This window comes from Adiantum capillus-veneris, chromosome 18 (assembly GCF_014529385.1).
Source record: "Adiantum capillus-veneris isolate H3 chromosome 18, ASM1452938v2, whole genome shotgun sequence".
Taxonomy (NCBI): Eukaryota; Viridiplantae; Streptophyta; class Polypodiopsida; order Polypodiales; family Pteridaceae; genus Adiantum; species Adiantum capillus-veneris.
In genome coordinates this window covers 43,657,118-43,729,206 of record NC_140948.1, presented here as the reverse complement: position 1 = coordinate 43,729,206, position 72,089 = coordinate 43,657,118, and the positions used below count along the sequence as shown (strand labels likewise).

The following is a 72,089-nucleotide window of genomic DNA, read 5'->3' as shown; positions in this document are numbered from 1 at the left end:
TATTCTCAGAGTTCATAGGCCATTTCCATTACACATGGTTTACGCTTTCGCTATAACATCAGCTACTCTATCAGAAAGAGTTGAGGCTCATATATTTGTTTGTGATCATTGTAGATGACTATAGCGGCAAGCAATTTCTATTCACAAGGTGCTAACAATACATTATGCTTTCGGTGGATAGCACATAGGCATGGTTTTTCTATCAAGAAAATAATTTATGGGATGACATGAATAGATTGAGAGAGCCTTAAAGTAGGTAATCTCTTGTTACAAACCTAATAAAATCTCGTATGACTACTTTCTTGGGTGTTAGGAATTGTTCTCTCGTGTTCGTGGTGGTGAGATATGATTTCTTCAAGACCTAATTGTGAATAACATTCCAATGTTGAGATGATCTATGCTTAGTTGCAACACTGATTGTGTCTCTAAGAGTGGTAATTTTAGTGCTATGATCTTATGATCTCATCACAATTGTACTTTCAAGGAAAGAAGTTCGCAATCTATCAAGGGGTAGTTAATAGAGTATAAATCAAGGGGTTTAACAGTCCATCTTTTAACCAAGGGGTTTGGATTGCAAGAGAAACACCCAAGGCTATCAAGCATAGTACTACTTGATTTTCATTAATTTTCAACTAGTGTTACTAAGCTTTTTTCAGGTGGGGGATTTGGTCATGTGCATTTGACTAAGGTTTAACCTCCAGGTATGCATCTGATTTGGTTTATTTTCATTTTTGAATATGCTTTGATTAATTTTTCCAAATAGGATGTATAAGCTTCAATGCTTTCATCCACTTTGCTCTTCAGAGACATGACAAGGTAATGTAGGAGCAAATAATTTTGCGGTATAGTGTCCTAGATACATTTTTTGCATTATGCACTTAAGGACCTACATGGTAACATTTTGTTTAGCACATTTTGTTACAAGAGGAGAAACATGGTGTAGGAACTCCTGGAGTTTGGTTTAGCCAGTGTGGAGCATGGATAACAAAAGTCCCTCTCACTCATTGTGCGCTCCTTGCCGCACTGTCGAAGCAAGGGACTTGCCGTTACACCGTGTGCGAGCCATAGACGGCTCCAAGAACACAACTAGCTTAACTAGTAAGCTCAAAAGAGGGCAATGGTGTGTCACTCACCGCTCTATGCTCCTGCCGTGGAGGATTCCTCGCCGCGATGAAGAAGAAGCTGCAGTTGTGCCGCGCTCAACCGCTTCGCCGCCGTCGTGCCTTCGTAATACTCGATCGCACACACACTCTCCCTCTCTCACATGCACACACACACGAGGAGGTGAAGAAGAAGAAGATGGAGATGGAGATGGAGCAAGAGCACTCTTCTATTGCACAAATGAGAGAATGAGTGAATTTTAGGTTTAGTTGGCTTTTATATGAGCTTACCCCATTCACACTTGGGCGCCCATGCTTAGCCAACTAATCCCTTGAATGTCCCAGTTAGAGTGCGCCTCTCATCGGCGATCACTCTTACCCTTTTCCTATTGGTCCGACAAGCCCGGTACCTGACTCTACCAAATACATAATACACGTCCGTCGTAGGTGATGGGGTGTCTGTGAGCCGTGAGGGTTGCGCTCCTTGCCGCACTGTCGAAGCAAGGGACTTGCCGTTACACCGTGTGCGAGCCATAGACGGCTCCAAGGACACAACTAGCTTAACTAGTAAGCTCAAAAGAGGGCAATGGTGTGTCACTCACTGCTCTATGCTCCTGCCGTGGAGGATTCCTCGCCGCGATGAAGAAGAAGCTGCAGTCGTGCCGCGCTCAACCCCTTCGCCGCCGTCGTGCCTTCGTAATGCTCGATCGCACACACACTCTCCCTCTCTCACATGCACACACACACGAGGAGGTGAAGAAGAAGAAGATGGAGATGGAGATGGAGATGGAGATGGAGCAAGAGCACTCTTCTATTGCACAAATGAGAGAATGAGTGAACTTTAGGTTTAGTTGGCTTTTATATGAGCTTACCCCATTCACACTTGGGCGCCCATGCTTAGCCAACTAATCCCTTGAATGTCCCAGTTAGAGTGCGCCTCTCATCGGCGATCACTCTTACCCTTTTCCTATTGGTCAGACAAGCCCGGTACCTGACTCTACCAAATACATAATACACGTCCGTCGTAGGTGATGGGGTGCCCGTGAGCCGTGAGGGTTAACATGCCCCCCTTCCTGATGTAGATTCCGTCCTCGGAAGCTATTGAGTTGAAGCTTGTTGTCGAGGTGGAAGAGCATTTGAGATGAATGTCCTTAGCCTTCTTTAGTCACTGCAAAATCAAACAACATTGGCACAGTAATTGCATTCTCATAAGTGATTAAAAAGCATATGCAGTTTTAGGTAGACAAATTGATTGGTAAAAGAATTTCAAACAATTTGTCAGCAATGAACATTAAATTGCAATGTAATCAAATGCATAAACAGATGTAAAGGTAAAAAATTAAACAAGTCTGGGGTCGCTAATTTGACGGTCGAAACGCACTAGAGATCGAATATTAATACCATGGGTAAGCTTCTTAATTTTTTGTGGTCAATTAAGTTGTTTAATCGCGAGAGCCAAGTATTCATGTTCGAGGGCTGACTAGAGGCTATATCTAGAAGACCTTGTAGTTAAGCTACCATAAAAGGAATTTCTCATGAAATCATCGCCTGACTGATTACTTTTTCTTTGACCCCCCAAAGTCTTTTCACAGTGATTCAATTTTGATGTGTGTGCTTATTTTGTATGCCTTGGGTTTTTTGCTTTTCAAGTAAAAGCGCCCATACTGGGAACCTATAGGGCTCTAGTACCATAGGCAATACATGTGAGTGAAGTACCAAATCAAGCTGAGATTTCTCTTCCAGCTTAAGATTTTACAGTGTGGCACTTTGATTTTTTGTTTGTTCATTTTCAGCATTTTAATTTTGTAACTTTGGGGGGGTCATATAACACTGATACACCTCCCCAGCTCATCACACTAGTAAACTCCCTTTATAATACTTAAGCTAAAGGTCAATAGGGTCAAGCCCACTAGAAAGCCCTAGTACATTTCACACAATGCTGCCTAAATCGGATTAAGAACCTAAGTAACCATTAATTATTAGGAAGGCATTCCCCATGGTATTAAGAGGAGATCTCTAACACCTAAATTGGTCAATTTAGCTTAGTCGGACTGCTTGAGTTTTAAACCTAGACAACTGATTATGACAAAAGATTACATTGAATTAAATGTTTGATACTAAGCAAATGCATTGAATATTAGGCTACCAATCACAATTAAAGCAGACAATCATAGATGCAAAAAAGATAAGGGGCAATGCTAATGGACAAGAAACACCTGTTTGTGTCGATGGTCGCGCTTGATTTGAAGAGTGAGTCGAGATAAAGATTCCATGAAGGTCCAAATCCTATCAATAGCAACACGCTCCTGTACACACTAGGAAACAAAAGAAATACCTCCAGGAGGCACATTAGTGGGAAAAGAGAACTTTGCTAGTCACTCAACTCTAAAACAGAAACACTCCTATCGTACTAATCTTACCTACCCTCCATCACTCAAGTGATGAGGATCAAAGGTGTTTCATGACATAGGTTTCTATTTCAGTGTACCGGATGTAAATGTGTAGGTCTGGGTCAATGTTTTGACTTTTATTGTGCATACTCGTTTGCTAATTGCTCTTGCTCTTTATTTTTTTGTTTTTTGTGAGTATAAAGCTTTATATGTACATTCCCTAAGATTGGTGATTGAGAGGTCAGGGAAAAAGGTAGAGAGGGAAACAAATGAATGATGACTGTCAGCAAACACTCCCCCCTTCCTTGGGTAGATCATACCGTTTGAAATGAGCTTGTCACCCTTTGAAACCAATTGTTCCAGTTGGTAATAGGTGGAGATTTTTGCCAGTAGTTTTCTATTACCTTAGGCGCCTCGTCGAGTTGCAAGGGTGGTAAGGTACTCTCCCAAGATCGAACTTGAAGTAGTTCATCAGGTGATTCTTGAACACTGGGAGGTGTGGATTCCTTTGTAGCTTCATGGAGGTCCACTATTGTAGATGGAGGCTGTGGAGAAGTTTTTACCTCTACGGATGCATTACATGAGGAGCTAGAAGCTTCATGGGACTCCCCCCTTCCTGAGCTAGGTGGAACAAATCGTTCTTTCTTTGGTACCCAAACTAGCTCGGGAGCGGGTGTGTAGCATTCTGTGATTTTTTTCTTTCCACGATCATTGATTCGTTTTGGAGCTACGGGATTGGGCTCACATGGGTCAGGTGATAGGTAAGAGCACAATCTACGTTTTGGCACACAGATTTGATCATTTCCTTGATAGTAGCCTTGGGCTTCCAATAGTCGTTTAGGGATCCATCGCAACATTTTCTTACTTTTCTTGGATCAAGTGGTACGTTTCTTACAAGGCTTCTATTTTTTAGCACTAGCTATGGTCACTAAAGAAGCTTTAGGGACCCACTTGTATGTTTTCTTCGTTACATTAGGATGAGTCTTGTCAGAAGCGATATGCATTGCTTGTAGCATATTTAAGGGTACATGCATTTCATCCCCCTCAGGTGTTACCCAGGTCGTCCCCTTATTTCCCCAAGTGTCTATGGTTGCTGCTAGGTGGACCCAATCCACATTGTCCGACTCAGTCATCCCAGGTAGGATATCCATATAAGGAGAGTTCTCCCCAATATCCGTGTCTTCGTTACATGTGTAACAATACTGTAATGGAGCTGAGTGAATTGTTGTGTCTGATCGATTATCAATGATGAATTTATTTCCTAGAGGATGCGTTCGACCACTTAAAAGATCAACTCGAATGACAGAGTCTTGGAACTGTAAGTAGACGTGGTTTTTGGACCAGTCATGCACCATTTTTGCTTCCCTCATGAATGGACGCCCTAAGATCATCTCAAATGACATAGGATGCTTGGAAAAATCCATAACAATGAAAGTCTGCCTTACCTTGTGTCCCAAGACCTTGATTCTGAGATCCTTTAGCATTCCAATAGACGTAACAATAGATCCATTAGCCATTTTTACCACTACGCTTGTGGCTTCAAGGTGAGGTCGCCCCATAGACTCCCAACAACTCTTTGTCACCATGATGACTCCCGCACCACCGTCAAGGACTCCCTTTATAGTTAATCCTTTAGTAGTGATTGGCAGAGTAGCATTAGATTCATTACCTTCAAAGTATTGCCCCAACTTGTTAACGAGTACTTCAATTACAAATTCATGTCCCGCTAGGTCAGATGGTGGTGCTAAATGTTCCTCATCATTCATTACCGAGTCAGGTTTGTTCATATGTGCAAACTGTGGTAATCCGGCCTGTAATTCTCCATTGAGGAAGGCTCGAAGAGCTGAGACTAGCTCGGGGTCTTTATATAGTTTGGACATGATGGTGGTTCTAACTTCTGAAGACATGAAATCCAGCAATTTGGCAACATTTAATGGCATCTTGTGGGACGTAGGACCCTGACAAGAGAATGGTGAAGATGGAATCTCCACTTCCTCAAGGGGGTCGGGCATTCCCTCACCAAACATTCTCTCTAGTAGGAAAGGTGTGTGTCCACTTTCAGATGTCCTACCCTCACTCTCTTCCCGAATGATACTGGATATAGCTAACGGCCTGTAGTTCTTGTGAGGTTGAACTTGTGTGGGAAACACTGTGTCCGACATCTGGATATGTTTGGGTTCAGGTTCTAATGTTCGTTGAGTTTCTTCCACCAAACCCCTCAGTTGTTGGACTCGTTCAATTTCCACTGTTGGGTTTGGATAGGTTCCAATCTTTCTCTTGCAATCCTCATTTTTCGTCTCTCGTGGCTTATCTTGGGGGTTCGCAAATGGGTAGTTTAACTTTGAATACTCTTTTGGTGTTCGTCGTGATTCCCTCTTGTGATCCTCCTCACTGGCTTTTTCCTTTGTAGTAACAGTTTTGGTCTCCGTGGTCTCTATCGAATCTGAGTCATCCTCAGGGTCATTCATATACACGGGATCCTATCATGTCCCTATGTTAGTCTTTGAACTAGGTTTTGAGCTAGAAGCATTAAGGGATTTCTTTCTTCGTGTTTTCTTCTTTCTCGCTCGGCCAATGGATGCAGCATCTCTCTCTTCGAGGATGTAATTTTTCTTTTGGAGCATCGACCGTGTGAGTGCATTCACTGGTGCTATGTTTATAGTTGGTGGTGTCCCATCAACAATCTCTATTATGTTCAATGGTGTGATTTTCAGTGTGTTTGGATTGTTAGGACACTGTGCGATCAAATGATCTATGCCACAACGATTACAAGTGAGTATTCGCATTGCCAATGCACTCCCTTGACTTGTTTGCATTAGTGCGGCATTCTTTTGCATTCTAATGGGGCACTCAGCTACTCGATGTGGTCCACCACATTCGTAGCACTGAAGAGGTGGTCTCTTGGTAAAACTATTAATGTTTTGGCCTCTTGCTGCTAGCGCAGTAGCTTGATATACCGGTTTGATTTGTCCCCAATGGTCTTCCATATAGTACATGGGACACTCCTCAAGCATGTCGACTCCATAGGTGATACTAGAGTCTATGTCCTCTTCGCAATCTACATAAGTACTAGATGACTCGCAACCTATTTGGTTCATAGGTGTAACTCTTGGATGAGGGGGTTGCGGTCCTAGCACTGAAGGTGGCAATGGTGTGGTTTGGACCACATTTTGGGTTCTAGGGACCATGTGCTGTACTGGCAACTGTTGCTCCATGTGTGGGGTAGGCATCAATGCAGGAACTCGAGGTGAGTCTGCCCAAGCTATAGGCGGTCTATTTTCCATGATGCGTTTAAGCATTAGGCAATCCTTCGCTTGATGGCCATACCTACCACACGCGTTACAAGTCCCGTTAAACTTTACTCTGAAAGTAGGGCATTCACTCGTAGTATGTGGGCCCAAGCAAATTGATCACCATTGTTGCTCCCTTCTTGGATACATATGAGTGTTTTGGGGAGCACAATTACCCCTAAGGCTTTCTTGGATGGCCTTTGTGAGATCTGCCAAAGTCATCTCAGATATCGTTTGCTCTTTCACGATTGGATTTATCTTCATTGGCTCATGCCCTGATGCTTGCGAGCTACTAGACTTCGGCTCGGCAGACACTCTTTCTCCTGCAATCATTAAATTATCCTCCAATTGGATTGCATTCATGGTGACTGCTTCCCAAGTAGTGATACCTCTAATGACTAGGCCATTATAGATACTTTCATGTCGTAGTCCCCTAATGAATCTATCGAGCAATTGGTTGTTGTTGAATCTCTCGTTTGGATTGCATCGAGATTTCAAATTCTTTAGGCGACTAATGAAGTCTCTCACGGATTCACCTTCTTCTCGTTGGGCTTTCTGGAGCTGAGAGGCTACACCCCAAAGTACTCCCTCTCGTATGTATTCTTTTAAGAACAGTCTCCTAAGAGTAGAGTAGATCATTTTCTCTTCTACTCTTAAGGTTCTATACCAATCTCCAGCCTTTCCGCTTAGGGTCAAACTCAAAGCCTTACACTTATGTAGCTCATTGTGCTCTTCCAAGGAATCGCACACATGTTCAAAGACTTCCATATGCTTTCTAGCATCTCCGTCTCCACTGAATTTCTGTGTGAGCTTAGCTACTTGAACTGCCTTGCTCCTAGGCTCTCTATCAGGTGCACTACGCATGTTTTCCGCAATAGAGCGACCGATAGTTTGAGCAAATTCTGCCAAATCTCCTATTTGAGCAGGTATAATGGGTGTATGTGCTCCTGGAACCACATGTGAGATGGGAGTTGGCCTTGGCCTTGGCATACGCGCGGCTCTTGGGTCCCAAATTTCGTATGGTGGTGTACCAGACGGTGGTCCAAAGTTTACAGGCGTGGCCCTAGGCATAGGGGGTGCCTGATATGGCATGTTATTATTAAATGGCATGGCTCCACTTGTATAAGAGCTTGGATAATTCCATTGTGGATTGTAAGCTCTTGGAATAATCGGAGGTGTAGGAGCTACATGAGGCTGAGGTACGACAGGTGCACATGATTGATACATATATGTAGGTATAGTTGGGGGCACTGTGCTACTAGGCATCGGCGCAGTGTTAACAAATGAACTCCATGGTGTACTTCTTGTCATGCTCACCACTGGGATATGCATGGTAGCCGTAGTGTCATTAAGAGAAAGATGAGCTAGATCTGGGAAGGTAAAGCTGCCACTTGTGGGCTCAGATTGTACTGAGGCTCATAGGGGAAACAACATATGGAGGATCAATGGGGCTCACTGAGGGAGTCTCCATTTGTGACAGGGTTGGTTGGTTGGCCTTTCCCGTATCCAAGAATCTCATTAGGCCTGTTGAAGGCATGTTGATCCCTGTGTTCTGTCTTTCTAACTCGACAATCCTATGGAGGACATCACAGACTTTCTGTTGTTGCTCATCTATGCTAGTAGCACCCGATGTGGATTGTATAACATCTAACCAACCCACATGATAGGTGTGTCCTGTGTACCGATCAGTTAAAGCTTCTTCTTGTAGGTCATACTCCCAATTTTCGTTTAGGAATATCCCATCTAGGCCTGGCGTACTGGAGGTTTCCCTTGAAGTGGAAGCATTATTGCTCCCCATAGCTTGCCCCTCCGTGACTGCCACCTTGGGAGCACTCGGTTGCTCGACTGGCATGATTGTTGTCATAAGAGCCTTTGCTTTCAGGGCTCGACTTTGTTCTAGCTTTCGTAGGTTCTCAATTTCCCTCTCCCTTGTTGCTTGCATATAGCGTTCGATCTCTTGCACTTCGGCAAGACTCCTACCCTCGGGTAGTAAAACCTCAGAGGGAGATAGTCCTAAAGGATCAGGAGGTGCAGTGGATGGAACATTCACATGCACACTCTCAAGAAGCATAGGGTCCATTTTAGGCATGAATGACGAATTTACTTCCCCACTCCCTTCATTTATTTCATTAACCGCATGTTCGGAGCGAGTAGCTCTACTAAGGGTCTCTTTTAAGCGGCTAAACACGCTGGACCCGGGCCGTGGGCCCATGGCATGCATGTCTTGACTTGAACTATCAGGGTTTGGTGTAGGATACCCCTCCATGACTTCGTAGTCAGAGGAAGAATCACTAAATGCGATATGAGGATCTTGGGCCGCGCTACCTTGAGTCCCGGCCGAAGGTCCAGAACCTAGGGTGGAGGAATAATGGGTGCCTGCGTAAATGGAGGCACTACCAATATGCTCCTATTCTAACACTCGTCCAGAGCGTAGGTTCATATGACTTGGATCCCCTAAAAGTGTCAGTGAGGGCCCGTGAAGGCTGCTCACCTAGTAATTTTGGGTGTTTTGCAACCCAAGTCTTTTCTTATTTTTTGATTTTTTGGTCCTTTTTTTCTAACCCAGCTATAGAATAGAACGTATGATAGCTCAAAACGAGCTTCTCGGTCAGAGGGGCGTGCTGTGCTTTACAGCCCTCCATTTGGTCACTTTATGCCCTCGGAATCCCTAAAACCGTCAATTTCTGGTAGGGAACTAGGCCCAAATTAGAAAGTCTAAGGGTGCAAGTGGGAAGAGAAGGGAGGAGAGTGGAGGACTTGCCCCACATGCTCTCATTCCCTCTTGAGGGGAGGGTATATATATAAGAGTGAGTCTAGTATATATCATAAGACTGAGGACTGAGGCTTGGGCTTGGGCTTGGGGAAATGATTCCGATCCCGATCAAAATTTTAGTGTAGCCCCCCAGTCACTCACGCTTAAATATTTTCGGTTGGGGAAATGATCCCGATCCCGATCAAAATTTTAGTGTAGCCCCCCAGTCACTCACGCTTAAATATTTTCGTTTTTTTTTTTTTTTTTTTTTTGGGCGACGACCGCGCGTGGTTTTGGTGACCCTTTCTTGGCCACACACACTGTCACCTACCTAACCTCCCTATTGATACTTACTAACAGTGCTGCTAACCACTAACTAATCTACTAACTAATCTGTTAACTGCTTACTGACAGTGAGCTAACTGTCCACCTACTTCCTCTCTCACTACCTTACTGTGCAAAGACTGTGTGCAGGGAAACCTTGACAGAAACTGTGTGCAGACTGTGTGCAAGCAGAAATTGCTAACTGCCTTCCTACTTATTCATTCACTGCAAACAAGCTAACGACTACTAATTGTGCAAAGACTGTGTGCAAACAGAAAACACAACATTATGCAGAAATCATAGAACTTGCAGACAACACAGAAATTAACAACTTACAAAAAAACAACTCATTCCTCTTCCTCTTCCTCTTCTTTCCTACTACAAACAACTCATAGGAGAAGCACAAAGTGCCTCTTGGGCTTAGTGCAGGGCAATTCCCCGGCAGCGGCGCCAAAAATGTGCGCTCCTTGCCGCACTGTCGAAGCAAGGGACTTGCTGTTACACCGTGTGCGAGCCATAGACGGCTCCAAGCACACAACTAGCTTAACTAGTAAGCTCAAAAGAGGGCAATGGTGTGTCACTCACCGCTCTATGCTCCTGCCGTGGAGGATTCCTCGCCGCGATGAAGAAGAAGCTGCAGTCGTGCCGTGCTCAACCCCTTCGCCGCCGTCGTGCCTTCGTAATGCTCGATCGCACACACACTCTCCCTCTCTCACATGCACACACACACGAGGAGGTGAAGAAGAAGAAGATGGAGATGGAGATGGAGATGGAGATGGAGCAAGAGCACTCTTCTATTGCACAAATGAGAGAATGAGTGAATTTTAGGTTTAGTTGGCTTTTATATGAGCTTACCCCATTCACACTTGGGCGCCCATGCTTAGCCAACTAATCCCTTGAATGTCCCAGTTAGAGTGCGCCTCTCATCGGCGATCACTCTTACCCTTTTCTTATTGGTCCGACAAGCCCGGTACCTGACTCTACCAAATACATAATACACGTCCGTCGTAGGTGATGGGGTGTCCGTGAGCCGTGAAGGTTAACACTCATGTCACAGAATGTTTATAGTTACTTCCACACATAAGTACATCTCGTACTTGTAGGATGTTCTTTTTTGGACATTCTTATCTGAGACGAGTCTGAGACATATTCCACATGTGGAGAATATGAGTCTCTAGGACTGACATTGGCGCCTGTTTCCTAATGGTGTGTCAAGATAGAGTCCCTAGGTGCTGGTAACATTCATTGGTTTGACCATTTTGAGCACACAGTATCAGGAACAATTTTAGTGGCTAGAAATTGTCGGGTGCTGAGTACATACTTGTTGAGGTTACAAGTAGAACCTACACACTTCAAAAATAAAAAGTGAACGAGAATCTAGAGATATCCCCTCTCTCGCTCTTAAAAAAACCATCAAATAAATGAAGTGGAATCAAAATTAGAAGTCGCGTGCATGTGGTGGTGGTGGGGGGGGGGGGGGGATTTGGAGTGCATGCAACATATATTGATTGGGAGAACTTTTTTTTCGGATCAAGCGACATCCATTATGCAGGTCGAGCGGCACAACAGGGAGGATGGCAAGAGAGTATGAGCAGGTGCACGTAGAGCTAGGGCGATGGCAAATGAACGAGCAGGGACGCTCAGAGGTAGAGTGCGGAGACAAACTTATAATATTTTTTTTTCATGCGTGGCCATTGCTAGCAGTTGAGGTTCCTGTTGGAGTGGCTACGAGGACAGATCAACAGATTGATGTGTTGTAGGCGTGAGTTCAAACCCCAGGATTCCTTTTGAAAGGGCTGTAAATCTTGAGAGGAAAGAGAGATTCTGGCATAATCTCATAAGGAATTGAATAAAATAAAAGAGTAGCGAATAGGTGTGCCAAGTTTTGGTATTGGGTTGATTAGTACGGTTGTGTTCAATTGATGAACTAGTTCCTTTGGTACCTAGATGTGATGGATTTTCACATTCATTATGGTCCAAATATGTTAGCATGCTTTTCATATGGAAAGTATTTACTTCTTTTCCCATGACCCATGAGCATAACAATAGCCATAAGCATTGGCAAGTACGGTTATGGATATGCAGGTTCGAATCTTCTTTTGCTAAATGCATGCACACTAGGTGTTACGGGCCTTAGTGCTAGCAAAGGCTGATTTGGAGCGGCGTGCACGATGACATTATAGCTTCTAAAGCTTTTAGCACTCTATATGCACTATTTCTACAAGAACACACCTTAGTACTGTCAGTTATCCAGAGATGATAGGCAGTTTACAAGTGTTCATCTTGTGCTAAAGGATGTGCTAAGCGCTTACATTAGCACCAAGAAATCCAATTGGAATGGTTCTCTCTTTCTTTGGAGTTTGCTTACCATGAGGCAAAGCCTGTTGCAAAACTAAGTTTAGCCTATTCATGTTCTCAGCCTTGAACATTGGATATGGTGGGGTTGTTTACTGATGAAGATTGATAACAAGTCAAGGACTTATACTTTACTGATGAGTTACGTCAGCCACTAACTTTCATGGAAAGTGAAAAGAGGTACTCTTTTTGGGTACATCTTAGTTGTGATAATTCGTTTAGCATACTCAAGTGAGTTCTAAATGGAGTCTGTATGCTATGTTCGCTAGTATAAAACAATTTGCACAAGACGGTCGCGAAGGGACAACAATGTGAAACATCAAGATGCTCGTCTCGATTTCATTGAACCTCCTACTGAATTGTATTCCGGTCAAAAAGACAGTTGAATTCATAAAGGATGCCACTACAAAAAACATTAGTGTTGTTTATGACACTATCACCACTTTTGTTTTCGAGGACAAAAACATTTTTCCAAGGTGAGAGTAATGTAATGCCAAGGACAAACCCAGGGGGGGTCACAAACCCAGGTGAAGGGGCGACTGCTAGGTGTGGACAGGGGATTCTAAATAAGGATAACCAAGGGCCTATATAAAGGGTGGTAGGGCGGAGAATCCTCATGGCAGTTCCCTAGGGTCTTACAAGACGCTGACTTTTAAAATTCTTTGAATTCTTGGAATTTTTTTAGCTTTGCAAAGGTTCAATACCCAAGCTTGGACCTGAACTTTGCTCACCACCTTTAACTGTTTGGTTTGTTCTTTGCTTGCAAGGATAGAGGAGGGGTGTGCCGTGGACACCCTCCCTTAGGAGAAAAAATTTCTAAGATGGCCTTGCCTTGGGCACTCAAGTGAAAAAAACACAAACTCTCAGGCTTCTGTCGATGGCGAGAAGCATGGGGGAAGAAGAGGGAGTCGTCGTGTTTGCCATAGGTAGAAAGAAAGAGAGAGAGAGAGAGAGAGAGAGAGAGAGAGAGAGAGAGAGAGAGAGAGCGACTGCGTCGAAAACACTTTCCCTCCTTGGTACGAATCCAACGGGTCTGGCCCCTCGCAATATGGTGGTGGCGCTCCTCCTCCTCCCTCTAAGTAGCCATGGCAATGCCCTCCTTCTTCCTCGTGAGCCAAAGATAGAGAGCATTCATGCACACCCCTTTCCAAAATAGATCCACGACTTTCCTTTTTCCAATTTAGCTCTGATACCATTGTGAGACCAGCGGGAGTCTAGAAATTGTCTCTCCACCCAATCTCTATCCCTTATATAGGCACCCTCGAGCTCAGTTCAAACTGGTCCCTGGCCTCTGGCCCTTGGCCTGCCTTGCCCATAGTACATTTAGAGACATTTTCATCCATAGCCAAAAATTGCTTGAAACGCATGAACACTTTGGACTTAGCTTTAAGTGGATACACCCATGAATGCCTGGAGTAATCATCAATGAAAGTCACAGAGTACAATTAATGTTACCATATACATGTGGTAGTGATTGTTCGGTTCCAAGCTCAAGTACGGTCCAATAAAGTCATGTCAACCAGTGGGAAAGTACTCCTATAAGCATGCAGATACATCTCCAACTGTCAATAGAGTTTGCTTGGAAAGTTTAAACTCTATATGTAAATTTTAATCAAAGAAATATAAGCATAGCTTTAATTTTTTTGTGCTCTCTCTCTCTCTCTCTCTACTTGCTCTATGCTTGCTTCCTCTCTCGCCATGGCTCCTACTCGCCTACACCCTCCATAGCTGGGATAACCCCATCAACTGGTATTAGAGCACTAGGAGGTGTTTGTGCAAGCATGGTGTGAGGCTGCAAAACAGATGCGCTAACACCTGGAGACAATCCTTTGCATTCTAAAATGTTGTCCACAGAGCTCGTCGTTGGCAAGCCCAGGGTATAGGCAAACGGTGTGGCATACTCAAACGCTGCTTCAGAGCAAAGGGCGATGCTCCTTTAAGTATCACAACCCCATCTTAGAGATATTCGCTTCTGTGGTGTGCCATCAACTTGTAATGGATGCAAAAAAGGAGGATTTGGGAATTTCAAATATCTGGAAAGACTTCAAAGATTGGCAAAAACAACATGCCTTGTATGTGACGAAGGTTGTTTTGGTAATTTCTCGATTTACATATGAGTTGTGCTCGAGGCACATGAAGAAGCGGAGATTTTGGAGCCGTGTTGTTTTATATGAAGCATCAGCTGTCATGCATGGATATTCGCTTTGAGAACGCGGTATACGACTTCAAATTCAAAGCTAATGCAGAAAGAAAGTAAGTGAAGACTAATGCAATGGTTTGATTAGAGTACACGATATATCAAAACATTTTTGATAAGTTTGTTACCCTGTTCTATGTCTTATATTCTTAGTTGTCAGTCAATTTTATCAACTATCAAATATATTCTGTCAAAAGCTTTGTTTTTAGCCTATCAAATTATCAATAACAACCATGTCAAAATTTGTACGGGTTCTAGACATTGCCACACATCAGTGGTAAGACCGTCCTTTTATGTTTGGTCCTGAGTTTTGGTTGTCTCACACTGATGGTTGTTTGAGGAAAGTGCACACACAGACACCCATGTTGTTGTCGGGGGGGGGGGGGGCGGGCTTCTACTCATAGTTTCAGGTGATTGGGACTCTGCCATGGTCTGTATCAATTCCATAGTCAGTGGTTTGGGCTGGAGGGGGGGGGGGGGGGGGGGGTTTGTTGGGTTCCAAGCCCAAGTATGCTCAAGTAAAGTCATGTCAACCCATGGGAAAGTACTCCTATAAGCATGCAAACACATCTCCAGTTGTCAATAGAGTTTGCGTGGAAAGTTTAAGCTCTATATGTAGATTTTTAATCAAATAAATATAAGAATAGCGTTAATTTTGTTTGTGGTGTCGACTCTCTCTCTCTCTCTCTCTCTCTCTCTCTCTCTCTCTCTCTCTCTCTCTCTCTCTCTCTCTCTTTCTCTCTCTCTCTCAATCTATGCTTGCTTCCTCTCTCACCATGGATCCTACTCGCCTACACCCTCCATAGCCAGGATAACCCCATCAGTGATGTGTGTGAACACACTTAGGACTGCCAGGGTCTTTTTTCCCTCACTAGGAGGTTTTTCCCCCGTGCATTGTATATACGCCCATCACTGTAGGGCTATCTTATCTTTCCATTGCACACTAAGTAATACACTCTCTGTTGTGTGCCTTGATCTTCCTTCATCTTCTCCAAGTTGTGTGTGTTTTCTACAACCCTAATTCCAACAATTAGTATCAGAGCAAGTTGCATCCTCCCTGGCTTAGTTGCCAACAGCTCCAACAAATGCTTGCTCACTTTTTTCGATTTTTGTGAGCTTTGGAGAGTGTCAGCAGGTCAACAAATACTTTGGGTCAGCTCATTGAGCACACTCTGGTCAGATTTCTGATTCGGGCTCATTTCGGCCTCTGTTTCCACTACAGACACTGCTGCACAGGTAATTTTGTCATTTTGTGCAAATTTTTTATCAATGTCGTTTTCCGCATAATAAGTCCCTTTTAGTCTTCTATAGTTTGTGCTATATAGTATGTGTTGTTACCACTTTTTTATCCTTTTTTCGGGCAGTTTTTCGATCAGGTGTAGCATTCGCCCTCGCTGACAACAACACGGATGTGTTCAATATGTTTTCTGTTGAGGATAGATTGGATACCCTATGTGCGCTTACATGATGCAACATGTCCTTGTGTCGAAGGGAGTTTGGAATATTGTGCAAGGCGTTGATGTACGTCCTAGTTCTGAGGATATAGGCGATGTTGAGGATGTTGCAGGTTTTGGTGGTAGGATTTCTACTGCTAGAGGTGTTTTGCCTATGGCTGAGCAAGTTCATTGGGATGTAAAAGATGCGCAAGATCATGCAATGATTGCTTTGTTTGTGAAGCGCACTATTACTCCTCACATTCGTTCAGCAAAATCTGCAAAGCAGGCTTGGTATATTCTGGTCAATCTTTATCAAGGTCTTTATGCAAGTCGCAATGAGGCTAAAATTGCATTGGTGCATAAAGAGCTGGAGTCAAAGATTATGCATGAGGAAGATGACATGCACTCTCCTTGCTGGTGTCAAGGATATCAATAAGCAACTTATTTCTGTAGGCAAAGTCATTTCTGACAGTTTCCTTATGCAAACTATTCTTGATACCTTGCCAGATTCTTACCAGACTTTTGCTAGTACTTGGAGAGACCCAAGGAAATCTAGAAGTTTTCAATTTGATGCATTATACACATTGCTGCTCAAAGGTGGTAACAACAACGTAGCCACTTCTCATGGTTCTTTTGCGAGTGGTAAATCACTTGTTCCTAATGCTTCTGCTTGCAGCAAATTGTCTGGGAATTTTGGTGATAAGGACAAAAGGAAGATGTGTTGCCATTATTGTAAAGCTAATGATCACTTAAGCAGTGTCCTAAATTGGAGGCCAAAGAGGCTAAGAAGAAAGAGGCTGGTTCCACTACTGATGTTGGTTCCACTACAAATGCATCTATTGTTGTTGAGTCTTCTGTGAAAGGAGACTGTGATGTTGATGTTGATGCAAAATAGGCTTTTAGTGCAGAGTGCACTTATGATCCTTCTGTCCATGATGCATGTTTGTCAATTGTTGCAGATGCTCATGTGTGGTACTTTGACAGTGGTTCTACAAAACGCATTACCTCTCATCGTGACTTGTTTACCTCTCTCGATAATGTCCCTCATGGAGATTCAATCACTTGTGCCAACAATGCCTCTTATCTAGTTTAGGGAGTTGAAAAGATTGTGCTTACTGTTGCGAATGGAAGTTCTTTCACACTTGTTGATGCATTGTATGTACCTGGGATAAAGAAGAATCTAGTGTCTGTAACTGCCTCTTATCTAGTTTAGGGAGTTGAAAAGATTGTGCTTACTGCTGCGAATGGAAGTTCTTTCACACTTGTTGATGCATTGTATGTACCTGGGATAAAGAAGAATCTAGTGTCTATATCTGCACTTGCTAGCCTTGGACTTGTAGTCAAATTCGTGGATGACAGATGTTCAATACATGATCTCAATTTTGGTAATGAAATTGTTACATCTGGCATTTTATGCCATGGGATATATAAGCTCACTTTGTATGACAAATGTGGGTAGAATTTTGCAAATGCAGTTGTGGATTCTAAGGCTATTTCAAATGCAAAACTTTGGCATGCATGTTTTAGACATTTGAATTTTGTCAATTTGCCCGATTGCAAAAATCTGATATGGTTGCTTCTTTGCCCCCATTTGAAGCACCTGTCAAACATGTTTGTGAAGGCTGTATTTTGGCTAAGATGCAGCATTCGAAGTTTCCAAAGGATGGTTTGGTTAGGGCCACATGCAGATTCATTAGGAAAAAAATGGACTCTCCATGGGCCTTGTAAGAATCCCTAATTTCAAGGAAGCCTGCCAAGATTAAGGGGGACAAAGGCTTTGAATGGGGCTATTTTGGTAGGGTCTCCTCCACCTTTGACCCCTAAAAAGGTAGGGGGAAGGGGGGGGGGGGGGGGGGGGGGGGGGGGGGGGGGGGGGTAACCATTTAAAAAGTAGGGAAGGGGGGAGTAAACCATTTGAAAAGTAGGGGGGTAGGGGGTCTTCTCTCTCTAGCTTTTTGGCCAACTTGTAAGTGGCCTCTTAACTCTCGCATGCCACCTAAGCAAATCCGTGGGTCAAAGAGGTTAAAAAATGACTTTTTTCAAAAACCTTCAAAAAAACTCTATTCCCCCCTAAAAAGTACCCCCAACATATAGACATATTAAAAAAAAGATTTTTAAGTTAAATTACTCGTAATTCAACATTTTTTGACTCCCTCCAAAACTTTTAGGAAATTTCCCCCAAAATTGAAAACTTTCCCTCCTAATCTAAGCTCCTCTCCTACACCCATCCCCCTTGCACCTGCACCTACTGCTGTACCTACACACCCATCTCTCCATCCTTCAAGCTCCATCTCTCCATCCTACAAGCTCTATCTCTCCATCCTTCAAGCTCCATCTCTCCATCCTACAATGCCTCTTGACGACGTGACCAATGTCCCAACAAGCGGTTCACGCGGTAGGTCTCCAGGGCTTTTCCTACGCCTACCTCAAGAGTATGTTCCGACAAAGAAAACATGCTTGGGTACATTACCTTCAGCCAACGAACGCCGCGCTCAAGGGGAGAAGAATGTGGATCTCCAGACAGACGGATGCTTGTATCCAAAGGATCCTTCTCTCAATGTTCATCCGTCTTTTACAAACATTCCATCACTGTTGCAATACGTTGGAAATGGAGAGCAAGGTTTGTTGGGCTTTGAATGGGAGTTTCCACAATCTTCAAGATCAGATGCAAACAGCTACTAGTGCGCTTGAGGAGGCAAAGAGCACCATCACAACCAAGGAAAATGTAATTAAAAAGCTTGAGGATACTCTTTCACACATGAAGAGTACTGCCATGGGAGGTAGGGTAAGGAAACGAGAGTTGTCCGAAATTCAAACTCTTGCACCACGTGGAGGTGCAAGAAAACGAAGGGTGACAGCTATGAGGTAAGATGTTATGTCCCTCATGTTGTTTAAGTCTAATACCGCTCATCATTGTTGTTTTGGGTAATAGGAACTTCGTCCAAGAAACGTGCGGCGGTGAGAATGCGTCAGCTAGGGCTTCTTTACTTCATTCTTGTTTCAACAAAGAGGATTTTATTGGGATGCTTGATGCTCTAGAGGAAAAACACTTGAAAGACGCAATCACTAAGAGAGTTCTTAGTGATTTTTCTTATATTGTCACTAATCTAGATGTTCAGGATATTTGTGATGCTCTTGGGATTAGTACGAAGGGCTATCAAGCAATACATCAAGTGTAAAATATGCATTAAGAAGTCGAGGAGTCACGGAAAACCTATTCCCACTTCCTCACAGAGTGGCGATTGCCAAGAAGGTGTCAAATGAAGATGTTGTTCACCGATTAGAGGACTACTTGTATATTGAAGACACGATGCCTCTTCAGCCGCTCCGTAGCAAATCACAAGGAAGGAAGGGCCGCGAGAAGGGAAGCGGTGCTGTTTCTAACAGTGTGTTGCGGACCGAAGGGTTTGTTTACACCAAATTCAACAATATCTTTGTGGACTTGATACGATTGCAGCAGTCCATGGCTGTTTTCTACAATTTGAGTGATGCAGGTTAGTTTAGGGTTGCCTACATGCTCTATGATGTGTCATAACATGCATTCTGAGGCTTTATATTGTTGGCAGTCCTTGAAGGCAAGCTTGTGTTCGTGCTGAAGTTGGATGAGTGTGTAATTGTTAAAGGGAGAAAGTTGGAGAGAATGAGCATCACGCTTATGAATGAAGCCCTAGCTTATGCCAAGCAATCTTGCAGTTTGAGTGAAGCGACAAAGCCCTCTTTTAGTGTGCAATCAAAGAAGGATATATGGTGGCTTGGTGCAATTGAAGTTCTGAAAGAGACACATGAAGTCCTTGCATGGATTTTCAGCAGAATCCCATGGTTCAAAGAGGTCATTAAAGCTCAAATAAACGGTGAGAAGCTCATGGTTCGAGGACGTGGGGAGTTTGATGTTGAATGGCATTTAGGTGGTGATCTAAAGACCATAAAGTGCATGCTTGGATGCAAACAAGGTGCAAATTCTTTACTTCCCTGTCCATTCTGTGTGAAAGGGCACAAGACAAGTTGAGCAACTCAAGTGGAAGGTCAGGACGAAGATAATGATGACCATATAAATAGGGAGTGGCAAACTTCGGTTCTTTCATGTGATATGCTATAGGTGCCCAATAGGGATAGCAAAGATCCTGGGTGGAACCCCATAATTCCCTTCTCCCTCAACAATGTTCACTTTTGTACATTGCATGCGTTTATGCGAATATTTGATAGGATCCTAAAGCATCGCATTGATTATGGTTTCACAATGAAGCCCCTTCAACGGTCAAAAGACTCCTTGCAGGGGATGGAGACGCTCCTTAATGAGATTGGATGTCACCGATCAAGGGTGAACATTGTAGCAGAGACTTGTAGGGAGAAGACATATGAGGTGGCACAGAAGGTTTCCATGAATGGAGCCAAGGCACGTCGATTTTTCAAGAAGATGTCAAAGTCTCCAATGCAGGTATCCAAGGCAAGTGTCGATCTAGCAAGTGAGAAGCGGTGGGAGTTGTGGAAAGATTTGTGTTCATGCACGACGGACAAAGATCCCAATGTGGAGGTTGCTAACCAACGCAAGCTAGTATGGTCATCCTTTCAAAATGTTGTGCAATTGATGAATCTTTCAAGCACCACCGTTAAGCAGTGAGAGGAGTTCAAGAAGGTGCTTTATGAATTCACAAAGGCCGCTAAGGACGGATGGTCTGAAAGCAAGATTACACACTACATGGTTTGTTTTAACGGACTTAATACATATGCAATGTTTGAAAATGCAACTTTTCTATTGGATTATCTTCTTTTGGTTGTTTTAGCACATTCTCTATGCGCATGGTGCATACTTCATGGACCGCTATGGTTCGCTTGATATATGGAGTACACAAGGCATGGAGAAGTCCCACTATCGAGCAAAAGGAGTGTACTTCAAGAATACTCGGCATGGTGGTGGTAGTTCACACTCCAACTACCTCCAACAGATGTTTAACTGGTTTTTTAGGCACACCTTTGGGAGAACTCGCACTATTGAGAAAGCAAGAGAGTCGATGTTAGCAAAGCAGTTACACAACGCCTCCCGTACTGCAACATCCGAGAAGTGGAAACGCTCGCGAGCGTCCCTGGGCCATGAAGCTTGGCGTGAAACTAAGTATCGAAAAGGCATCATTTGGGCGTTGCGTCAGCCGTCCGCATGATCCAGTTTTAGTTGTTAAATTCAATTGGTTTCACTCAATTGGCCGCATAGTGTGAAAGGGCCCAAATCTCAAAAAAACCTATTTAAAGGTTGAAGGCGCTCATTTTGTCATTTTCCCTACTAGGTGCTACCATGGCAAGAACAAAACAAACGGCAAGGATTGCATATCCAGCGGGGTCGGATGGCCAACGACTCAAAAATACAGCAACAGAAGCTGGAACTTCACAAGCTCAAGGTGAAGTCCACACAGAAGAAGCTGGAGCTTCACATCAGCATGGCCAGTCCTCTACAGCAGCAAAAGAGAGAAGGAAGCATCGCCTTGTTGTCTATTCATCGGACTCCAACGATTCTGATGGCAACAGGGAGGATAAGAGCGACCAAGGCAAAGAAACAAACAGCCAAAAGCAGCCGTCAGAAGGCTCCGAAGAGACGCAAACGGATGAAGATGCCCCATGGGTTGGCGTCAAAATACAAACTTATCAGGCTCACATATCTATTGGGGGTAAGACACTTCCTAAAGGGAGTGGACCTACACCATCACATCCGCTCAATAGTGAAGAGCATGAATCAGATGGAGAGTGGGTGGAATCAGATTATGAGGTGTTGGAAGTGCCTGTGCAGAAAAAAAAGAGGAAGAGCATTGTCTACAAGAAGAGGAAGCAAGCTGCCCCAACTCGTGCCAAAAATGCACCTCCACGTCGACCTCAGAAGGTACGAAAGCACAGCCGTGCTTTTGCGGAGATTTGACACTATCAAAAGAGCAGCGAGCTCTTGATTCGGAGGGCCCCTTTTGCAAGGCTATGCAGGGAGGTTTTGCAATTGTACAACACTCAGTTTCGGATGGGTGCCGTGGCCATAGAGGCAGTCCAAGAGGCAGCATAGTAGTATTTAACTAGCATATTCGAGGATTCTAACCTATGTGCCATCCATGCAAAGCTTGTAACCATTATGCCCAAGGATATGCAGCTTGCTTGCCATTTGCGCCATGAGGAGTAGCTTGTAATTAGGCATCAAACCTTTTTGTATTTACGGAACTTCCAAGATTGGGAAGAATTTGAATACAAGCGTCTTTTGATTGTATACCCCACTCTGTGCATTGTATTGGGAAGAATTTGAATATAAGCGTCTTTTATTGTATACCCCACTGCGCATTGTATTGTTTTAATTCTGTAGCATGCGATGTAGCACTGGTCCAAGTTTTGTCTACCTTCTATTGTATGTATGTAGCCATTAGCTTGTTATTGTGAAAACTTGCCTATGTTTAGCACCTTGGCTAAGTGGGGCATGCACTTCCTAATGCATCCATGCTATGTGACTCATGGCAAAAGCATCTACAAAGTGTTTAAAATGGCTTGGAATGCCCCCAAACTAGCTGCCACAAGGGCGCGCATTTGGGGCTTCCAGAGGCATATGGATGGATACAATGTGTGCCCTTGTGGCAGCCTTTTCTAGTGCATTCCAAACACTTTCCAATGGTTACCAGATAATTTTCACAAGCAATAAGTATGTTTTGTTTGATTCAATGCTTCAATTAGCATAGATGCTTGTGGCAATCATCCCCCCTTAGTCCATGTAGCATAGAAATTTTGAAGGATGGTTGTTGCATCTGTGAAGTCAGTCCTATACTCCAAAATGGGCTTGATATTGCCACATAGTTTTCTCTTGGGGTTTGTTAATACAACTTTTAAGTATCTGGGGCAAGATGGGCTTAAGGTTACCTGGGTATGCTTGTCTTTCTGTTTTGCAACTGGGTATTAATGTCTTGTCTCTCTGTTTTGCACCTGAGTATGCTTCTATATGGGTCCAAAATCATCTGCCACAAGGGCGCGCATTTGCCCATTTCATTTGCTGATGGAAGGCCCCAATGTGCGCCCTTGTGGCAGCCCATTTTAGGGACTTCCAAGCCCTTCAGTAGGCACATCTATAACTTTGGAAGCCTAGATATCACAAAGTATGCATTTTATTAATTTTAATACCTACCAAACCCTTTAGTAGTCATATCAGAAATCATGGTGCTTCTCATACACAATGGAAGCCCAACATATAAGAAATTCAAAACCTTGCAAGTAAGAGAGTCGTAGACACCAAAAAGTAGTTTCATTAAAGAAAGCAATGCTTTACATGATATCCGTCTTTTGCTTTAGGATCGTTCGAATTACAATTTTCTGGCGCTTGGCCTTTTGGGGTGGCTCCCTGTTAAGTAAAGTGGTTGTGATTTCTTGGGTGTCATTAACCCCTACAGCTTGGTTCATGCTGACATGGGCAATAAGGCGCCCGCGAAAGTTAACACAGAAAGTGGATATTGCAAAATCTTTCTTTACAAGCACTACAAGATTGGCCGTTTGGGCAAGTGTTGTTAAACACAACGCCTTGGAGAGTGAACGGAGAGCAAAAATGTTGTAGCGACCATTGGGAGAGTAGTCGGCATGGACAAACACCACGACACCAGTCAAAAAGTGTGCCAAGGTAGTGAGCAAGTGCCGCTTGAGGTCCGAACGGCGTCCTCCTCCCCCCTGACCGTTGCGCCCAGGCGTCAACCTCCAGAACATCCTGCAAAACATAGGTTTTATTTGATATGGCATAGAATTATGATATAACATTAACAAAATCATTTGTAACAATCTATACCTCTTGTCTACGATCCTCTCATCAGCATCTGGGTGCAAGTAAAGATCCACACTTGACTTCCCCTTTGGATCAAGCAGAATAGGTGTTGCAGTAGGTGGTGGTGAAGCCACTCTTGTGCGTTTAGCCAAACACATGGCTTGCACGGCCACAAACTCCTCCTCAGAGACCTTGGCTTGCTCGGCCGCTGCCACCTCGGCTTGTGCGATCGCCACTGTGTCCGCCAAAGTATTCCCCATGGGCAGTAGGAGATCATCGTCATGGGAGGTGGTGGTATCAACCTCAAACTTGCCATGGGCATCAAGGATGGCAAAACACTCATCCATACGAAGCTCAAAGGATTTCTCCAGATCGTGCATAAACACAAACTCCTCCCCACCCATCACAATGGAGGAGAAGCGGGTAATCTCTACCTCAGGGATGGCATCCCGAGTGGTGGTTCCTTCTGGCGGTCCCAAGGATAACCGACAGATGGAGAGGCCTCCAAGAGGCCTTGAATCCCTACAGGGTAGGTCAAGGCAAGCGTCCTATCCTCTGCGGATGAGTCAATGGCCGCGAGCTTGCGGTCCTTCACATCAGCCAGTACCCCGCCGATCTGCAAGTGTGGTAGCACTACGTCAGGGCCTGTTGGGCACTCGTGAAGGAGGAAGATCATTATGGCATGAACAGAGAAAAAAGTGTTTCCGATCCTTCCTTTACGCATTGCTCGCACATCATCAGCTTCAAGCCGCACATATTGTCCGGCGGGTTGTGCTATGGTGGCAAAGCGTGCAAGCCGCTGATGAAATGGCCTGTCCCCTTGGTAGATGTGGTGGAGAAGGCCTTCAGGGACCCATTGCCCTGGCCAGTTTGGTAACTCAACAATGAATCTCCCCATGCACGTGGAAATGTATGAAGTAATGTGCTCAAGAGATTGAGAGTGGAGGGTCAAGGTGGTTTCCAGAACGGGTTGGGTTGTGAAAAATGCTTGAAGCTCAGAGCGATTTGCATGCCCAACCTCAGTAAGGAATGCATCTAAAGCACTAGTAGCAACCATGTCTTCTCTTTGCGTGATTGGGTATGCTAGGTCTCTCTACAATGCTGGGATGAAAATGGTGAAATGAGGAGGTGGTCCCCCTTATATAGACATATTCCATCTCGAAAAAAATAAAAAATATGCATTTAAAAATTAAATTTACACCACCTTAAAACTCAAGTACAAAATCAAGTACAACACCTTAAAACTTTTCAAAATCTTTAATAAAATATCCAATATATAAACGATTAAAGTTACAAGCCAATTCACTTAGACAAGATAAATTCGTCTTTAGCCCAATCTTTGTAAACAAGCATAGTGGCCTCCATCCGCCTTCAATCTATACAACCCAAAAATGGGCAATCAAAATACAAATACCCACAAAAAATAAGAAAAGGTAGCTAAGCAAGCACAAAGCAGACCTTGCGTTGTTCCAGTTTGAAACTTGCATTGCCGACATCCTCGAATCCCATTATGACAAAGTGTTCCCGAAGACTGGTAAGAGTCCAATGCGGATTCACTGCAACCACCTCCACCTCATTATTGGGCATGCGCACACGAATTTCAAAGGATTGAACCTCTTCGGCTGTCAGCTGCAACGGTATCCATTTGCCACGTTTGTGCATCCACCTCTTGTAGCTAAACCGTGCATACAAGGTGCACCTTGCTTTCAAATACCGAAGGCAAAGCTGTGTGGGGGACACATTGCACTTATAACGGTCACCATCAGGCAAACCGTCAACATAGCCCCAATTGACACCTAGAATGGTGTCCATTGCAGCTATGTCAACTTCTTTGCAAACAAACATTGTTGGTGTTTCTACAATCGGCAGAGAGCGGAATGTATGCACAAACAAATGAATGGGACAATGCCAACTGAGACCCACCGATCTGGTTGCCTTACTGAACTTTAGGGACCCTTGGAAATCTTGCAGCACCTTGCGCTTGAAAGAAAGCAAAGCCCAATGGTCTGGAGTTGGCCATTCCGCACTCTGCAATGAGGGTGTCTCCACGGCTTCTAACCTACCATAGCTTTGGCTTGACTTCGGCACCACGTACTTGTGGGAGTACATGAATATTCGCTGCTCGGTAAGTTTTTTCGATGAGACATTAGGAAACATAAGCTCCCCAATGTGAGCATGCACAACCATGAACGTGCCTGAGAGGCACTCAAGCGGCTACTCCTCAACTAAGCTGGATAGAAAAACATCTTTACAAATGCCCTTAGTTAAACATAATGATCTCATAAACGTAAACATGACATATGCATGGGATAGCTAAACCATGAAAACTTACAATGAGGTGCAAATTGAGTTGAAGCTCTCTTGAGGTGGATCTCAGCTGCACTGTAGACGTGTTGCACGATGGCCACCATTCCGGACTTGGTTTCTTTGAATGCCAATAGCCAGCCCTTCCAATGACGTTCCAATAGCCTCGACACCGTACGCGATGAGGTCCAGCACGTGACGGTTGCATGTAGACTCATTCACCCTTCTTGAATATTTGTGGGATCCATACCCCCTCTAAATCTTTTGTGTTGTGCAACACAATCTCCTCTATCTCTGGTTTCGGCCGTCTATGCGTGGACATGCTTGAGAAGTTGGGCTCAGGAAGGGATTTGAAAGAGTTGGGTACTGTGGAGAGAGAATGAGGAGCTGAGGGGAGGATGAGGTGAGGTGGCTATGGTGGCTTTGACAGTGGAGATAGAGAAAGAGGGGAGGAGTGAGAGGTAGAGAGGATAGTGGAGATGTGGGCTATGGAGTGTGGAACTGTAGAGGGTTGATGGAGGTGTGAGATGGGGGAGCTATGGAGAGAGAGGAAGAGAGTGGTGGAAAGCTTTTGGCTATGGCTGCCTTGACTGTAGAGAGAGAATGGGAGGAGGGAGAAGAGGGAGAGTGTGGGAGAGAAAAGTAGTGAGGGAGAGAGAGAAAAGTGGATTTTGGGAGGGAAAATTGACTTTTTTAAGTTAGTTTATGTTTTTGGGGCAGTTTTGGAGGCAAATGGGTCAACTTTGAAACTTTTTTTAAAAATTCAATTTTTAGGGTTTTTAAGCATGCGCGTTTTTTTTTTGGGGGGTCCCTCCTTCTTTTATGACACCTCTCTCCTCCTATTTACCCCCCCCCCCCCAGCCTACCTCCCACCTCTCTCTAAGAACCAAGCATTGAAGAGGGAGACAACTAAGCTGCACCCCTACCATTCCTCCCCCTCTAGGTGATATCCCAAGAGCCTTCTCATTGGTTCTCCCTTAAGCCTTCACTAATCAAAAAGGCCCAAGGAGAGTCCATATTTTTCCTAATGTACAGCTTGTGCATAGTGATGTTTGTGCACCCGTGAAAAATCTGTCCTTGGGCAATTACCTTTACTTTGTGACTTTTGTTGATGATTACTCCAGGTATGCATAGGTATATCCGCTTAAAGCAAAGTCCGAAGTATTTATGTGCTTCAAAAAATTTATGGCTATGGCTGAAAATGTCTAAAAATGTACTATGGACACACTCTGTTCCGATCGAGGGGTGGAGTATATGTCTCATGAATTCAATGCATTTCTAGCTAGTCGTGGGATAAAATACCAATGTACAGTGTTGTATACACCTCGGCAAAATGGTGTTGTTGAGAGGAAAAACAGGTTACTTGCGGAAATGGCATGATGTATGGTCAAAAGTCAAGTTTTGTCGCATTTGTTTTGGCTTGAGGCCATCATGTGTGCCACTTATGTACTAAACAGGTGTCCTACAAAATCTTTGCAGTCTGTGACTCCATATGAAGCGCGGCATGATAGAAAGCCTTCTATTGAGCACATGCGCGTTTTTGGCTGCTTGGCATATGCTTTAGTGCCACAAACGCAACGTTGGAAATTGGATGATAAGGCTGTCAAATGCATTTTTGTTGGTTATAGTGTTGAAAGCAAAGTTTAAGCTGTATCATCCACAAACAAAGTGTATCTTGGTTTCACGGGATGTTGTGTTTGTGGAAGATTTTGTTCAGTCCTTGCTATCATGTACTAGAGAGAGTAATGTAAGCTCACAAAGACATTTATGACACTTTGTTGCCTCTTTTCAGTGGTGGAAGTTCCAATGTAAATTCCAATGAGGCAAATGTACAACCTATGGGGGTTTTTAAAAATGTTACTGATCATCCTATTATTACTGATGCTGATGTACATGATGTACTTGATGAGGAAAGGGCTAAGAATGAGCATGCTAGAGGTATGCCTAAATGGCTAGTGCATACTTTGCATGATAGTAAATTGGATGCACCTTTGTCTAGTCATACTTGTTTAGGTTCTCACCATGCGTCTTATGCATTAGATTGTTATGCTTTGGCTATGTCTAGTTTATGTGATGTTGAAGAACCTCTGTCTTTTGATGAAGCACAGAATCCACAAAATTGGATGGTTGCCATGCAGTCAGAATACGATGCACTTATAGAAAATGACACATGGATTTTATGTGATTTGCCTCCTTGTAAAAAGGCCATTGGTACAAAGTGGGTTTACAATTTGAAACGCAAGCCAGATGGTGAGATTGATCGCTATAAGGGTCACTTGTTGCAAAGGGTTATGCACATAAAAAAGGCATAGATTATGACTTTTTCTCCCACTTGTCGTATGACTACTATGTGTTTTCTATGTGCGTTGGTGGCAGCTCATTTTGGTTGGGATGTACATCCGTCAGACATTGTTACTGCTTTCTTAAATGGTGACATATTTGAGGAAGTTTATGTAATGTAGCCTCGCGGTTTTTTTAAGAAAGGACAAGAGGAAAAAAATGTGAAAATGTAAGAAAGCTTTGTATGGGTTGAAGCAATCTCCTTGTGCTTGGTATGAGAAGGCTGACACTCATTTGATCAAACGAGGGTTTCATAACAGTCCAACAGAAAGCACGTTGTATGTAAAGCGTGAGGGTGATGTGCTTGTCATTGTCGTTCTCTATGTGGATGATTTGTTGATCACTGGACCAAATGAGAAACATATTGTTGAATTTAAGGCTAATTTGAATGCTACTTTCAAGATGAAATATTTGGGGATGTTGCATCATTATTTGGGCATACAGTTTAAGTAGTGTGATAGTGGTATTGCCTTGTGTTAGACAAGTTACATACATACATTGTTATGTAAGTTTGGACTTGAGGATTGCAAACCTACTGCCACTCCCATGGAAACAGGTTTGACGTTGAGCCTTCATGATGTTGGTGACCCTGTCAATGTCACTCTTTAACAAATTGCTGTTGGCTACCTTATTTATGTATGAAACACGAGGCCGGATATTTAGTTGCAGTTTCACAGGTCAATAGATTTTTGCATAGCCCAGGGTCTAAGCATTGGTAGGCTGTCAAGAGGATTTTTCGCTACTTGAGTGGCACTTTACATATTGGCTTGTTTTATCCCAAGGGGGGATCATTGCCGCCAAATTTACATGCTTTTTCGAACTCAAATTGGGCTGGTTGTTTTGACACGTGAATGTCCACAAGTGGTTTTTGTTTCATGCTTGGCACTTCATGCATATCATGGTTGAGCAAGAAGCAACCTACTGTGGCCACTTCTAGTTGTGAGGCTGAGTACAGGGCAGTCTTCACAGCTACGGTTGAGTGTGTATGGCTCATACGCCTTATGGATGATTTGGGTGTTGGACATGACACTACCAACACTATCTACACTGACCGTCATAGCGCATTGGCAGTTGTGAGGAACCAAGTTTTTCAAGCTCGCAAAAGCACATTGAGGTGCATTACCACTATGTCATGACAAGCTCTCAACAGGAGAGACCAGCTTAGCTTATGTGCCAACACATGACAACCTTGCAGATCTTTTCACAAAGGCGTTGTCTCTGAGAAGTTTGAAGCTTTCCACAAAGCTTTGGGCTTACTCCCCTTTGTGGACTGATCATATCCTAAGGGCGAATGTGAGGAGTAATAGTGCGCTTCACAGATACTACAATCAATGTTATACTAGATTCACCAGTTCTGATGTATGCCTTGCCCATGAAGGAAAATGAGCTACCGAGGTTCTACCCAGCTCTGTACTCGAGAACCTGTATATAAAATGAGGTGCATTCAGATAGTGGACCAGATCAGAGACCGGTATGAGCAAAACAATGCTTTATGGGTTGCATGGAAGTCGGTACTCAACGACACTCAAGAGAAAGACAAGGTCTCAAAACTAAAGGATGACCTCATCAATTCAAAGAAATAATGAAACAATGGAAAGCTCAGGTCAGCCAATTGATAAAGCACACAAATAATTTACTTCAGATGTCAGTCGAAGCCTTAAATGTTCCTGAGAAGGAACTAGCCAAGAAAGCTAGTTCAGAGCCTCAGTTTCAAGAGATGTTTGAAGTTCTGTCTGAGGCACGGGTCAAAGCCAATTAGCTAGACCCGATTGGGTGGTGAAAAATTGCATCCATCTGCCATAAGCTGGCCAGGGCAAGACTAACAAAGGACAAGAAGAGTATGTATGATCAAGACACGAAGACCTGGCACTAGCTGACACCTTATCAAGTGGAGATACTGATGGAAAGAAGGGAGCAACTGGAGTAAGAGGCCATTTACTGGATACTCATGAAGAAAAATGCAGCTTCCAGCACTCCACAAAATTAGATGGTGGCCAAACATATTAGACTACTAGTCCACATGGTTCTGAGACCTGAGGTAACGAACCCTCCGGACAAACGAAAGGACAAGTGCGATAATAAAAGTATGGAATTTTGTATATGATAAGATTCAAAAAAGGAGAGGAGGATGTAGTAGGTGGGAACCAACTCTTACAGAGATGCCTTGCACATGAGTTGTACGCCAGAGTTACCATCAGTTATGCTATATTGTACGACTGTGTCGACCATTCAAAGTCCAGTGCGAATACCTATAAATAGGACCCTATAAGACTATTTTGATGGGCTATATTGTACGACTGTGTCGACCATTCAAAGTCCAGTGTGAATACCTATAAATAGGACCCTATAAGACTATTTTGATGGGCTATGCTACTCTACTCATTTGTATCTTGTACTTGAGAGCCTAGGAGAGCTCATAAGCACTCAATGCCAACCGCTGTATCATTTATATCTTTCAGTCAATCATTCCATGGTTCTGAGTTTGAATCATTGTAATTGAACCTCATTCTAAATCTGAATGCAATTCCTCAAATATTTCATTCCATGCCTTATATTATGAAGTCTTTCATTTCAGTTCAGTTATCTGTCTGAATTTGGTACTAGTCATTTGAAGTCGATTCTGTTTGTTTAATCTGATATATATTTGACATCTAACTCTGAACCTAACTCTAGAATAGCCGTCAAGCGAGCCCTCTCATTCGAGAGACGGTCACACCTCTAATGTGTGAAAGAACACATGGTCGAGACCTGAGTGAGTAGGTAGTACCTCATGGCCAGCGTCTTGTGAATCAGCTAATCAGCAGTTCATCCTTGACTTTGATTTTGTGATACCGTTGCAGCTGCCGTTCACGTGTATGCTAGGGGCCAAAGTGTTCGAACTTCTCGCAAGACTTCTCGCCACTTTTGGTTCGACGCCACCGTTGTCTGCTAACCGTGTATGCCAGCTGGCTTCCACGTCCGGACGCCCAAGTCGCTTCTCTTGTCGGATTTGTTTGCTTGCTCTGGCTATACTTTATTACCCCGACGACGTCAGATTTGAACTCTTCTGCTCTCTCTCTCTCTCTCTCTCTCTCTCTCTCTCTCCGTCTTTGGGCGCGCAAAGCTGGAGAGGTTGAGGGAGATGCAGGCCTGGTTTTCGGGGCCAAGCAGCGGCGGTGACACGGGTGGGGATGGAGAACCACCGTCTCTTCTCGCTGATTGGAACAGTTACGCTTCCGCGCGCACTCAGGAGACTTCCAATTCTCTTTCATCCCAACTCAGCCTTGATCTTGAAGCTGCGGTGCCCGAATCAATCGCTCCTCTTCTCAAATCTGCGAATAATACACTCCTGGGTGCTTTCAGCTCGTAAGTGCTCTCAAAGTCTGTTGTGTGTACCTGCGTGTGTGTGTGGTTGTTTCTGTGCATGTGTGTTTATGGTATACGTGCAAACTATCAGAAGGCTTGCAGTAAATTGTGGTTTGAAATCTTGACGTATTTTGTGTTTTTTGTAACTAAGTCTAAGATGCATGCGCATCACGTTTCTCATGTCATATGCTGACATGGGTTCTAAATCCGTACTCTTTTTCGACTTTATGTCCACATTATGTAGTCTCTATTCCTTGTAGAATAGCGTATTTTGTCTAGCTATATTGATTCCATTTGGAAGCCTACACTAGGATTGATAGCCTCAGATGGCAAGGAAGAACCTCATCAAGGTGATCAAGATCTATCACTCATTTTCCTAGGGATATCTCTAGATGGTATTAGATGAGTTACAATAGGATTCCCTGTTTCTTGCATTGATGGTATTGTGGATCAACTTCAAGGATCCTTCTAACTGGATTGACACAAGAAGTGGCTATCACCAAGCTCCATCAAGCCAAAAGATGCTCCCAAAATGCCTGTTTGCAAAACCTTTGGCTTGTACGAGTTTATGTCTTTTATGACCAATGCATGTGCTACTTGCAGTCAAAATGATGCAACATACTTATTTGCAAGTATTCTTGTCGGCACATTCTCCAATCAGAGCAAAGAAGAACATCGATGCCATCTAGCATTAGTCTTTGAGAAATTTTGGAAGAAAAATTCTGATCATAACGAGAAGATTGAGTTGTTTATTGCAAGGATACAATATCCTAGACAAATCATATCTGTCGAGGGTTTTTGTATGGATCCTTTTTAAGGTAAGGCAATTTAGGAGTGGCATAATTTGAAATCAGCTCATACTTTCTCTAGCTTCTTCCGACAGCTTCTTGTTACAAAGGATTCATTGAGCACTTTGCTGCAATTGCTTTCCCTCTCCACGAACGATGAAGTTTCAAGTAAGGAGGAACAATTTAGTGGACTTCTAAATATTTTAATGCTTTCAACATTCTTGAAATCAAATTCTCTTCCAATCTGGTGCCCATTCTTCTAGATTTGTAAAAGTTTTCTCGTGCTCAAGGTGTGATGCTTGTAGCATTGGTCTTGAAGCAATTGTTGATGAAATCTACAAGCCACTTGACAAGGTGCTAAAACATTGCATCTATATTGAACTTGATTGAAATTTTTTGAAAGGCGGAGTTCCACTTAGACACTACTTCATAAATTCATAAAGCAATTTACGAGAAGGAACCCAAAAGCACACCTCTTTTGTGTGTAGGATTGGAAGAGAGGATTCTGTCACAAAACGGGCACCACGTGCCAATAGAAAAGAACAGACTGAACAGACTTTTAGCACTTCAATAACAATTGAACTGAAGGAGAGAGACGACACGCGACACGGAGTGGCGGAATTCCACCCCAGAGAGTATTGGCCCCAAACCTTGCCGCCCCTTTCGGTATTTCTTTATATTGCATCAACATAGTACAAGCCGGTACTCCAAACTCTGCATCTTCTCCGGGAAGCATGCCAGAGAATGAGCCCTAACCTCATATTTAAAGGCCCTTGGCCTAAAAAGCAATTACAATGAAAAGCCTTTAAAACTCAAAAGCTTCTGGTCCAAAAGCAATGCCAAAAAGCTGCCAGCATAATTTACGGAAGTCCGTACAGCTGCCACGTCATCATGCCAGCGCAAAACGCGAAAATTTGTACAGCCTGCCATGTCATCATGCCAACGCAATTTTTGGAAATTTGTCACGTCATCAGTTTTTTTGCGTGTGGATCCTGCGTTATTTTAGTTTTTTTATCATTGGGGCCCCATCGGACGGGGTCCCCATAAGTTGGTAGGACTTCTTCTTCTGTTACTTGTTCTCTTAGGGTTTAGGCCCCTCGACCGACATCTGCAAGTTGGCTCCATTCTTCAAGGCTTTGACACGTCAACAGTTTGTTACATCTCCTCTTCTTGAAAGAGAGTAATCGTCCGCGATTACCGCATATCTGCAAAACAACTCAAGTTAGTTCAAAAATTTTCGAGGGTCATTCCGAGAGACATTTCGAGGGACAATCAGTTTGCTCTTTTTGTTAAGGAGCTCTTAGGGTTTAGGCCCCTTGACCAGCATCTGCAAGTTGGCTCCATTCTTCAGGGCTTTGACACGTCATCAGTTTGTTACATCTCCCCTTCTTGAAAGAGAGTAATCGTTCGCGATTACAACATACCTGCAAAACAACTCAAGTTAGTTCAAAAATTTTTGAGGGTTATTCAGAGGGACAATCAGTTTGCTCTTTTTGTTAAGGAGTTAGCTTCTCCTTTCGGCTCTTTTGATCAAGGAGTTAGCTTCTCCTTTCGTCCAGATCGGAACTCTTGATATTCTGGCGTAGTAAAATTAGCCATCACACCCAGACCGTACTGATCTTCCACGGGTGTCTTGATACACTAAAATTACATATCCAGGCAATGTCATCCAATTAGGAATATTCAGTGGTTGGCACATCACAATGCAACACAAATGCTCACATATGCATGTTACAAGACATAGAAACATAAAGCCGCCGATGAACACTCCCCCCGTAAATAACCATCCAGGTTCGGGCCATGAACTGTTCAACGACTCCCTCATCACTCCTCCGGCAAATAACCTAAAAAGGTTTGGGCCATGAGATATAGAGGCCTTTTACAACCAAACGCCCCCCAGACCGCAGCTTGCGTCGTTTGGAGGTGCTGAGAGTAACCACTGCTCAAACTTCTTAATACTCCCCCCGTAAATAACCATGCAGGTCCGGGCCATGAGTAACAACAACAATACTCTCCCCGTAAATAACCACAAGGGTCCGGACCATGAGTAAAAACAACACTTTTCAATCATTCAATACTCCCCCTGCATATAACCACAAGGGTCCGGGCCATGAGTATGAACAAGCATTCTCAAACATCATTTCTCACCCTCCACCGGGGAGTAAAATCACCAATCATTGAAATCAGTAGTAAAACCAGAGTCAAACAATTCAAATCGGCACCAAGACATGTTTAAAACAGATAGCATCCATTTCAAACAAATTCCAAACAGGATCACCAAACAAGTTCTCAAACAGATTCGCAGACAAAATTCAAATTTAAAAAGCAATCTCGACATCAGCCGAGCTCGAAAAGTCGGCTGACTTTCCATCCTGAAACCTGCACCAAAAATTAGGCTTAGGTTCCTTCCATGAGGTCGTAGCCGAGCACAGCATGGTCCATAAGCTCTTGGACAGAGAGTGTTTTCGTTGGCGGCGATGGTAGTCCCAAGATAGCAAGCGCACTGGATCTCCAAGGTCATCTGCTCATGAAGAGACATCTGCTGAGAGATGTCGAGAAATTTCAAGTTATAATCTGCTAGGGTTTCCATGGCAAGCATTTCAGGATACCCCACTGTGCCAGAAGCTGCACTCTGCAGGAAGATGTCAGAAACCATATAACTTCGGGCAAAATTTTTCTTGAAAGCTTGCCAAGTACTTGGAGTATGCTGCTTGGTAGCTATCAACATCTGCATGGTACTGTCTCTAAGAAAAACAGTAGCTTGAAACAAATCTTGGATCCTTCTCTTGCAAGTGATCTTAATGGCTCATGCCCTGTAAGACATGAGCGGTGAAGACGGAAGCACGCCCGATGCGTGATGAAGTAAGGGTGGGAGTCGCTATTAAGCCCGGGGTCGGAGCACGAAGCCAAAATTCCAAAAGTCTTTGGTTGCTTTGTCTACTCTTTCGCGGGACCGGTATGCTTTCCGAAAAGCACATGCCTGATGCTTTGATACCACTCTCACAAGACAGGCACCACGTGCCAATAGAAAAGAACAGACTGAACAGACTTTTAGCACTTCAATAACAACTGAACTGAAAGAGACAGGCGACACGCGACATGGAGTGGCGGAATTCCACCCCAGAGAGTATTGGCCCCAAACCTTGGCGCCCTTTTCGGTATTTCTTTATATTGCATCAACATAGTACAAGCCGTTACTCCAAACTCTGCACCTTCTCTAGGAAGCATGCCAGAGAATGAGCCCTAACCTCATATTTAAAGGTCCTTGGCCTACAAAACAGTTACAGTGAAAAGCCTTTAAAACTCAAAAGCTTTTGGTTCAAAAGCAATGCCAAAAAGCTGCCAGCGTAATTTACGGAAGTCCGTATAGCTGCCACGTCATCATGCCAGCGCAATTTTCAAAAATCTGCCACGTCATCAGGTTTTTTTTTGTGTGTGTGTGTATCCTACTTTATTTTAGTTTCTTTATGTCACTGGGGCCCCATTGGACGGGGTCCCCATAAGTTGGTAGGACTTCTTCTTCTGCTACTTGTTCTCTTAGGGTTTAGGCCCCTTGACCGACATGTGCAAGTTGACTCCATTCTGCAAGGCTTTGACACGTCAGCAGTTTGTTACAGATTCTCTGTGCATAGATCTCTTTCGAGGAATTGCTTTCCAAGAATCGAGTTGCATTTCGAGCATTGAGACTTTAGAGGTAACGTTTTTTATGTTATGATCTCTGAGTGTTTGTTGCAGGTGTACTTCCTCTTCACGAGGGGGTAGGAGCAAGGGAAGGCATGAGCCTCTGCAGGAGAAAAGCGTTCCGAGAAACTAGAGCGAGATCAGCCCAAGTTTGGGAAGTAGATCCATGGATCCAAGAGTGGTCGACTCTTGAATTGTGATCTAGAAGTTGAGATTCCCAAGGAAGGATTTCGTGTCTAGGAAAGCAGAGTTATCTTGCAGGAAGAAGGGCTCGGGGAACAAAGTCAGAAAAGAGTTGCAAGAATGCCTTGTCCTCAGTCTGGAAGGTGAGATCCAGAGGCGAGAACCTTGATTCTTGAGGATTTGGAATAAGGAGAATAGCGTTTTGCCCTAGGAATAGGAAGGTGAGGCTTTTGGGAACCATCGAGTCTGATTCTAGAACGAACGTTGTAATACGTTCGGTTCAAGTGCTTGTATAGACTTCTCCTCAGTAATAAAGATACTATTACGGGGGGGGGGACCAACCCTTCTTGTGGTCCCTAGTACTGTGTTGATCTTCTCTCTCTCTCTCTCTCTCTCTCTCTATATATATATATATATATATATATATATATATATATATATATATATATATATATATATATATATATATATATATATATATATATATATATATATATATATATATATGCTCTGGCTTCAGTATTAAGTGATAAATTCTATTTACCTGAGTATATTTTATATTGTTATGCCTCCCGTTTGTGATAGTGGTATCAGAGCATGGTCTCCTCTCTTCCTCTGTAAAGGAGGACGATTGTGGGAAGATACGGGAAGAAGCCATGACAAGCCAAGGGAGAAGTAAGTATGCGGAACCCTAAGCCCTGTAAAAAAAGCTGGCAGAGTTGGGGAAATTTTTCTCTCTGAAAGAAGTCGACAAGACTTGGGATTTTATGAGAAAGCGACAAGAGCATGATGCTCAAGAACCCAGAGAATCTGAGGAGCGGAATGCTTAAGATCCTTCAAAACCCAAAAAATATCCATTAACATCAATTCCGATTCATATCCAAGAAATCCCATCATTTTGGGAAGGATATGAAGAAGGTCTCTAGACCTCTGAATACTCCAATCAAGTTTGATACTCTTGATGGAAGGGAAGGTGTTCGACAGTTTGAAGTTGCCTTTGCAAACCGCAATTTCTCAGAAGCGTCATGTGACCAAACACCTCAAGGGGATTGCAAGTACGTGGTGGTATACCAAAGCTCTGCAAGGAATTCAAAACAAGACTTGGATTCAATTCAAGGCTGAATTCTCCGACAATTTTTTTTTTCCTCTACACCGTGAGGAAGGTATTGGAGAAGATTGGGATCGGTTTGCCCAATAGGAGTATGAGCGAGTCACAAATTACGTAGACATGTATCGGTTCATTCTTTCCAAGGTGGTCCCATTCTTAAACCTGTTTGAGGAAGAAAACATAAAGAAATTTAACGAAGAACTTTTTATCCGAACTTCGTTGATGCATACATATATATTTGCAAGATACTTTGCAGATGGTGGAGCCAACCATGCAAGGTGAAGTGTACACTTCAGTATATGAAGAATCAAATCCCCACAGTGGGACGGGAACCATCAAACACGAAAACAACAAATTTTTGTTATCTCTCCTCGAAGGATACATGGCTATCCGGAGAAAGCTTTGGAGCGAGGAAATTCAATCTAACTCCTGAGATTTTGAACAGAAGACCCTGAAACTTTAAGGGAGAGGCCAGGTCTTTGATCACAGTTTACATATTTGAGGAAATCTCTTTAGCACAATGTATGCATATGTCTAACGAGGACGATCACTCTCAAGTGTTTATGAGAGCCGGATCAAGTTGGAACATTGTTTATGTGATGAACTGGTTCGATCAACCATCCGAAAGGTCACAATAGTTCTTCAACAGATTACCTGCTGCTGCGGGTAGGACATTACGAAGGAACTATTTCGAGTTTTCGAGCGGAGAAAAGTTTTCATTAAGCTTGAGGACTCTACCCCCACACCCCCTACACGTTAAGGGAAGATATGGTGGTGCTTTCGCACAAGTGAATGAACACTCCTTTATGAGAGGAGGAGCAAGAGACGGCGACGGCCTATGCTCAAGTATTTCTAGGATTGAAATCCTAGTTTACTTGATGAGTGGGTTTGCTCTGGGACTAAGTCAAGGGATCATTTGGTTGAGGGAGTTTACTCTAAGAATTTTCCGAAGTGAAGGAAATCTCTCGAGTTCACCAAAGTTGTGACACAATATGAGTATTATGTACACCTTCGGGTACATGGATAATGCATGAAGATGTAGAACTTGTTGTCCTTTTCCTTTCGTTTCCTTCGGCATGTCTTCTCAAAACGTAAAAGCACCCAATCATCTTCCTTCAACTTCAAGTCGCGTCGATGTCAATCCGTTGCCTTTTTGCGTCGTGCTTGAGACTTCTCAAGAGCTTCGCGAACCTTGGCGAAAGCAGTGTCCAAATCCCTTGTATATTGATCGTCTTTAAAAATCTTGTCTTTAGTGCTTAGAAAGGGTGTTGCTAAATGGACTATTTTCTTATTTTTTTGAGTAATTTCTTTTTATTGAAATTAGAATATTTAAATATGTGCACTTGAATTGTAAGGTTAGGAACTGTAGATTTATTGGAATTATTAAAAGCCATCAGGAACAGAAAACTTTGATGCGTCATATGATGGGTGACATTAAGCATCGCGAAGGGGTTGTACAGTTAGTTCGGTAGGAGAGACTGGGAAACGGATATTCCCGATGCGTCACGTGATGGGTGACGTGGGCATCGGAAAGGGAATATTCCGTGGGTCTGGCAAGAAACCCGAACTGTATTTTGAGCCCTCATTAAGCGACTACTGTGTATGTGAGTAGTGGGTACAGGTGATCACAACTTTAATGGAAAGCTTGCCTTCTCCTCTTTCTTATGTAGAATGATGATTCCACTCTCGTGCATCTCTCTACCCTTTTGAATACATGTTCGTGATGCCCAACTCAAGGGCTTTTCATATGTTATGTGTAGTTGTGGGGATTCTCCCCTCAATTGCCAAGCCTCTTGCATAGGTATTGAATCAGCTAAATACTGATTCAGAGCAGGTACATGCGCTAACATGACGGTTTAGAGAGATTCCTCACGAGAAATCTCGCCTAAATCTAAGGGGAAGTAACCCTATAGGTACGAGAGCTCGAGAGTTACTCATAGGAGCAATCGGCACGCGAAAAGGAGCACAAAAGAGAAAATTATAGATGCTGTATTTTGTTTCCAGGTTTAGGGTTGGTATTGGTCCATTTTGATGCTGAATTTCCCAGGAGATTCGCGGACGCTAGGGAATCATTGAACATGTGTTTTGGTGCAAGTTAGAGGCCAAAAACAGAGGGTTTAGCGTGTTACAATTTCTCACCAGGTTTATAAAAGCACTCTAAAGTGCGTGGGAAATTACAGTTTGCTTGGGTTCTTGACTGTAATGACTTCTACTGCCATAATGCTGTTGAATTTGGGCTAGAGTAGGGAAATTTCAGCCCGATAAAAGTGGGACAGCTTGTAGAAGTTTAGAGGTATTTTCAAGTGCAATAAGAATAAAGAAATACCAAGAGGAGCGCCAACCTTTGGGGCCAACAGGGTGTCTTTGTCTACTTGGGAGCACTCTAGCTACCAAGTCGTGGATTGTTTGAAGTGGTGAATTCTAGTTACAGGCTCAATTGTGAAGTTTTTGGACGATTTATTTATGGGTGAAAGCTAAAGTGTACCACCCTTTAACAAGGCAATTTCTGACTGTCCAAGCCTGTAACGTCCTAGATGTTGAGATGTTGATGGGATTTTTTGGTGAACGAGATCCACCAAATATTCATGATCGGAAGCCTCGGAAGTAGAAGATTTTTGTGAAGCTCCAGGTTCTCTCTGTTGAAGTTGTAGTTGCATTCCTCTTGTAAGAACAAAAGAAAGCTGAGCTCTAATAGCACTGCAATCATGCGCTGTCCACTCGAGCATACAAAACCATAACAGAAAAGTGTACTGTCCACGAGAGTAAATGTTGTCAAAGTGTTGTAGAAACTGCAAGGCTTTGTGTGTCTTTAATTCCAGAGAAATTAAAGAACTGGAGTGTGAGACGAGTATCTGCAGAAGTCTTCGGTTGTGGTGGACTGCCTTGCGAATACTTGGAGAGCAACTCTTGTTGAAGGTCCTTGTAATATCTTCTGAATCCATAGCTCCAATAGTAGATTTGTATGTAGGTGCTGGAAAAGCGAATTGTTGCCCCTGTATCTGGAGGGCACCATATGGAACGGCGAAGACCGACTAGAACAGACTTTGACACAGCTGGAACAAATCTGCAAAACTTAAAAGTACTTTGAAATGAGACTGTGTGTGGCAGAGGTCCCTAGTAAGATGCACTGGCCCCTCAACTAGGCACATGTTTATAGTTATAGGCCCCTGATCCTTGCTTTTCCAAGTGCTTAAAGAATGGAAGTCAATTCGGATACCCAAAAGCTCTGCAAAGTCAACGTTTTTTTAACAACTGTCGCCCTGAAAGTAATTCAGCGTAAAAATGCCATGCTGCAGCTTTTCATACCATCCCATGTTCTTGCTGCGCAAACTCCGCCGGATTTGCAGCAGGATTTACGGGCTGCTCTGTCAGACCTTGTTTGGCTCCTCTGGTCAGGCTTGGGATCCCATGTCACTCAATTGTGATAGCTGCCACATCAGCATTGATCCGAATAGTCCAGTGGGAAATCTGCTGCGTTTTACGGGCAGACTAGGCTCAGAGGAGGGTCCCTTGATCAGGAGTTTCCAGCTGTGTGTGTGTGTGTGTGAACCGATCGGCTCCTACCACGTGGACAGGTTGTCACAGCCTTTAGTCCGGTTCAGCAGTACTACGTGGGATGCGAACTATTTCCCTATGTGTCTCTTGAGAGGATGCTTCTCAGTGCGAGTTTTTAGTTTTGTCCCAGGAATTTTTCTCCTTTGTTTTTTCACTTTTGATTTTGTGAAAATACAGTAGTTGATTTTGATATGATGTAGTTTTTCTTGAAATACAGAGGATGATAAGAAGAATTTAACAAATGTGGCTGTGGTTGGCAGGGTCTCTAAAGGTGTGCGAGAGCTACCTGGAAATGTTCAGACTGCAGCTAGCAGCATGCCTTCAAGAAAGGCAATTATGTATTTTGGTTTGACACTGGCTACTGGTGTCTTCTTCGTGTTTATTGCATTCACCATGTTTCTTCCGGTGATGGTTGTGATGCCTCAGAAGTTTGCAATTTGCTTCACTTTGGGCTGCTTATTTGTTATGGGCTCTTTTTTTGTTCTGAAAGGGCCTCGCACACAATTTTGGCATATGATATCAAGAGAGGTAAGCGTTCGTTGTACGAATTTCACCTCAATGCAGTTCATGCCAAATATTTGAAAATATCTGTCTTTGACATTCTGCAGAGGCTGCCTTTTACGGCTGGATTCATGACAAGCATGGCAGCTACTATCTATGCCTCTATGGTGCTGCATAGCTACCTATTATCAGTAGTTTTCTCTGGGGTTCAAGTACGTGAACTTGGTGATTTTGTGTTCCTTATTCTTGGAGTCTTGCTTTGGGTTATTCTCACATGGAAAATTGTCACCAGGTATTTGCCCTGCTCTATTATGTGGTGTCTTATTTTCCGGGTGGTTCTGCTGGAATGCGATTCCTCTCATCAATGCTGACTTCTTCAGTCATGAAATGCTTTGGTCGATAAGTTGATCATGAGAATTATGCTGAGTTCCGATGATGGTGAAGGCTTGTTATATGAACGAAGGTACAAAAAGTTTGTGCAAGCTCTTAGAAGGGTTTTTGAAGACTGCAGGGCAAGCGTGGGCTACAGCTATAGGTGGGGATCTTCAAACTACCTGGAAATCAGCATGCACCGCTCAAAATTACAGTATCATGTGGAGTGCCATTTGACAGTGTGTTGCTGGTACATGTTAAGTATGTACATTGGGAGGAGGCTCTGTTTTCCCCTAAAACTGTAACAAAATGATTTGAGCCTCCAGAGTGTCACCTAGTTGAATTTGCTCAAAGACAGGCTAGTTTCTCAAATGGGTCATCGCTGTTATATAAAATGTACATCTTGGCAAGTTCCACTAAGGCTATTGTCAAACCGTGTTGGATAAAGCACTCTTTGGTGTTCGATGTGCATATTTACTATGGGTGATGTCGAACGTTTGAATTGGGGTTTCATGTTTGTGTTGGACATTATGATTGCAAATGTGTAGGCGTTACCTCTGTAGGGTAGAGGTGCCAGTACAGGGACATGGAAATACGCTGGGTGGATCTGGAGTGTCCATGGATGATCTGGGGCTGCAGGGGGCACAAAAGATTGCGCAACAGGAGGGGGTGTTGCACTACTTTGGTATTTGGAAACTGAAATGTCCCTAGGACATTACTATGTCCTGAGAGGAGAAAAATCATACATTCGGTTGGGCAGGCAATTAGCCTTGCCCAAGCAAGAGCCATTTCCAAGAACATGGAGAACAATGTAAACATCATGTAGATCCTTATTTGAGTGAAAAAAGGCAACCTTTAAAGTTTTGGAAAATGAAGGACACTAAAATGTCCCATGTTTTGAGTCATTCTCACATGTGTATTTATAGAGAGGTTCTCAATGTAGGATATGGTTTCAATTGTACGTTTATCCTATGGCTTCATGGTTCGCAAAACCACTCCATACAAAAAACAAGGTTAAAAGTACATGCAAGACATTGATGCAGCTAGAAGTTGTTACATGAATGTTGTGAAGTGTATTTGGTCCTTACTGCAAACTTCGTCCATGGATGCTTGTGAAGCATGGAATCATGTAGAAATTGTGCACTCGAAGCTCAGCCATTGAGTGATGATGAGAGGAGGTGAGAGGGGACCCTCCTTTACAATTATAGGATATAACGGAGAAAGGAATATCACAATGCTACCTGTGCTCATGTTTATCGAAAAAGCGTAATCTTAAAAATATTAAACACTATCAAAACATTGCATTCAAATGCATATATGTATATATATGTATATATATATATATGTATATATATACATATATATATATACATATATATATACATATATATATATATATACATATATATATACATATATATATATACATATACATATATATATATATATATATATATATATACATATATATATATACATATATATATATATATGTATATATATATACATATATATATATATATATATGTATATATATATATGTATATATATATATATGTATATATATATATATATGTATATATATATATTCTTGAAGGTTGGAAAATCTTGATACAAAATTGTGCCTAAATTAAGAGATCACAAGAAGTGGAAATGGAGGCAGTTTTGTGTAAATCATAACTAATTTTCCTTTTTTTCCCCCTGGCATGATGAATCTTTTCCAATTGATTGCTTGAGGAGTCATTTGGAGGCAAGAGCATTAGCAACATGCGAGGTGAACACACTGATTAACTAGACATCCCACAGCCTTGTTAAGAACTAGACATGCTTGTTTGAAACCAATGCAACTTGCTCTTCCTCTCTAGAAGTAGAGGTTGTTTTAAAGGAGATAAATCAATAGGTTGCTTGGCCTGGTGGCCTCGTGGGCACATATGTCACATTCCCATCATTGATTACTTGGCCTTTAACATCTACCTACTTGCATAGCTTCCAATGGTACGTTGTAAAAGCCGTGAAAATTTATATGTTATCCATAGCGTTACCTCCACACTAAAGGGCACGGGTAGTAAATGGAGGAGCGGTAGAATCTATGGAGGAGAATTGTGCGCGTGAATCTCGAGGGCATTGGAGGGCTCAAAAAATTTGGTGATCGTGAGATTTGAACCCATGCAGGCGCCATGAAAGGCTTGTGGCCTATCCGACTCTCTCGAGCGCACATGGGAAACAAATGCATGATAAGTAAACTTGGATAGGGACAAAAGTAAACTAGGACAAAGAAGGTAATTTCAGACACACCGGGTAAAATTGGGTTGCCAAGCAGATCTCGCATTGTGTGCGCCTAGTTCTCCGTTGTAGATCCCACCGCTCTCTCTTCATTCAATACCCTATGCCCTTAGTATAGCGTTATGTTGGAGCTTCATACTTCATACTTGAGTGAGTGTCAAATCAAGGGTCATACTTGAAGACTGCTCAAATCTTTTATTCAAAGATAAACTCACATATTTTTTGACTTAAACTTCATTTGCTATCTTTAAACTAAAATGAAAAGAGTCGCATGAAGAATTTTTAGGATTCTTATCTTGATATTTTATGTGCCCAGCTCTGCAAGGTTGAAGGACATCAAAACCTTTTCAAGAACTAGAATTTATTTTGGTGAACTCCACCGCACGCCCGTCTTCGACAAGCTAAACTTAAAGCAAATATCTAAGAGCCGAGTCCGGCTATAGGTTTAAAAGTTTAATGGTATTTATTTAATATCACTATGTACTGGGCACATGCTCACCTTTTTGTTTTAGTACATTTAAAGGGACAAGTTTCGTAATGCTAGTAGTGGCCTTAATATTGAACGTTTCTTTAGGATTACCCCTCCGTTCGGAATTCTAACAAATGAAAGAGGACCTCTTTCTTTTCCACCCCCCTCAAATCGAGGAAAAGGTGATTGATAATCGTGCAACCAATGAGGTTAAAGCATTTCTAAAAAGTGAACCAATGCGGGACATCTTTTTCAACAAGCATAGTACTCATCCTATTAATCTCAATAAATGACAGCAGGACTCGGCTCTAAAATGATGTTCTTGGAAAGGTCTTATGTTTGTAAGCACTACCTTTTGACTGATTGGAAGGGTAAATGCTTGGGAATTTTAACCCGTGTACAACGGAGCACCCTTTCAATTTTTGGAAGGCATGTTTAATTTTCTCCTCTTTAATTTATAGTCTCTCTTCTTCTTCGTTTCCTTCTCTGTCGCGTCCTCTCCTTCTATCTCTCTTTATTGAAAGGCAGTGTCAATGTCTCTCTTTAGACGCCTTGTTGATATTTATGCTTAAAACGAGAGAGAGTTGATATTTATGCTTAAAACGAGAGAGAGAGAGAGAGAGAGAGAGAGAGAGAGAGAGAGAGAGAGAGAGAGAGAGATCAAAACTTGAGAGCGTACCATACTCAACACACTCTCTCTATATTATTGAAGAACTTTATATGTATATAAACTTCGGAAATTCTTTTGCATGACAATTTGGAGCATTAAAACCCAACCGACCTTTGCACCGTAAGTGAACTTAGGTTTCACACTAAAAACCCGTGTTAACGTTGGTACTCAAATTTAGTCCTTTAGCTAGGCAAATCCTTGGGGAGTGTATCCGAGTTCCGGGTATAGTCATCTCCTTGTGAATTGACATAAGGTTACAGAGTCACAGGTCCTTTTTTTGGGCTGAACGTGATTCTTAATTCGGTAACCACTTCTAAAACTTTTTAATTCGTTTATCGACATAAAGGTACGAAACCAAAACAACTGAAAACTTGGAGAGTCATGCTCATTGCGAAGAAGCCATTGGTTCAAATGAGGGCTGTAATTGGTTTTAGAAGATGAGCATATGTAAATGACGAGTCGATAGTCAAGGGCTGGATGTCCTGTACTAGTGTACTGAGCATATAAAGATCCTTGAAGTCTTGCATTTTTCACCATCATAGATTTGAGTTGATTTACACTTGTCACTCCACATTGTAAGAGCTATAATCCTCAATTGGGTTAAAATAGCTTTTATATATATTGAATTGGTTACATGGGGGGGCTACAATCCTTCACTAGGTACAAGTAGTCCTCAATTGAGTAATTATATTGAAGATTTATTTGCATTGGTTTATACAGAGAGTGCATTATGTATTATGATAGATTATTTGTGTATGAAATGATCAATCATATATTTTATTGCTTTTGTTTATTTTTTGTAGCAATTGAAATTAGATGTGTCTTATTGTTTGCAAATCAAAGTGGACATATAAATAATCATTATAACAATAATTGCATTGAGAGATTCATAGCATTGTTGTAGTTATTATGCCGTGCATAGACTGTATTGCCATATGTATATTTGCTCATAATATAGGAGATCGATATGTGGATTGACTAGCGTGCATTGAAAATCTCATATTGTGCATCATGGTTACTTTCATATTGAATGGTTTTTAAATTTTAATATATATCGAAAATAAGAAAAATATTTCAGAAACTGAACATCTGGTTCTTTTGTCTTCAGTTTTAATTTAAAAGCAATGGAGCAAAATGTGTGCACAAGTGGTACGAAGAAGTTCAAAGAATAAAAAAGCTCCTGGCAAAGAGTGGGATTATGCTCACAACATATACGGCTGATATATGGAGTGGCAATGTAAATTCTGTCACACAACAAAATTAGGCGGTGCACCACGTATTAGGGATCATTTTTTGGGTAGCGTTAAAAAGAGTTGTAAGAAATGTGAACATCTTCAGGCACTTGCAGTTGCAAAGCGTTTGAGAGAAGAGCTCGCCAAAAAGGGGTGGCAAGAGACAACAGATATATAGCTTCGAGGCTTCGAGTCAAGAGTTCTCAGAGCCAAAATATTAACTCCGCAGATCTTGTAGTGACGCCAACTAACCTTGGAGAACAACCTATGCAGGGAGAGGAAATTCCAGGCAGTGTTTCTTTTAAGCGTCACAATGAAGGTGGACTTAGTAAAATGCGTCAAAAATCATTACATCAAAGCTTTCGAGTGCAGTCTCTAGAAGAAGCACAAACTACACTCGCTAAAGTAATATTATTTATTGAAAGTGCTTTGGTCATGGTAGACATCAATCATTGGAAGGCTGCTTGGAAGAAAATCGGTGAGTTTGACACAAGATTTTCAGCTCCTTCTTATCACATGATACGAAATGTTTTCTTGGACAAGTGTTATATCAAAGTCAAAGAGCGTGTTGGCAAAATAATACTTGGAAATATTCTTTCATGATGTACGCTTGTGAGTGATGGCTGGTCAAATGTTCAAAGAAGACCGCTGATCAATGTAATGCTAGTTTGTCCAAGGAGAGAAACGTGTATAAAGGCGATTGATAGTTCTGGTGCAACTAAAAGTGGCAAATACATTTCTGAGGTTTTAATTAATGCAATTAAAGAAATTTGTGCTCAACATGTCGTTCAAGTAGTCATGGACAACGCAAAGAATTGTAAAAATGCCAATAAATTAATAAAGAAGTGCTTTCTACACATTTTTCCCAATGGTTGTAATACACACAGTTTAAACTTGGTGCTGAAAGATTGGTATACTAGCGAAGAAACCATATGGTTCGCCAATATAATTGATACAGCGCGTCAGGTTGTGAAATTTATCTTGAAACGACAAAGAGTGCTCGATTTTTATAGGATGTGCATGTCAGTGATGCTGAAACTTCCTGCTGAAACTCGGTTCTGTCCACACTTTTATACCTTGGAATCACTTCTCTGCAATAAATGTGCTGTATTTAACACATTCAACTGCGTGGCCTTTGATGATTGACACCTTGAGCAGAAAGAAAAAGTAAAAGATAAAATTACATGTCTATGTGGCAATGTAAACAAGGCTGCTTGGTGGAGGAGTGTAATGGATGCATACCATGTAATGATGCTCGTTATGTTCGCGATCCGCAATCTTGATCAAAGGACGTCAAACTTGGGCAAAGTGTGGATGACATGGTGGTCAGTCCAACAGAGTCTTGAAAATCCCGAAGAGCTGAAAGAGTCTATAGTAGAGAAGGAGTGGTGACTACCATTCTCTGGAAAATAACGAAAAATTTTGGCCAAGTAATTTTATGCAAGGTGGAAGAGCGCTCATAGTCCACTCCATAGTGTTGCTTACATGCTCGATCCAGAGTATTGGAATTTAGATCTGATGTCCAATACAGAGGTGGTAAGCGATTTCTATCACGTGGTCAACATGTTCTACTCCAACGTTCAAGACCAAATTGATTGCATCAAAGAAATGAGTGCATTTAGATTAAAAGAAGGTCCTTTTGCGAATGATTTTGTACAGGTAATGGCAAAAGAGAAACCTGCATCGAAGTGGTGGATGATGAATGGTGTAGACCATTACTCTATCTTACGTTCCCTTGCAATGAAAGTACTAGCACAATGTGCAACAAACTGAAGTTCAGAGAGAAACTGGAGTATGTACAAGTATGCTCACAGCACTGTTCGCAACAGACTATTAGCAGACAAAGCAAAAAAATTAGTGTATATGTTTTGCAACGAAAAGATATCGAATCACATCGAAAGTGCTGGCTACGAGGAGGAAATGCCAACCTAGTTGTATGATTGTCAAAATGAAGATGAAGAAGAGTTCAATGTTGGTGTATCCCAATGCACTATAGATGAAATAGAAGAGAATTTGATAATATATGTGCTAGAACTTCATGCATTGAAATGCATTAACAATCGCTCGTTATTGATCATCGGGCACGATGATGTGCCAATATCTCGTTCTTCATCGGTCATTTTCTCTTGGAGCTGCAATCAACATATAGACAAATATTCAATATCATTGGCAAAATATATATTCTTATGATTGAACAGTCTCACAGATGCACAAGATAGCAACTTCTTGTCCACTATATTAGACATCATAATCCACTACATCAAACCACAACTAATGCAATTAATTGAACCACAAGGCAACTTTAAAATACCAACACTCAACACGATAAATTTGAAATGACTAAAGATAATTGATTCAATTAGGTAAACCACTTCAAACCTCATAATACACTTCAATAAAAAGTAGAATAACACAAGACATGTATATCATAAAAATGTTTAGATCGGAGAAAATGATGATGCAAGTTCAACAAGGGGACATTGGACAGGTTTAGGGTCTGTCTTTAATTGGTCTTTGAAAAATATCAACACGTCAAAAGAATTTCTTCTTTGTTCCCGCTCTTTTAACTTTATGTAATAATCTACTTTAATCCAAATAGCCCTTATAACATGTGGTGAAAAACTTCTTTTGAAAAATAAACTTTTCTAGTTGCACTCCAAAAATCTGCCAGCATGTCGAATAGATAGCCCAATGCATAAATGTTTCTCGCTTTTGTGTATGCATTTGTGCACCATGGATTGTATAGTTATGGAGCAATCCACGGTCACTTAGCCATCTCGACATTCCCTCCTCTCTGTGCCTCCAAAACTGTAGAGCCCGACTGTGCGCTTGGATACAGATAATTAATTGCTGCGCACTTAGCTGGCGTTCTAAGCATCGTCGCCCAATCAATGATACCGACGTGGGGTTTATTGGCGCGAGTAAAGTCCAATAATATGTTGAACGGGTGCAGGTCACTGTGCACTATCCCAACCGAGTGGGCGTCCACAACACCATCGATTAAAGTGTGACAAATGGCTGGCATCTGCTCGATCACTGCTTTGATGCGTGTTGTGTCTATCTCTTGTACATGAAGATTTGCTGCAGGCAATGGCCTCCGGCCGTGTTGTAGCATGTGCATGTATCGTTTGAACAATCTGTGAGCGAATGGTAAGTGGCACATCATGTTGCCCACGGTACCCCCATTGTAGTATGGGAATATTGTGATCCAAGAAGCTTCGGTAGTAAAGACAATGCACCTTACAATGGAGGGGTGAAGCATTTGCATTCCTTGCTCTGTCTGAAAGCTGTCAAATTTTGCCTCACTTCCTCCCTTGTAACATTTTCCCACATATGTAATGTGGTGTAAAAAAAAAAGAGATGCCTTTGATGGTGTACAATGTGCACACACCAAAGAACTTTGCTCCAATCCTCACATCTTCTTCAAAGGCTTTGTGAGGGATGCCAACAAGATGAGCGCACTTGGCATTCAAAGCCGTGCACATGATTGTGCCGGTGCCGCTGGCATCAGATCGACCTCCCAAAGCTACTTGTGCATCTTGGGCCATCTTCAATCTCTTGGGTAAGGCTGCTGGTCCTGCGCTTTCACACGCTTCATCTTTACCTTCTGTTCTTCCCACAATTTATCCCAGAGCTCTAATTCTGACATGTCGTAGACAGGTGGGATGTCTTCCTTTAAGTCTCTGCAACATACTTTCATATTGTTTAACACTGTCCTAACCTTATGGTGGGGGTGAAATTCTCGAATCCCTACTGGAATCAACAACTCGTATTGGCCTTCACCTCGTAGCTTGCACTCTGTGTTCTCCCATATAGTGCTAGTAAGGTCTTTGATGAAGACATCGCTTTCACTAATCTGCTGCATGCGACCATCTGCACATGACAAGATTGCCAAAATACATTCCTTACGAATGGCACGCATAATACTTTTCTTTTGATCTGGCGTCATATTTGCAATGGACAATAAAAAAACAACATATCAAATACTCATTCATGGTTGCGAAACACTCTCACACTATTTCAAGCAAACTCTTAACCACGACTTGTAGACTTTAAGAAATGTACAAGGAAATATTGATAAAAATTTGAAAATAATCTTCACTTAAAATTGCAATCTGTTACACGTATAAAATGTTGATCAAACAAGTGGTTTATAAGAACTTAATTCAGATCAAACAATACATAATAACAATCTGGCACATTTCAACATTATTGAATTTTTAACTTATATTTTTCTCCGTGCGCACATACTAGTTCAAACAAAGGACACACCGACTTAAAGACTTCAAAAACATTTAAAACATTGGAAGTATACAAATCGGACTAGAAAATTGCAAAGAATGTCTTGCTCTTTAAAAAGATAGAAATAAATATTTAACATGCAAATTGTGTTCACACACTTTTTTACATAGAATTTATGTAAATGTAGCTTTCAAAATAGCGATGATAATTGATGCTCTTAAAAAAAAAAACAAAAGAATATTTAACATGCAAATTGTGTGCAGATTCTTTTTTACAGAGAATTTATGTAATGAAGCATTAAAAATAGCGATGATGCTTGAGGTCCTTTAAAAAGATAAAAAATAATATTTAACATGTGAATTGTGTGCAAATACGTTTTTGCATATAATTTATATAAATGGAGCATTTAAAACAGCAATGATTGATAAATAAAGCATTCTTTTGAATATGATTAGCTGGTATATAATTTTGTATGGACAGTTAAAAACAACAAAATCAAACAATTCAAAAATTTGTATATGAAATACTCTTCACAGCCGCGTTACCGACCAAGTATTTTATATACTTAATACTTAAAAAATTAATTGCACATGCATATACAAATTATATGACATTTGTACAACCGGGTTAACGACCTGAACGCCACATTTATGCAAAAACAGATGCTTCTAACAAACGACACTCTATTAGCCGCGTTATCGATCGAGTGCCACCTGAATCTAAGGAGAAATAATGGCTTGCATACCAACATCATATGGCCGCGTTACCGACCGATGCCCATATGTTTTTTGGGAAAGAGGAAGGGAAAGTTGATTTACCATAGAGATACTAGATTCGCCACGTTATCGATGTAGTACCCAGACAGTAAGCCAATACTTACCACAAGGACACCATCTTCCCCGCGTCACCGAGGTGATGCCCTCGTGGGAAGCACTGTTGCGTAGAACAGCTTACGCGCACACCCCCATTGTGTGGTAAGGTACCTTATGACTGCCGCCCAATACGACAAAAGACACACTATCACACAATGCATACACACACACAACACATATTGAGATCATGTGGTCAGGTACTCCGCTACTGCCACACACTGCGACGCAGAGCACACTCCCACACGACCCTCTCTCTCCCTCTCTCCTCTCTCCTCTCGACGTACCTGCAAAGGCGATCAATGAGCTCTCTCTCTCTCTCTCTCTCTCTCTCTCTCTCTCTCTCTCTCTCTCTCCCCCCCCCCCCCCCCCCCCTGAAGATGAAACAAAGAAATAACAGCCAGCGGGCCCGATCGGGCCCGTATATATATAATTTTGCGGACCCGCCGGGCTTTCTAGTATTCTTGGCGGGCCTGCAGGAAAAATGGAAAAGCCTGGTAAGCCCGGTGGGATTTAGTGGGTTTCCAGGCAGGCGTGAAAATTGAAGGGCACCCTTACCCATCCTAGGGAAGGGAAATTTTCAAGAGTGCCCGTCCCATGGGAAGGGTTGTTTGGCATTTCGATCTTCAAGATGAAGGGCAAAATTTTCCCTTCCCTTCGATCAAATCTTTACCAAAATCTAATTTTTTTCGCATGTGTTTTTGAACGATTGTAACTTGTAAAGAAAATTCTAAAGTACAATGAGAAAGGGTGCACTTTTGAAACATTGCGTAGCAGTACTAAAAATCATTTTCTACAAGATACACAATGAGCAAGAGAAGTAGTAAGTTGTAAATGGAACATGCAAATACTTGGAACTTGAAATGACCTGCAATGCAGCTGCAATGACGACATCATATATCTTGATTTTTGTTGGGATTGCCGTTTGCTAGAATTGTAACCATGAAGAGTCTCCTCCCGAGTTACAAACCTCCCATTTTGAGATCATGAAGTTATCGCTATCACTATTCTGTCTGTGAAGCTAGGGTAGACATCTCTTCAAACTTCAGCTTCCAAGTTCCCTCTTAAGTCGTTCTCGTCCCCTAAGAATCACCAACGGCAAAAAATAAGATCCTCATAATATTATATAACAACATAAAATATAGCATCCTAATCATTACACATGGTGCCATCTTAAAAATGATGAAGTGATAAGTAGGGGTTCCTATAAAGAGGCTTTGGGAGCATGCCTAACAAACCAGGAGGCTAGCACTATGTGAATCATGATTTGTGAAGGAGCCTTGAGGCTTGAAGGACCTTTGCAATCGTAGACTCTGGAGTCATTTGGACTCACAACATAGAGGTTTCCCAAGGGACTCTCGAGGGGAGCTTGTAGTTCATGGATAATGGGAGAGTGCTAGGAAATTCTGGAATCTGGAGCTTTACTTGATCGTGAGTCTGAGCCCGTGTAAGAATCAATCAATATTTGAGAACAACTTTAAAAGATTTTGCATAGAAAATCAAATTGGGGAGCATCAAGAGTGCTTAATCTTTACTCTCTCCGTAATTTCCTTCAATAAGGCATTATTTAGCCATGCTTGAGTTAATCTCTAGTGTACTTACCTTCTCTCTTTTTCCAACCCACTAGCCTTGATTACATGGTATCCCTCAAACCTCCTCATCTCACTTGGAACTTGGATATAGAAGCTCTGTGTCAGCAATTGGTGGACGAGAGAGACGAATGACGAGACCCGTCATTCAAGCCTGATGCCTTCATTAGAAAACTTGCGAGCGATTGACATTCAACTCTCAAGTTCAAACTTCATATGTTGTTGCCTTTACAGTCTGCCCAACACGTTAAAATTCCCTATATTAAAAAGCATACTTGAAATTCCCTATACTAAAAAGTACACCTTAACTTTTTTTAAGGTGTATGGCAATGCATGCTTGCACAACCTACAAAATCAGATTCTATACTCATTAGTGACTCTCAAAGTCCATAGAACATCATCTAGGTATAAGTCCAAAAGCCACAATATCAAGCATTGACATGATTAATCTCTGCAGGGCATTTTGAAAGGTTGCCCTTCCCTAGGAAGGCCTTGCAAAAATATTCCCTTCCTTGGAGCAAGGCCAGTCGAGCAACTTGTCCTTCCTTGGGAAGGGCTATTATAAATTTTCCCGTCATGTGCAGGGCTAGCAGCAAAGGAAGGGCGGGAAGGGTTGCAATTTTCGGCCCCGTTTCCAGGTTGCCCTTAACCGGATTCTTTGTGATCATGTTCAGTGTAATCATGTAAATGTGTCAATAAGACCTTGTGATCACACAAATTTGTCGTAATTACGTAAATATTAAATCCCCGTCGAGCACCCATTTTTTCAAATTATTTTTTCCAAAGCATGGTATTATTGAATCTTCTTTAAATAAACTGTGGAGAAAAGTGTTACCATATACGTGGTAGGGATGTGTGTGAACACACTTAGGGATGTTGGGGCATTTTTTTCTCACTAAGAGTTTTTTTCCCCTTACATTATTGTATATACATCCATCACTCTACTAGGGCTATCTTATCATTCTATTTGCACACTAAGAAATATACTCTCTGTTGTTTGTCTTTTGCTTCTTCATCTTTTCCAAGTTGTATATGGATCCTTGCAATCCTAATTCCAACAATTGGTATCATAACAGGTCACGTCCTTTTGGTACTATCACTAAAATGCCTTCGATCATGTTCTTAGATTTTTGCGGACCGTCAACATATCAATTTTTTTTCCCCTTTGGCCTCATTTCAACCTCCGCTGTCACTACAAGCGGTATGCACATGCAATTTCATCTTTTTGTGCAAAATTTTTTGTCGGTGCAATTTTTTGAAGAAGAGGTTCCTAACAGTTCCATTTGGATTGTGCTATATAACACGTGTTAGTCTTACTCCATTTTGTGATAGTTTTTACATAAGGTGTAGTCACTCGCCATGGTTAACAACACAAATGTTTTCAGATTGTTTGTTGCTGAAAATAAATTGAATTGGGATAATTACCCAATGCACATGACGACACATGTTCTTGTTTCAAAGGGCATCGAGAATGTTGTCTGCCTTCTGTGGATACAGGCTCCGTTGAGAATGTTGTAGGCTCTAGCAAATCTGTTACTAATAGAGTTGTTTTGCCTATAGCTGAGCAATCTTGTTGGGATATTAGATATGTGCAAAGCTCATGCATTGATTGCATTATCTATGAAGCACAATGTTACATTCACTCAACCAAATAGAAAAACATGCTTGGGATACTCTGGCAAGTCTTTATGCAAGTGGCAATGAGGCACAGATTGCATTATTTTGTAAAGAGATGGAGTCTAAGATAATGCAAGAGGAGGATGACATGGATATTTTTCTTGCTGGTATCAAGGATATCAATGAGCAACTCATTTCTACAATTGAAGTCAGTTTTAATATTTCACATGTACAAACTGTTCTAGATGCATTACCAGACTTTTATTAGAATTTTGCTAGTACTTAGAAACTTATGACCCAAGGAAACCCTCAAGCTGTCAAGTTTGATGCATTATGCACATTACTATTGATAACCGTTTTTCGGCTTTCCATAATTGCCATAGTAAGCTACCTCACCCTATCAAATCACTCAAACATTTTGGTTATCCCTACCATTTCACTATATATAGGCGTGTGTGAGTTAGGGAACTTTTTTCATATTTTCTTAAAAACCCTTAATTAGCTAGTCACTTGGCTAGTTGAGCCAAAAAAAAAAATATAAAAAAAAATAAGTATATTATGGCCCATTTGTGTGTAAATATTTCATTGTATATAGGGCCTAAATAAAAGGATTTTTCATAATTATTTTGATATTTATTTAAATATTTCTACCTATGGTGTGTTATTTATGCTATGTACATTGACTCACCATTACCATATTTTTTCTTACCATTTTGCATACTCTTTATTCCATATAAAAATAATTTCATGCAAGCTTCTCTTATTTTTGGTGTAACTCTATCCCAACAAAAATCCAAAAAAACTAGTTTTATTTATGTGTATATTTTTTCACTATTGTGATTTTTTCCTTCCTACATCTATTCTCTTTTACTCTCATAAATTAGAACACCAAAAATATTCATCTTTTTATGGTAGACTTATAATGAGAGAGATTTATTTTGACCCCTTTATATTTTTTTCACCTATATTATTTATATTTGACATGTATATATATTTTTAGACCCCTCAATATTTGATTTTCTTAGTTGTACTATTCATTTATATCATGATCTCAACAATATCTTCAATTATAGACCTACCAAATAAGGTCAAGGGTATGTGGCATGCATGCATGCACCATGGGGAGCTCACTCTTGGTGGTATTCAAAAGAATCATCCAAAGAAGGACCTCACAAGGACTTTGTGCAGTGGAAAAAACAGTCGATTTTGCTGAATTTTTAAAGATCACATGCTCCCTGAATTTGGAAAGGTGATACAAACAAAAGTTGTAGCTCATGAGCTGAACTTTCACCTCAAATTTTTTCATACTTTTTTGAGCTACGAGCTGTGAGCTATGATTTTATTGGTGGACCCCAGTTTGCCCATGCTATGCAGCCACACTCCCTCTTCCACTTTATCATTTTTCTCTTTCACACACACTCCTCCCTCTCCTTCCCACTCCCAAACCTGCAACTCCCATGTCCTAATTCACCCTCTTCACCATTGCCACATCTCTCACACCTCCATAGCCTTCATCCTCCATTTTTACACCCTATGTGTCCCCCTTTCTCTCTACATATATGTCCATATTACCATACTCTCTTCAGCTTTGTAAAGAACTTCAAAAAATCGGCAAAAATCCAAGGTTAACCTCTGCAAATGAAGGCTTTATCATGAATTTTCCAAGGTTTGAAGATAACATAGCTTCATCGACACGCGCTACTTCGCCATGCTGACCGCTTCTTCTACCGGTGTTGTAAAGAGGTGAATGTCAACTTCTCCAAGCTTCAACCTTGCTTTACAAGCTTATCCCTTCTCTAACTTTTCTCATCATATATCTCACCATTTGGTGAATGATTTTGTAGTGATAATTACTAACTACTAACCACTAACCTTATTGTAAAATGCACCCTCTACTAGAGTAGGCACTCCCAAATTATTCACTCAATCCTCTCTCCTTTCATCCTCAATAATTCTCTTCCCTTGAGCCCACATCCATGTGACTCAAAGGACAAGAGACCCACCCTCATTAAAAAAAATAAAAATAAAAATAAAAATGCATAATCTTTTATTCCTTCAAATAAACTTGATTAGGCCTAATCCTAATCGGGGCTTCTAAAACCTATAAATAGAGCCCTTCTCTCCCTTGTAAATCATCACATGATCACACTACACCACACCATTCTCAACACATAGCACACCACTCTTCAATCCTAGCTGTGTAGAGTGTGTGCATTGTGAGTGCTCTATTCCATCACTACACATAGGTGCATGGAGAAGCTTGAAGTTAGTTATGCCATCTAGAGGAGTGGAGTGATACTATACTCTGCAATCACACTTGTAGCCTACTCTTGTCCATAAGTAAGATTCATAGTTTTGGGTGCAATTGTATGCTGCAACTACGACTCTTCTCTCCAAATTGACTTGATAAGTTGGCTCATCAGGTGGTTGAAGGTATATTGTCCTTGAATTTTGTTGTGCCATTTCATGCTTGGTGGTTTGAGGGCTTGTTGAATTGTTTGCCTAAAAGGTAAATTGTAAGAGGGTGCTCGGTGAGAGGGCTCCCGTGACCCTAAGACAATTTGTGTATTGGCAACAAAGTCAAGTTTTGTGTTGTCTCTCTATTTCTCATCAAGCTTTGTGTGCATCTAGTCTTTAAGGCTCAGACTGAGTTGCTCAAGTTGATTTGTGCTCTTTACCTCTCTCTGGCATGGTGAATGTTTGTGTTTGGTGTGTGTGGCTATCTTGCATTCCCCTCTCTTTGTGCGTTTGAGTACAAGGAGATATCACGTGCGTCCTAGTTCGCATCTACAACTAGGTGGTGCCCCTTTTCTTGTTTGGTTTCTGGCTGTGGGTTGTTGTTGTCTATGATTGTGCTTGCCCCAGCCCCAATTGAGCAGCACGGGAGCCTCGAAGGGTGTTTAGAGGCCGCTCTTCTTGTTGCCCGCCGCGGACTGCCTCACTATTACAGTCACTTAAAAAAAAGAGTCACTTTAACACTAGGTTGGTAACCGGACAGTTTTATGTCCTTTTAACTGGAAAATTTTGACAAATTAATTCTAGAAATTCAAGTTAGATAACATAGATTGACCAATTGGGGTAGGTGAGGACAAACTTGAAAAAAACTTGGAATTTTTTTCAGCATTGTTGCATGCCTTCTAATTTGAGTAATTAAGCAACTATCCAATCTAAGCATGGAAAATTGCATGCAACAGCCACCTTCCAATTGAGTGTCGTGCCTCCCCAAAAGCTTGAATTCATGCATGGGGGCTCCAGATCGGGGAGAATTGAGGCCCGTAGGATCTTCCGTAGATCCAAGGGCTCCAAATGAAAGCCCCAACTCAAGCAATTGGGGTAGGGCAGCGTGAGGAGAGCCAAAATCCCGAGAAATAGAGGCCAAGGAATGGGTGCAGGGATCGAATTTTTCTGCGCGCATGGAGCTCAATCAAAGGCGCTACTCACCTTTGCAGGTAGGCTGCAACCGTGCTGGATGCTCCTCTGAGTTTCTCGTGGCCCAAGAAGGTGCCCTGCTACAAGTACCCGCGGCCTGGTTTGGGGCTTCTTGGGCACAACAAGAATTTGGGGATAATCATGCTGAGGTGTTCTTCTTTGGGGTGCTACACAAGTACCATGCAAAAACTCACAAATTTGCATGTCAGTTTGAGGGGGATCCGAAGTCCTATGCTGCAAATTGGAATGAAATCTGCGGAGTACCTTGTTCAAAGCTCCCTGAATCTCGCTCCTCCTCGGAAAATAAGCACTTGGTAAGCCATGCAAGTACACTCGTTTCTTCCACATATGAAATTAGTTAATCTAGTCATGCACCTATGGTTGAAATGTGGAGGAAGCTTGTGTTAAGTATGGAGCCTAATTTACCCTTGTAATTTTCTGTGGTAAAAGCGCACATTTGTAAGGCCCCCATTATGAGGAGAAGCCATCGTGCGTGAAGAAAAATCACTCGCTGGAAACCAAAATTTTCACGGCAAAAAATCAGGGGCCTTTTCGTCAGAATATTCCTTTTCGCCGGAATATTATGGCAGGACAGCGGCCGAAAAGTGGTCGGAAAAGAACCGTCGGTTGGCCGGTGGGCCGGTAGTCAATGGCCGGCCGGTGGTCGGAAGTCAATGGCCGGTGGCCGAATTCAATGGTTAGTGGCCGAATTCAAAAGCGGACTTGTCTTCTCAAGGACGACCACACATGGGCGGATTGGAGGGTCCGATTTGGACTTATCTACACAAGGGCGGCTACACATGGCTACCTCTCATGAGAGAGGGTAGCCCTTTTGGCCTATAAAAGGAGGCCATTTCTACACACATTTTATAGTGTGTGAAGTTGATGCAACAAGGTGAGTGTGAGGTGGTGAGAGTGAAGCAAGGCGGGAGCTCCATTAAGGGTATAATCCCTTTGTAAACTACATCTTGTTTTGAAGTACTAAAGCCATTGAGTGGCTGCTTTCCCATGGATGTAGCCCACATTGGGTGAACCACTTATATCGTGTGTACTCTCTCTCTCTCTCTCTACTCTATAATCTCGTGTATGTAAATCTATCTCTCTCCATTAAGTAATCTACTCAATTATCTATTTAGCTACATATAATTACCTAACAACTGGTATTAGAGCAAGGTTTGCTCGTAGCTAAATTATCTCAAGGAAAGGATTCCTTGAATTGACTGGGAGTTATGGCGGAGGAAGGGAAGCTCAAGATTGAGAAGTTCAAGGGGAAAAACTACCAACATTGGAAGATGCAGATTGAAGACTATCTCTACCAGAAGGACCTCTATTTGCCACTAGGAGGTCTTGCAAAGAAGCTCGCAACGATGGCAGATGAAGCATGGATTGTCCTTGATCGAAAGGCCCTGGGAACAATCTGGTTAAGCTTGGCGTCAACGGTGGCCTTCAATGTTTCGGAGATGAAGACCACGGAGGACTTGATGAAGTCACTTGACGACTTCTACGAGAAACCATCGGCGTCCAATAAGGTATTTCTTATGAAGCGCTTGTTCAATCTAAAGATGGCAGAGAATGGTTCAGTTACAGAACACCTGAATGACTTTAACACAAACATAAGTCAACTTCGAGCGGTGAAAATCAATTTTGATGATGAAGTGCGAGCTCTCCTTATACTATCATCTCTACCGGATAGTTGGGATAGCCTTGTGATGGCTGTAAGTAAGTCTATCTCTGGTACAAATACTCTTAAGTTTGATGATGTTGTGGGTGTTCTCCTAAGCGAAGAAATGCAAAGGAGAAGTACAGGAGAATCATCAAGTGCTGCAATATCAGTGGAAACAAGAGGAAGGCCTAAGGAAAGGTTCAAAAACCAAAAGGGTCAGGATCGCTCAAGGCGGAGCAAGTCACGCACAAAGTCAGTTCTTGAATGTTGGAACTGCGGCAAGAAGGGCCACGTCAAGAAGGATTGCTGGTCCAAGAAGAAGAAGAAGACAGAGTCTCAAGACAACAAGCCAGCATCGGAGGCCAATGTGGCAGGTAAAGTAGAGCAAGATGCTCTAATTCTCTCATTAGACAATGTGTCTAATTCCTGGATAGTAGATTCCGGGGCTTCATTCCATGCGACACCACACAAGCAACATTTCCAAGACTACACCAAAGGTAATTTTGGGTATGTATACTTGGGAGATGATGAAGCTTGTGAGATTGTCGGCAAAGGTATAGTTTCTGTCAAAACTGTTAACGGAAATGAATGGAAGCTTAAAGATGTTAGGCATGTTCCTTCTCTTCGCAAAAATTTGATCTCTACAGGACAATTGGATGATGAAGGTCACAACATTGCATTCGGAAACAAACGGTGGAAGATCTCAAAGGGATCTTTGGTGGTTGCCAAGGGAGAAAAAGTCAGTACACTTTACTTGTGTACTGTTAGCACGCAACCTTCATCTTGTGCAGCAACTACAGAAGTTGACAGTGCGGTGTGGCACTACTGACTTAGGCATATGAGTGCCAAAGGAATGCAAATCCTTCAAACAAAGAAGCTTCTACCAGGTTTGAAAGAAGTGGACTTAGAGTTCTGTGAAGATTGTGTTTATGGTAAACAAAAGAGGGTAAAATTTCAAAAATCAGGAAATGAAAGAAAAAATAAAAAACTTGAGTTGGTTCATTCTGATGTTTGGGGTCCCGCAAGTACACCATCACTTGGTGGCTCATTGTACTATGTAACATTCATAGACATTGCGACTAGAAAAACATGGGTTTATGTCATGAAGAATAAATCCGATGTATTTTCCATATTTCAAAGGTGGAAAGACTTTGTGGAGAATGAAACAGGTACCAAGGTTAAATGCCTCAGATCCAACAATGGAGGCGAATATTGCAGCCAAGCTTTTGAAAGCTTTTGTGCTAGCAATAGCATTCGGAGGCAAAGGATAACCCCAAGGACACCTCAACAAAATGGGATTTTGGAAAGGATGAACAGGACAATCGTGGAGCGAGCACGAAGCATGCGGCTACATGCAGGCCTACCGCTTGAGCTTTGGGCAGAAGCTGTAAGTACGTCTGTGTACTTAATCAATCGGTCACCCTCAACGGCATTGGATGGGGGAGTTCCAGAAGAGGCATGGACATGTAAACCGGTGAATTATGCATTTCTCAAAGTGTTTGGGTGTGAGGCTTTCATGCACATAGATAGAAGCCTAAGATCAAAGCTAGATGCAAAGTCCAAAAAGTTTTTCTTCATTGGCTATGGAGAAGGTGACTTTGGGTATCGCCTATGGAATCCTGAAGATGGTAAAATCTCAAGGAGTAGGGATGTAATTTTTAACGATTAAAATATGTACAAAGATTACTTGGAAAGAAAACAAACAAAAGAAACAGGTGATGAGTACATGGAGCTTGAGGATGGTGAAGACTCAAGGACTGCAAACGGTGACAATGTGCAACAACATCAACCAAATGAGGAGCCTCAACCTATTCCCCGAAGATCTACAAGAGCAAGTAGAACTCCAGAAAGGTTTGTTCCTTCCTTCAACCATCTCTTGATCTCAGATTCTGGAGAGCCAGAATCATACGAAGAAGCTATGCAACATGAATCCAAAGAAGAATGGACGAAGAGCATGCAAGTGGAGATGGACTCACTACATCGCAACCAAACATGGGAGTTGGTTGAGTTTCCTAAAGGTAAGCGGGCACTTCAAAACAAATGGGTGTACAAGCTGAAGGAAGAAGAAGGTGGGAAGAAAAGGTACAACTCCAGGCTTGTGGTAAAAGGGTTTTCTCAAAAGAAAGGTATTGACTTCAATGAAATATTTTCTCCTGTTGTAAAAATGAACTCAATTAGGCTTGTCTTAAGCCTTGTGGCTGCTCATGATCTAAATCTCGAGCAAATGGATGTAAATACGGCATTCCCTCACGGTGACTTAGAGGAGGAAATCTACATGCTTCAACCAAAGGGGTATGAAGTAAAAGGTAAGGAGAAAATGGTTTGCAGATTAAAGAAGAACTTGCATGGTTTAAAGCAAGCATCAAGACAATGGTACTTGAAGTTTGATCGATGGATGTTGGATCATGGATTCACAAGATGCAACTCGGATCAATGCGTCTACACGAAGAATTTGGGAGATGGGAAATTCATCATCCTAATGTTGTATGTTGATGACATGTTGATTGCAAGTGCTAACATGCAGGACATCAAAGACCTAAAAGAGGAGTTGTCTAAATATTTTTCAATGAAAGATTTAGGTGCTGCAAAGAGGATACTTGGTATGAAAATATCAAGGACAGAACGAAGAAGACAATAAAGCTATCTCAAGCAGATTACATCAAGAAGGTACTAGAAAGGTTTGCAATGCAAAATGCAAAACTAGTTTCTACACCTTTGGCTGGTCATTTTAAACTAACGAAGGATATGTGTCCAAAGACACAAGAGGAGATAGCCTATATGTCTAAAGTTCCATATGCTGCAGTGGTAGGTTTTGTAATGTATGCTATGGTCTAGACAAGGCCAGACATTGCACATGCAGTGGGAGTTGTGAGTAGGTTCATGGACAACCCAGGTAAAGAGAATTGGCAAGCTATGAAGTGGATACTTAGGTATCTAAAAGGGACAACAACAAATGCTTTGTATTTTGGAGGAACTGATATTTTTCTATAAGGGTATGCTGATGCAGATATGGCAGGTGACAAAGATACTTGAAGGAGCACTACTGGCTATGTGTTCACGGTTGGAGGCACAACAGTAAGCTCGGCTTCAAAGTTGCAGAAACTGGTCTCACTTTCTACCACGGAAGTAGAGTATGTAGCAATGACGGAGGCAAGCAAAGAAATTTTGTGGCTTCACAGATTCTTAGAAGAGCTTGGATTCAAACAAGACAATTGTGTCTTGTACAGTGATAGCCAAAGTGCTATCCATCTTGCGAAGAACTCAGCCTTTCATTCAAGGACAAAGCACATTGAGGTGAGATATCACTTCATACGCACTCTTTTGGAAGAGGGACAACTAAAGCTAGGAAAGGTGCATACAAGTGAAAATCCTGCAGACATGTTTACAAAGGTGGTCAACAAGGAGAAGTTGAGCTTTTGCTCATCTTCAATCGGCATTCAAGGATAAGAAGCCAGAATGGAAAGCAGTCATAGGTTTGGTTTAAGAATCAGTCTCCAAGTGGGAGATTGTAAAGTATGGAGCCTGATTTACCCTTGTAATTTTCTGTGGTAAAAGCGCACATTTGCAAGACCCCCATTATGAGGAGAAGCCATCGTGCGTGAAGGAAAATCACTCGCCAGAAACCAAAATTTTCAAGGCAAAAAATCAGGGGCCTTTTTGTCGGAATATTCCTTTTTCGCCGGAATATTATGGCCGGACGGCGCCGGAAAGTGGTCGGAAAATAACCGTCGGTTGGCCGGTGGCCGATAGTCAATGGCTAGTGGCCGGTGGTCGGAAGTCAATGGCCGGTGGCCGAATTCAAAAGCGGACTTGTCTTCTCAAGGGCGGCCACACATGGGCGGATTGGAGGGTCCGATTTGGACTTATCTACACAAGGGCGGCTACACATGGCTACCTCTCATGAGAGAGGGTAGCCCTTTTGGCCTATAAAAGGAGGCCATTTCTACAGACATTTTATAGTGTGTGAAGTTGATGCAACAAGGTGAGTGTGAGGTGGTGAGAGTGAAGCAAGGCGGGAGCTCCATTAAGGGTATAATCCCTTTGTAAACTTCATCTTGTTTTGAAGTACTAAAGCCATTGGGTGGCTGCTTTCTCGTGGACATAGCCCACATTGGGTGAACCACGTATATCGTGTGTACTCTCTCTCTCTCTCTCTCTCTCTCTCTCTCTACTCTATAATCTTGTGTATGTAAATATGTCTCTCTCCATTAAGTAATCTACTCAATTATCTATTTAGCTACGTCTTATTTCCTAACAGCTTGCTGAGGATGCATTGGGGGAGGGAAGTCATTACTACCATCTTGAAGAGGATACTCCTTTTAGTAGTCCTGATTTTGAAAGCACTCCGATGGAGGCCACACCGATTGCAAAGCGGCATGGAAGGCCACCCAAACCACGAAACCGGGGTAGACCCAAGGGCTGTAGCACGCTTACAAGTGATGATGCCTAAGGATCATCACCCGAATTTAGCAAATATAGTGGCCGAAATGGTGGCCGACCTCGTAAACATAGAGCTTGTCCCTCACCTAGCCCATTTGATGTATTTGATGAGGATGAAAGCAATGATGAGCATGCATCGGAGGGTGAGGGGGTTGAAGGTGGTGATGATGAGGCCTTGGAGGCAGAAGGGCCGGTACTTGATGACTCTCCCGAAGAGGATAATGACTTTGTTGATGTTATTCCTCCGGAATGGTATAGTGGTGATGGCCTTGAGCAAGAGCCCCATGGCACATTTAGGACTCTCCCTCTCTTCAATGGAGTCCATGGACCCAATTTGGGTCATTTACCTCGTGAGTTTTGTGAATTTCATTTGTTTTTGATGTTGTTTCCACTAGATCTCATTGATCACATTGTAAGTGAGACAAACACGTATGCGGAAAAAGAGAGGAGAAGGTGTGGGAGCTTGCATGACTCCATGCGTAGGTGGGTTCCTATAGATCGTCACTCTTTTATGAGTTTCATGGGCATAGCATTGGGCATGGTACTTCACTACATGCCTTCCAAGAAACACTATTGGAAGGATGACGTGGTAGGCTCACTCTTGTTTCCTAACTTTGGTGAGAAGATGAGCCAAACCACATTTTGGAAAATCAAACGGTTCCTCCACTTACGAGACAATGCACAAAGGTCACCTCGTGGATGTAGAGAGCACAAGTTGTGGCAATTAATTGATTTGGAGGAGCGATTGAATTACACTTTTCAAAAGCATTACAATGTAGGCAAGTGTGTCACTGTTGATGAGCGCATAATTCCCTCTAAATGCAAATTTAACCCATGTAGGGTTTACAATCCAAAGAAGCCGCATAAGTTTGGCATACAGGTATGGAACCTATGTGATTCATCAATGGGGTATAATCTTGCATTTCAAATCTATGATAAATTGCCATGCCCGGAATTGTCTTTTCATGCAGTTGCAAATTTGGTAAAATCCCTTCCAAGGAAGGGTCATCTTGTGTTTTTTGACAGGTTTTTTACCTCCGTTAAGCTTCTTGAGCACTTGCTTCATGAGGGCCAAGGTGGTACAGGTACTTATGTGGCAAATAGAAAGTACTTCCCTCATGCAGAGATGCTACATTTGGGTAAGCAAGCACAAGGTGCTTGCCAGTTTGCATATTGCAAGAAGCAAGGTGTCCTTGCTTGCACATGGATGGACAATAAAGAAATTTTGTTTGCTTCTAATTGTTATGGAATGCATAAAGGTGAGGTAAAGCGCTTGATGAGTGATGGAAAGAGGAGGGAGGTTGTATGTCCTGATGTTGCGGTGCAATACAATGCATGTAGGGCTGGCTGTGACACATTTGATAGTATGGTTCTTGGGAGTGGTTATAGATTGCAAAGTACAATGCATGGTTTTAAGTGGTGGCATACAGGTTTTTGGGGTCTCATGGATTCCGCCTTCACAAATTGTTGGATCATTTGGAAAGACCTCTATGGCAAGAGGGATGTATTCAGGTTTGAGTTTATGCTACATATGCATGAGCAGCTGGTAAATAATGCTTTTAGGCCATATGTGTGTAAGCGACCGGTGATAGAGGATGCATACAATGTCCATTTTCCCATTCGTTTGCAAGATACAACAAGTAGGGATTGTGTGTTATGCTGAGCAAAATGGAAGAAGCTTTTGTCTGAGCACAAAGAAGTGCAGGGCTCGAAATCGTCCCGCACTATTTGGGTATGTGGTAAGTGTAAGAAGCTAATGTGTGCCGATCCTTGCTTCAAGGACTACCATGCAAGGGTGGTTGTTGATTTTCTCTTTGATGGTCGCTCGAGAGTCACTAGACGACGAGACTCCATCTTATGTAAGTCTTTTAGCATTCTTCATGGTCTAGTGACTATTGTCATATTTGCATGGCTTAGGCCTAGTTTCTCATACTCTCTAACTTCTGTTTTTGCAGGACATGCAGGATTTGGCTGATGGATTGTACCCGATGGCTAGTTCTTTTTGTTGGTTGACTGGTTTTTTGCTGGTAATAGATGGCTGCTGGTTTTTTTGGTTTTTCTTTACTGATGGCTGGTCCCTTTTGCTGGTCCTTCTGGCTGCTGGTTTTTCCCTTTGATGATGGTAGGATTTTGCATTTGCTTTTGGTTTTTCCCTTTGCTACTGGTCTGACATGGGCTGCCCTTATTTTGAGCTTATGGTCTGTTTCTTTGGTTGTGGTCTTATGGCAGGTAATATGGTTTCATGTGATATTTTGGCACGATCTTTTGTTGCGGCATTATGGTTATCTATGGTTTTGGTTATGACAGATGCCTTTGGTCATGGCTATGTGAACTTGTCTATGGTTATGGGTTGCCTTTGGTTATCGTTATGTGAACTTGACACAATGGTGTTACGATTCCAAGTTTATGGTGCCTATTGGCTATACATCTTGCCGGTTATGTAAGTTATTTTACTCCATCTTGCCTGTTATGTAAGACAATGTGCCTTTTGTTATGGTTTTGGTGATGTGCCTTGTGGCAAGGACAAGTTTAAGTGGTTGTTTTGGTCATGGGCCACTTTATGGTTATGGCAGGTCCTCAATTATGGATATGGCAATCTTCACAATTCTTGTAAGAGATTTTCTTGTGCTAGGTTATGTTTATGGTTTTATTTGTTGCTTATGGTTATGGCAAGGGCCCAATTATGATTATGGTAGTTGCACTAGTTGTAAGGTCCATTCTTGTTTTTTGATGGTTGGTTTCTCCCAACGGTTATGGTTTTATACTTCATGGTAGTGTCTCGCCAGGGTTTTGTCTTGTTACAGTTTTCAATCTTGCCAGGGTTTTGTCTCGCCAGGGTTTGTTGTCTCGCCAGGCCAGGGTTTGCAATCTCACCAGGGTTTTTGTCTCCAGGTTATGGGTTGTGTCTACGTTTTGCCAGGTTATGGGTCGTGTTTGCGTTTTGTCACTTACAATAGCGGTTTAAAATAGCCTACATCTGATCCAATGTTTCCCTCTTGAAATTATGGTTTGTCTTTCTCGCTAGGGGTTTATGAGTTCTTACCAAGGTTTTATGATTTATCTCGCCAGGGTCTCATGATTTATCTTGTTGGTTTGTTGTCCAGTTCTCTCTTGCCAGGGTTCACTTGGAGTGTTTTTACACTTGTTTATGGTAACAACTGTAGGAACAAGTGGAAGATTATGTTTTGGTAAGGCGACATATGGCGACAATAGATGCTTGCTCTCCCATTGTAGATGGCTTGCTCTTTCTTTTCTTTTCCTCCTCTCATTGTCGCAAAGTTCATTAGTGTGTAATGTTCATTTGGAGCAAGTATTTGTGGTTTATGTATGCCAAGGTTTGTGATCTTGTGTATGATGGTTAGGTGGAGTGAGTCGATGAGGTTAATGTTCATGCCCAACTTTGTTAGGGTTTTTGCTGCTTGTTGATAATACTCCACTGAAGGAACTTGATGTGGTTTATGTACGGAAGGGTGTGTGAGCCTTTGCCAAATGCTTGCTAGGGTTTGTGGTGCTTATGATTTATGTACACACTAAAGTGGTTTTCTTAGGTACCAAGTTTGTTTGCTTACTGTTCTCTATCTTACCAAAATTTGTGATCCTTCTCGGTCTTCTTGGTGTTTTAAATCGCGCCAAGCATTTTACATCTTGCCAAGTATTTTTGACGATGTTGTGGATGGATTATGGTCTTGTGAACATGTGGTAGATCTTGTCTCATGAAGCTTATGGTATCACTAATGGGTTTTAGAATACATTAGGGAATTTCGGAGGTCATTTGGAGGGCCTTCTAAGAAAATGTATTTTTTGCACTCTCTCTCTAGAAAAAATGGCAAATAATAGAGCTAGTTCTTTCATAGTAAAAGTTCAAAAAGTGTACTTTAAGTAGATTCCTTACTCTTCTGAACATTCGTTCATAGTGATTGAGGGATAATCCTCTTTTCAGTTGCATTGAATGAACCTCGTCAATATGGAGGGAATGAGGCTAACATGGAGGGACAAAGGCGCAGCCGCTATTCACTTTCCATTAAACCTGCACATTTGGCTAATGGCGCACTCCTCAAATGGCACAAATGTTACCCAGAAACGAGCCACATATCACCTTCACATTGATTTGGACAATGAGTACCAACCATTGATTAAGCGTAGTAAAACAAACACACATATACCTCCCGCTTCCATAGACACGCTCAGAGCTCAGGGAGCTAAACACATAGATATCTGGACGAGAGGCTCTCTCTACCCTAAGAATCCAATGACTAATGCGTCTCCACCGTTTGTCAATCCTACAAGCTTATTGACCTTTGCTGGTGATGGAGAAAAGGGCCTTCTGGGTTATTGTAAATCTCTTACAAGAGAAGCTGAAACTTACAAGGGCATTCTCCAAGCTCAACAATGTGAGATTGTTCTCCTTTCACATTTACATTCTACAGATCAGGTTACCATTTTGCAACATAAAACAGAGGTACAAGAACTGAAAGGAAAGGTGCGAAGTTGTCAAATGAAGGACACCATCTTGGGTGCTCGTATCCGAAAGAAGAAATTGCGCAATCTTGAAACATTGCAGGTTGCATCAGGAGGTCTCAAGAAAAGAATTCGAGCATTAAGGTGATACTTCTTGGTTGGCTACATTGTCTTAGTTATGTAATCTTTTTGTTTTTTCTTGTTATGCATTGTTTTCATGTGCCTAAATAGTGTTAGTGAAGCAAATTTTCTGTTATTTACTTATGCATTGTCTTCATGTAGAGATTCAATCTATCCTGACAAGGAAAACATTGACCCCAAAGCCAATATAGGAAAGAGATTGAAGCCACTTATAAGTAGAAGCCTGGCAGCAGATATAGTACATGACAAGAAGTTTAAGGTCCTACAACGAAATATAGTGGACCGCTTTATTTCAGAGAACTCAGTGCCTGCAAAAGAGATACAAGGAACACTTGATTCACTTGGTGTAAGCAAAAGAGGATATTCGGCTATCCAAAAGTCTGTCTCATCCATCTTTGTTAAGAAGGGTATAAAATCCAAACTTCTACCATTAGCCTCAAGTGTTTGGAAAGAGAGCTTCAGCTTAACGAGGCACAGGGAGACTATCTTGGACAGCCCTTTCATATTAAAGCAACTTACAGTGGCCATGGAGCAAACATGGCATATGATGAGTTCAATAATATTTTTATGGACCTGTGGATATTACAGAAGAGAATGGTGGAGTTTTACAACATCACATTTGAAGAGTCACGAGGGGTATTACATTTTGTGTTAAAACTGGATGAGTGTGAGCTTGTTAAAGAGAAAAAGCTAGAGCGTGTTACTATTACTTTAATGAACAGAGCCCTCTCAAAGTGTCCCAGTGATGATCCTTTATATTTTAGTGTTCAATCAGAATCTAACATATGGTGGCTTGGTGCGTTTGAGGTAAGCGATATTCTCAGGTAAGCTCAAATGTTCACATCTACTTAAGTCTCATTTATTTTGTGTTGCAGGTAAAGAAAGAAGACCATGAGATTCTATATTGGGTGTTCCATCGAACTAATATTCCGGAGGTGATTGATCGAGAGACTAACCAGGGAGAGGTACTACGTCTAGATGGAAGGGGAGACTTTCAAGTTCAGTGGCATCTTCCAGGTGACCTCAAAACATTAAAGTGCATGTATAATTGTGGAATGGGTGCAATGGCAAAGTCGCCGTGTTTGTTCTGCATGGAGCCTGCAAAGGTCATGGACCCAAAGTGGTGGAGAAAAGCTCCAACACGTCACATTGAGGATCCTGCTTTTCGACCGGTTTTGAAAATACCACTTGTGAATGTCCACATTTGTACAATGCATGCCCTTTGTAGAATTGTGGAGAAATTGGTCTACTTATATATCGGGTTTGCTTGAAAGATTAAGAACTCGGCAGACGACAAGTAGCCTTGCGGTGCTTAGAAATGGTAATGTCGGATCCTGCTTTTCGACCGGTTTTGAAAATACCACTTGTGAATGTCCACATTTGTACAATGCATGCCCTTTGTAGAATTGTGGAGAAATTGGTCTACTTATATATCGGGTTTGCTTGGAAGATTAAGAACTCGGCAGAACGACAAGTAGCCTTGCAGTGCTTATAAATGCTAATGTCGGATATGGGGCTTCATGGTGGCAATGTGAAAATCCAGCGGGATGAAAAGAGATCAATTGCTGAGAAGGATGTCCCATGCAAACCATCCATCGGTGGGGTGAAGGCACGGAGGTTTTTATCTAAACCCCAAGGTACAAGAGATCCGAAGCTAACAAAACATGGAAAAATATATAACACATCTTATGTTAGCAATGTAGAGTATCAGAGCTGGAAAAAGCTACATATTGCAGTCAAAGACCAAGAACCAACTACTCGTAATGCGAAGGTTGAGGTTTGGCGATCAATAGACATCCTATTTTTGATGTGCGACAAAGATGACTGGTCACAAGGTGATATGAACAAGTTCAAGGAGAATCTCAACCTTCTGAAGAAATCATTCAAGACAGCATGGACAGACACCCAGATTACTCACTACATGGTATTATCGTGTATTTCATTCTCTCTTATGTGCAAATATGTGAGTGTAAAAAATTCTAACTAATCTGTTTTCATATCCAGCACATCATCTTCAATCATTTACCATATTGTATACAAAAGTATGGGAACCTGGCAATATGGAATACCCAAGGGATGGAAAAGTCTCATTACATGGCGAGAAATGCTTATTTCAGGCACACACGACATGGTGGCTCTCGAATCAAGGCTAACAGTTTGAGAGAACTATTTGAATGGTTCTATCATAGAATCATTCATCGAATGCAGGCAAAAGAAGTCTTGGCAAATTCAGCAACAGCACAAGCCATCAGACATTTACAACAACAAAAAGTTAAAAGATCAATGGCATACAACAACTCCGGAGCTCGTGAAAGTCAACGAAGGTGGAGAGAGAAAATGGTGTATGTGAATCACAAGTGGAGAAAGATACTCTGAGTGGATGACATTGTACAAAATTTATGTAATACATGATCTTATACAATTTCTACTTGAAGTGTATCAAGATTTTGAAGGTTCAATTTTGTTTTCTGGCACGTCACCCTTGTAACGAATCATGAAATGTTTGCCATACTCTAAAAGTTCATCTGGGTTTTGTCTACCAAGAGCTAGTGCCATTGCTGTGTAGGTGTAGTAATACGCTGCCCGACCACCTGTATAGCCCGGGCAGTAACCAAAACAATCTCTAGCAAACACTTTGTCCACAAGAATGACTTTATCTGCACTTTTGGGCAGCACGGATCCACCCAAGAAGCGTGATAGCGTCTTGAATGTGTAAGTTGCTATTGAACCCTCTCGTGACATGGAATTGTGAAAAACTACTATCGACGACTCGCAAAGCTTTGAAAGGTACTGCGCTAGGGCCGCATCCCTTCCACGATACTCTCGAGTCCGCCGCTGAAGGAAGTCATCCTTGTCAGCAATCCAAGACTGCACATATCATGTCAGAAGTGACACAAAGAGAGAGATAGATAGATAGATAGATAGATAGATAGAGAGAGAGAGAGAGAGAGAGAGAGAGAGAGAGAGAGAGAGAGAGAGAGAGAGAGAGAGAGAGAGAGAGAGAGAGAGAGAGAGAGAGAGAGAGAGTTACCATGAAGCTCTCATCCTGCAGAAAGAGGTTTTCCTGCCACAGGTCTATAGATGTAGTTGACCCCTGACCTAAATGGTTAAACCAATCCTCCACTTCTTTGTTACTTGTTGATGGTCTTAGGCTTTGTCTTATTGCTTGGAAGGTGGCTTCATCAGGTAGTGTCTCCTTGTATTTTT

General features: G+C 42.1%; 1 protein-coding gene across 1 annotated transcript; it reads left to right on the top strand.

The window, feature by feature from the left end:
- Positions 1–31,270: 31,270 nt before the first annotated feature.
- Positions 31,271–41,946, top strand: LOC147435574 (Got1/Sft2-like vescicle transport protein family). Its single transcript, XM_086488589.1, has 4 exons — positions 31,271–31,592; positions 41,168–41,435; positions 41,516–41,620; positions 41,701–41,946. Exons 1-4 carry the CDS (start codon positions 31,369–31,371, stop codon positions 41,809–41,811), a joined length of 708 nt encoding a protein of 235 aa, XP_086344715.1. The 5' UTR covers positions 31,271–31,368; the 3' UTR covers positions 41,812–41,946.
- The last annotated feature ends 30,143 nt before the right edge of the window (positions 41,947–72,089 follow it).

Excerpts from the sequence above, each read along its gene's own strand:
- LOC147435574 (XM_086488589.1), top strand. The coding sequence starts at position 31,369 with ATGCAGGCCTGGTTTTCGGGGCCAAGCAGCGGCGGTGACACGGGTGGG. Across the intron at positions 31,593-41,167 it reads CTCCTGGGTGCTTTCAGCTC|GGTCTCTAAAGGTGTGCGAG; the intron begins GTAAGTGCTCTC and ends TGTGGTTGGCAG. Across the intron at positions 41,621-41,700 it reads TAGTTTTCTCTGGGGTTCAA|GTATTTGCCCTGCTCTATTA; the intron begins GTACGTGAACTT and ends AATTGTCACCAG.